This window comes from the organism of the source record quoted next, unplaced genomic scaffold (genome assembly GCF_019419815.1).
Source record: "Pyrus x bretschneideri cultivar Hongxiangsu unplaced genomic scaffold, Pyrus_bretschneideri_v1 Contig34, whole genome shotgun sequence".
NCBI classification, from domain to species: Eukaryota; Viridiplantae; Streptophyta; class Magnoliopsida; order Rosales; family Rosaceae; genus Pyrus; species Pyrus x bretschneideri.
This window is the reverse complement of record NW_025999657.1, coordinates 1,640,162-1,712,250: the sequence shown is the minus strand read 5'-3', so window position 1 is coordinate 1,712,250 and position 72,089 is coordinate 1,640,162. Positions and strand designations below refer to the sequence as shown.

General features: G+C 35.9%; 5 protein-coding genes across 10 annotated transcripts in view; 3 read left to right on the top strand and 2 right to left on the bottom strand.

Annotated features, from left to right (window-relative positions):
- The window catches only part of LOC125480543 (protein SENSITIVITY TO RED LIGHT REDUCED 1-like), a 2,307-nt gene extending 1,560 nt beyond the window's left edge, over positions 1 to 747 (bottom strand). The window contains exons 1-2 of one of the 4 annotated variants that reach the window (XM_048591489.1): positions 543 to 747; positions 493 to 500 (exon numbers count right to left, since the gene is read on the bottom strand). The gene's annotated coding sequence lies outside the window, so the exon portion shown is untranslated. Of the gene's footprint in view, positions 1 to 492 lie in introns of all 4 variants that reach the window. The other 3 variants (XM_048591487.1, XM_048591488.1, XM_048591486.1) reach the window with 3 other exon arrangements.
- A 17,148-nt stretch (positions 748 to 17,895) lies between these two features.
- Positions 17,896 to 24,696, top strand: LOC103961062 (mediator of RNA polymerase II transcription subunit 15). The gene is made up of 8 exons (XM_009373569.3): positions 17,896 to 18,091; positions 18,197 to 18,232; positions 19,469 to 19,627; positions 19,718 to 21,553; positions 21,633 to 21,747; positions 22,225 to 22,410; positions 22,633 to 22,773; positions 23,033 to 24,696. Exons 4-8 carry the CDS (start codon positions 21,381 to 21,383, stop codon positions 24,443 to 24,445), a joined length of 2,028 nt encoding a protein of 675 aa, XP_009371844.2. The 5' UTR covers positions 17,896 to 18,091; positions 18,197 to 18,232; positions 19,469 to 19,627; positions 19,718 to 21,380; the 3' UTR covers positions 24,446 to 24,696.
- LOC125480558 (probable serine/threonine-protein kinase kinX) lies at positions 19,475 to 21,265 on the top strand. Its single transcript, XM_048591514.1, has 4 exons — positions 19,475 to 19,627; positions 19,718 to 20,119; positions 20,233 to 21,087; positions 21,194 to 21,265. Exons 1-4 carry the CDS (start codon positions 19,475 to 19,477, stop codon positions 21,263 to 21,265), a joined length of 1,482 nt encoding a protein of 493 aa, XP_048447471.1.
- Positions 24,697 to 34,783: 10,087 nt separating the features above from the next.
- LOC103961064 (protein ABA DEFICIENT 4, chloroplastic) lies at positions 34,784 to 41,116 on the top strand. 3 transcript variants are annotated; one of them, XM_048591616.1, is made up of 6 exons: positions 34,784 to 35,122; positions 35,603 to 35,827; positions 36,703 to 36,803; positions 37,118 to 37,246; positions 37,341 to 37,429; positions 40,249 to 41,116. In XM_048591616.1, the coding sequence occupies exons 1-6, from the start codon at positions 35,023 to 35,025 to the stop codon at positions 40,400 to 40,402; spliced, it is 798 nt and encodes a 265-aa protein (XP_048447573.1). In that variant the 5' UTR covers positions 34,784 to 35,022; the 3' UTR covers positions 40,403 to 41,116. The 3 variants fall into 3 exon arrangements, with proteins under 3 accessions (XP_048447573.1, XP_048447572.1, XP_009371847.2); XM_048591615.1 differs by lacking the exon at positions 40,249 to 41,116 and adding an exon at positions 37,507 to 37,843 and having other exon boundaries at positions 34,794 to 35,122; XM_009373572.3 differs by lacking the exon at positions 40,249 to 41,116 and adding an exon at positions 37,507 to 37,843 and having other exon boundaries at positions 34,800 to 35,122; positions 35,599 to 35,827.
- Positions 41,117 to 42,252: 1,136 nt separating this feature from the next.
- Positions 42,253 to 48,571, bottom strand: LOC103961063 (NAD-capped RNA hydrolase DXO1). The gene is given in 14 exon segments (XM_009373571.3): positions 42,253 to 42,615; positions 43,187 to 43,250; positions 43,445 to 43,529; positions 43,835 to 43,881; positions 44,165 to 44,221; positions 44,322 to 44,535; positions 45,700 to 45,824; positions 46,268 to 46,291; positions 46,388 to 46,467; positions 46,613 to 46,691; positions 46,806 to 46,871; positions 47,250 to 47,366; positions 47,368 to 47,495; positions 48,038 to 48,571. Coding segments are annotated over 14 exon segments (1,581 nt in total). The 5' UTR covers positions 48,429 to 48,571; the 3' UTR covers positions 42,253 to 42,511.
- Positions 48,572 to 72,089: the final 23,518 nt, after the last annotated feature.

The window sequence follows — 72,089 nt, the reverse complement described above, 5'->3', positions numbered from 1 at the left end:
TACAATATTTAGATGGGAAGGTTTATATTACACCTATAATCGAATTCTTCTCCTTAATAATCATATTTTTCAGTATTATTACAATCCTATTAATTTCCCTTGAATTTGAATGAAGATCTTGATCTTAGGCAGCATTATGCATAGGGCAACTTCTATAGGGCAATGGCCATCCGAGGAGGAGAAATTAGCAAACCCAATTTTGAAAAGAGTCAAGAATCTTAACCAATTAATTAATAAACCCAAGTTTAAACTGACATGAGAACTCCAAAATATACAGTTCAAACCTCAAGGTTTGCTCTTTTATACACATGTAATGAATTCGACATATGCCCAGTGCCTTAGATCGTTCCAAATTTATATTAATTTTTCAAATTACTTTTTATCATCGACAGAAGTCATTCATTATTGAGAATACATTGCACATCAACATTCAATAAAGATGCAGTATCGAAACCGAACGGTATTGCAAGAGAAAATGAACAGTGAGAGTACCGTAGGGTGTATTGCAAGACAATACGAACAGTGAGAGAGGATTCGCACCAACCCACGACGAGACAAAGGGGAAGAGAGGGGGTGGACGTCGCCGTCGCCGTCGCGGTGGTCGTTCGTGTTCGTCGCTTGTGGTAGTGGAGGTGGTTGGTTAGCGCGGCGTGGGTGATCCAAGTCCGATGGGAGAGAAGATGAGGACTTTAGGTTTTGAAGAATTGGGTTCGTGGTTAATTATTGACCTGAATTTTATATGGATTTTACATGAAAAACCCAAATGACTAACCTTTTGTTTTTTGGAGAAAAGGATATACGAAGACCATCCAACAAATTTGGGCGCCAACTTCTCCCCGCACAAATTGCGTGACGACTCTACGTGACGCTGAAATGCGGTATTTATTACAGGTTTTAACGAAACATTTTTGTTTCTGTTGATTTTTAACAAAAAATTACATTTTTACATTTACTTGATACTATTCACTCTATCTTTATTTTTCATTAAAATTAAAGTGTTTTTTAGATTTTTCGTTAATCTTCCTTATTTATTATTATCTTCTAGTGTTACCTTTCTTTACTTAAAGTTACAAATAGGAGATTTTATGTTTGAATCTTATAGATAGCGATAACTAATTTATTTTTCTGCCCCTTAATTTAAGTATATCATTGTTCCAAGATGTTAATGCTCAAAATTGTAAGGTTAATAAACTTAATTAAATGAATGTAGATAAGCTCAAGAGATAGACTGAAATTAAATGGACTCGAAGATGTAAGTGGTTTACTTCTAAAAATTAGGCCGCATCTACTGTGTATATTGATTTCAAGGTTAAATAATGCTCGGCTAATAGATTTACTCTATCTTTTCTGATTCATCTGACCCTCATAATGGAGGTATCTACACCCTCTTATATAACCCACACCCTCTTAAGGCATCTCAAACTGGCATTTAATGTGCCAACCACTTGTACAAGCTTACCGACAACTTTTCACCTATCTGCCCAGGCTGTTGTCAGGGAAGTGACTTTCTAACAGTCAAATGGCACATCTTTTAAGACCCAGGTGGTCAACGAGCACTGCCTTGACTGCGTTTATGTCCCATCCTAGGTCGCTGTTGTTATTCGCACGTTGCTGTATAGCATTAGTAGCACTTAAGTAGTTCTATCCTTAGAGACTTGTGCCATAAAGTTGTCAGTGCACCCACGTGTTCTGCGCAGTTGGGTAGTCATCCTTTTGTCTTGGTCAGCCTGAACACTCGAGAGTCGATCCTATTCAAACTCTTTGACCTTGGGCTTCTTGGCCTTTTCTTGGGCTTATATCGTTCGGTATGCCTAAATGGGCCCATCGTTAACACAAGAAAACTATAAATTATTTTGAGGTCTCACTATAGACTAATTCATGAATTTCCTCACATAAGTTTTAGGCGTCACGTAAGTCTCATTTCCTTATAGATATAGTGTCAGGCCAATGACAGGACAACAAGTTTTTTAAATATGATGCATGTAGCCACTTAGTACTACGGTCTAATGGTATTTCTCTTACTTGTAAGTGAGAGGTCTTATGTTCGATTTATGGCAAGTCCATTGTAAGGCTTAGTCCACTCTCCTACCCTCTTAGTGTAGATACTAACATTTGTTCAAAAAAAAAAAATATATATATATATATATATATATATATGATGCATGTCAACAAGTGGCTTAGATTAAAAGGTTATTTGCATTATTTCAAAGGAGCTTCAATGAAAAGCTCTTAGGCTATCTCCAATGAAGATGGTTAAAAGGCTATACGCTACAAAAATGACCCGTTTGGTAAAAAACCTTTCTCCAATGGAGGGTTAGGCCAAAAATGTGTGAAACCCACCTGGCCAAATGTTGGCCAAAAAGTTAACGGGCTGGCTACTTCCAACCCGATTTTCGGGGCCTATTTGCCATCCTCCAGTTGTTGACATCAGCATGCAGAGGCTAGCTAATGTCATTTAGCCGTTGAATTTTTTTTTTCTCAGACGAAATTTGAAAAAAAAAATAAAAATTCTAATTTTATTTTATTTTTATAAACACTTATGCCATTTCTACACTATTTCTCACATCTTTTTCACCTTTACGTACTATCCTACCTCACTTTATTCCAAGTTTTCACATTCTATTCACCTCAAACACTCTTTTCATACACACCCCAAAAACTCTTTTCAAATGGCCAATTTTCAACCAAAGGTAAGAAATATTATTAAGATTACATAAAGATAAAAAAATTTTTGGAGAGTTACTTATTTAGTGACACGTGACATTCGAAATCCTATCTGTCACATTCCCGCCCAGGCCTCGACCACATCCCGGGCTCGACTTCACCATAGCACGATATTGTCCGCTTTGGGCCCCGACCACGCCCTCACGGTTTGGGCCCCTACCACATCCCTGGCTCAACTCCACCATATCATGATATTGTCCGTTTTGGGCCCCGACCATGCCCTCATGGTTTTGTTTCTAGGAACTTACACGAGAACTTCCAAGTGGGTCACCCATCATGGGAGTGCTCTCATGCGCTACTCGCTTAACTTCGAAGTTCCTACGGAACCCGAAGCCAGTGAGCTCCCAAAAGGTCTCGTGCTAGGTAGAGATGAGAATATACAGATAAGGCATAGAGGATCCACTCCCCTGAGAGATGTGGGATGTTACAATCCACCCCCCTTAAGGGACCGACGTCCTCGTTGGCACACGCGAGGCTAGGTTAGGCTCTAATACCAAATGTCATATCCTGACCCGGGCCCCCACAACATCCCGGGCTCGACTCCACCATAGCACAATATTGTCCGCTTTGGGCCTCGACCACACCTTCACGGTTTTGTTTCTGAGAACACACACAAGAACTTCCCAGTGGGTCACCCATCATAGGAGTGCTCTCATGCGCTACTCGCTTAACTTTGGAGTTCCCATGGAACCCGAAGCCAGTGAGCTCCCAAAAGGCCTCGTGCTAGGTAGAGATGGAATATACATATAAGGCATAGGGAATCCACTCCCTGGACAATGTGGGATGTTACACTATCCGAAAAATTATTGAGATTATATAAAGATAAGAAATCTAAAGGCAGGCTAATTTATTAGTGACAAGTAGCACTCAAGCTATGTTCGGATAACCTTATTGTAATATGATATTTTAATTCAATTAACCAATAAAGTTAAAGAACAAACTTAAAAATAATAAATTTTGAGAGGCCATGTTTTAGCCATTTCAGTAGGAGATGGTATATAAATATAGCCTGACACTATTCATTTTAAAATAATTTCATAAAGAGCTATAATTATGGACGGAGTTATGTGTATCTATTTCGATAGGAAATGGTTAAGATTGAAATACTAAGGACAAAAAAGGTGGTGGCATTTTCGTAAATAAGTTAAATTTTAGTGGCAATATCGTAAATAAGTTGAAGTTAAGAAGAAGTGGCGATATTATTTTTGTAAATAAGTTGAAGTTTAAAGCTTGTGTATAAACAATCGACCTAATCGTGTATAAACAATCGGAGCCACCAAGTTTTAACTTATTTACAAAAATGCCATTGCTAATATTTTCCTTTTTTGTTTTTTTTAATGTTCATTAAATGTTTTTAGTTGAAAATAAAAAAAAAAATTCAGACCCTTTCATTAGTTTTTCCTATTTCAAACATCTGATATCAGGTATTTTATTGATTTTTTCTTGATCTTATTCCTAAACTATAACTTTAATATTGGTTGTTTAAGTCCTCAAATTATACAATGTGATTGCACTTGTAGTCCTTTTTGCTAATTCCGTCAATTTCCTGTTAACTTGAGGGTAAAGTAGGAATTTTGTTAAATGAGAAACTATCAATAGTGTTTAGAGACCATAACTAAACTAGTGGTATAGTTCGAGACCAATGCTACAATTTAGCCAAAATAATAATTGGAGCAAGATATTCAATCTTTCCCTTGTTGATGCATTTTGCTTCGCTTTATAGAAGAGAGAGATTGTTTCCTAGTAAGTGCAAGCAACGAAAATGATAGTCCCTTGCGCGTTCACGCGAACTACTAAAAAATGGTGAGATTATTAGTTAAAGAATAAAGTCTCCCTTGTAGCATCAAACTTACTACAAATTGATTGTCAAAAAAATTGGGTCATGTTTTCACAAATGTTCATGGAGTTCTTCCAAAATACACATAATGCACTCAAAAATGACATTGACAATATCATGCAAATTCAACATAAAACTATTATTGGTAAATAATTAGGCGTTCATAATATCATTTTTGGAAAGACCCTGTTAATGCTAACGAACTCATTATGAGAATTCAATAAAAACTAGTTGGCTAAAAAGCTAATACTTTCTCTAGAGATGGTAGACTTACTCTTATTAAGTCTAGTATAGCTAGAATGCCTAATCATACTATGACTTTTTTAAATGTCACCCCAAAGTTACTGAAGCAATCAATAGAAAGAATAGAAAGTTTCTCTAAAATAAGAAGTTAAATTTCTCTCCAATATCAAGGAAGGATGTTTGTCTTCCTAAGTCTTTAGAAGGGCTAGTGTAACGACCCAAAAATTATTCAGAAGCTAAACCCAGTAGTAAGCTAAAACAAAGCCATAGTTAATCATAACTCTTTTAACCACAATAAATTTCCTTATTTGGCACTTACTCATAAAATTTATTTTGGTTATTTTATGGCTGCATCTAACCTCCTTGTTAGACTGCCTACGTACCCTCAAGTGAGATCAAGCCATTCATAGTTCACCGTCATAATTAAACTGTTTACTATAATATTCAAATGTTGGACATTAATGAAACTAAGTTCGAACTATGGAATTTCATCAAATGGATGTCAAATATAGAATCAGATTATCGAATGTAGTTTAAAAAGGCCAAGTCGGCCCACTGGCCATGCACCGCCACACGCGGTGGTTTTCCACGAACAAAAAACAAGATTTCTGACCAACTCTAAAAATTACCAAATTTCACAAGATTGTAGAACACACCACAAGGAAGAGTTTTCATACATGGGCTGAAGTCCAATTCGGCCAGGAAATGGCCTGAAAACGCCACGATTCGTTGGAGACCCTAAAATGAGTGTTCTTCGATTTTTCGAATCCACAGCTTCGCCACCCCCAAACTTGTCTAGGCTTTGTTTCTGGTCTCAAGAGGAGTTGACTAAGGGTGGTGGTCGACTGCACTACCTTAAAAAATGGTGGATAGTCGCCGAATCCCCCATAGTGCCGTCTGTGAGATCCTCACAAAATAGAGACAAAAAACTCTTGGACTTGGGGTGGAATTTGAAGAAGGAAGGTCGTGGAGTTGTGTGCAGGTAGTGACTGGTGAATTTCGTCGAAAAAATTAACGGAAATTGTAGAAATTCGCTACTCAGAACTGGGTCACAAACTAGGTTGTAACTGGGTCAAGGGGATCCGATGCTTCCTTCTATCTCCCTTGTCTCATTTTTCCTCCCTTCTCATTGGCTAGTTTCCCCATTCTTTCTCTCATTTTCTTTCCTTTTCCCGTCACAGCCACATACATGACTTCATCACAACGGTCTTTGCTCTAGCAAAGTTGGAGCCTTCTAGAATTAAAGGGTCAAAATGACCAAAATGCCATTGTCTTTGTTCATTTATATCTCCTTCGTTATAATCCGTTTAGCGAACGGTTTCGCCTACGCACTCGTAGGATTGACCTTTGTCACGCCCCGGACCCGGAATCGCTGAAAGAATTGATTCTGCACCCAGTGCGCGAATAAAACTAAAATAAATAAAAAGAAATTGAAACGAGTTTGACAAATAGTTCTTTGAAAATGATGCGGAAGGATAAATAGGCTGGTAGGATCGGGAATGAATCGAAAATCGACTTATTGAATATGCGAGTCAAATATGCTTGGTTCGAAAATCACCATTCGACTTCACGTACATCTCACGAATCCTTTCTCTAAATTGATCTGCACCCTCATAGACTTGGATTCGACTTCGCGATCACTGAGGTGAAAATTTGACTGTCATCAGACTTAACTCAAGTTATGAAAATACAGTGAAAAAGTTAGAAGGCTGCAAAGTTCCCTTTCTTTCCTTTCTTTCTTTTTTTTTTCCCTTCTTTTACTTTAGGTCTCTAGACTAGGGAAAAAAGGGTGCTTTCCTATTCTTTCTATTCTCTTGTTTTTTTTATGGTCCAATCAAAATTCTACAGGTGTGACCACATGTCAACCACAAACAAGATTAACACCTTTAGTTGGCTAACTATCAATTTGCCACGCGGCTAGCTCAACCCTTTGTGCAGCAACATGTCACCCATTTATTTGTCCTTTAAACTCTGAAAATTATTCCAAAAGATACTATTACTTCCAGATTAACTGATCTTAATCAAAATAAACTTTTTTTTTCTTTTTCTGGTATCTTAGGCATCCAAAATAACTACTTAGAAACACTTAATAATTTCAAGGTTTCACATTCTTCCTCTCTTAAAATAGATCTTGTCCCCGAGATTTTTTACTATTAAATAGTGAAAGATGTTTCACATTCGAGCTATTTATTTTAAACAAATCAAAACCTAACTTTATGATTTCACTCCCTATTCGAAAAAAAATGATTCTGGTCTTTGTAAATATTGGAATCTCCAGCAGTAATTATTGGCAATACATATAAACATCATTGGTCATACAACGGCATTGCCACAATTATTTCTCAAAATTCGAGTATAAGATTCGAGTATAAATAATCCAACTTGATGACTAGTCTTGCAATCAATTACCTTGCCTTTATCCACAATTCCAGATAGGGTAACGAGAATGTCCATTTACTTTCTACACCACATGGGTACAAATTTGTTTGTGTAGGCCTCCAGAGGTTTAGGGGATTGAAACCCAAGGCATCGCACGGTGCCCTTTACTTTTAATTCTTCTTAATTTAGGAGTGTCCATTTCTACAGCTATACCACATAGACTTCCCGCAGGACAGGGCACTCCTAATTCTTCTCAATTTAGGGGTGTCCATTTCTACACCTATACCACATAGACTATCCCGCAGGATTAGTCCATTAGCATAACACCCTCTGAAGGTTTAGGGGATCAAAACCCAAGGGAACCACACAATCCATTTCACTCTTAGGTCATCAAAATAATCCATGGAAGCCACACTCACTCTCCCGAAAGTAAGAGATTAACAATTATTATTATTATTATCATTTTATTTATTTATTTATTTTACATGAATGCACCTTCATCATAGGACTCATGAAATGATTCAATATCCATGCATTTCACACCAACAAAATAGAATAGGTAGTTTAGTTAGAGTTGAGAGAGAAAGACTATAATCATACACAGAGTAACACACAACACTAGCTACTACTATATGTAAATTCTCAATTCACTCCACAATTAGCCCCAAAATTGTGGATATATAAATGATATTATTTGTTAACCACAATCCACATGAAATATGTTATTAGTCCCATATACAATCCTTGTCAAACACCAACTTAATAAAAGGGGGAAAAATGTCCTGAGAAATCAATTAACACACATAAGAACTAAACAGAAAATCCTTGTAATCATATTCTAACTAGAGGTTTCATCAACATGGAGAACATGAAAATTTGCTCAAAATCGAGTTCTTAATCATCTACCAAGCTACCCATAATAACCAATGATTCAATCAAGCTAGCAATTCATGTAAGAAAAGATAAATTCCTGGATTCCCAAAGTCACAAATAATCTCACAATATGTTAAATAGCTTTTAAAATTTACCTTGAATTGTAAAGCTCAGCTCCACAACTTTGTAAGTAAAAATGATTTCCATAATTTGTAGCTGAAAACGATTCGTCACTTGAAAATTTACACGAAAGTTACAATTTTTGCAACATGGTTTTAAGAAGAACAACCATTTTCTGCTTTTTGAGCAGCTACTCAATGAAAAACTTGAGAATATAGTATATTGTAGAGTAGAATTGTAATACCCTGAAATTTAAATATATGAATTAAATGTTCATAATTATTAATATGTGAACGAAAACCGTTCGTGAAACAGAGTTATAATGAAAGAGTTCAAGAACATGTGTATATATATATATATTTGATTCCCATACCGTTCATAAAACAACGGGAAGGAAAAGAAAGAAAAGATAAGGTTTTTAATTTTGAGTAATTACGTAAATTACAAAAATGGAGATCTCGAAGAGTAGAGCAAAGTTTATACATTTGGCTAAGTCCAATTTGGCCTGGAAAGGCTCCAATTTGCCTCGAAACCACCGGAACCCTATAAATGGGTGGCCTCAAATCGTCACCTCCGGTGCCCCGCCGCCCATACCATTGTTTGGGCTTTGTTCTAGTCATCTAAGGAAGGGTTTTGGTGGAGGTAATTGTAAGAAATCATGTCACAATTGATGGGTTTTGGGCAAGGTCTCCCGTCGCACCCATCACTATTTTTGTACCAAAATACAATCAAATTTCCTCTAATTTTTGGTGGAACTAGAAGAGAGAGGGCCAAGGTGATGATTGGGAGCGGTTTATAGGTCCAATTTGTCGAAAAATTGGACAAGAAACGGCGAGGAGCCGCCAGTTGTGGAGATGGGTCGCATGGGTTTTGGGTCACATTCCATGGTAATGAAAAGTTCGGATCTTTATTTTATTACAGTGACTATGATTTTGGTTGGAATTTTTGCTAATGTCAATTTTAGTGGTTTGGTTTGACATAGTGATATTTACTTAGCCATTGACGATTACAGCTAGAATTCATGGGGAAGTTTGTGATTTTAATTTCGTTTGGTTTGGTTACCACAGTTATAAATTGTCATTGTTGAATTGGTTATTGTGAACGAAGTTGAGGACGAGCACTTATTCTTGTGGCTATGTGATAAATAAGGTTTAGTTTTGTTGACCAATAGAGTGTTACATATTTAAATTTTCTCTTTTAATTGATGAAATGTGAATGGTATTCTGAATGAGCGAGTCACTCATTTAATATATTTGTGGCTGCACTTTGAAGTAAATTAAAAAGAAAAGCAATTGAAAGAAAGATTTAAAAGGCTTTAACTTTTTACCATGGGCAATTTAGCTAATTGTGAAAATGAAAGGAACCATAGAATGAGAATTTATGTTAGTAGTGTTGCGAAATTGGCTTTAATCTTCTTTCCATTAACCAGTGAATGTGATTGGAAATTTCCAATGAATTTGGTTGAAATTTTTGATATTCAGTTTGTTAATTATAAAGCTTTGGGTTGAAATTTTGAGATTCTACTAGGTTGCTAATGAATGACTTAGAATTTTGATATTAAATTGGCCGAGAATAGTGATGGCTGGAAATTTATGCTGCCAATATTGAGTATTTTCTAATGATGGTATCGTCAGTGATGGTGGCTAAAAATTTAGAAGAAGGATTGTGGTAACGGCTGTGTATAGCCAATGGAGGCCATGAGAAATTTTGGCTTGATGTGAATATTTATTTTGCCAATGGGCATGGTTAGAATTTCTGATATTTATTTTGCCAATGAATGTGTTTGGGAATATGAGAATGTGAGTAATAATCATGATTATAATTCGTTGTTTTGCTTAATTTTGAAACTTGAATAAAATCGTAGATGGAGGAAATAGTTCAAATTTGTTTTTGTTATTAGATGGTTGAAATCTCGGGGATGAGATTTATTTTAACGGGGGTGAATGTAATACCCTGAAAATTTAAATATATGAATTAAATGTTCATAATTATTAATATGTGGACGAAAACTGTTCGTGAGACAGAGTTATAACGAAAAAGTTATTAACGTTTAAAGTTAGGGATATTTTTGTAATTTTGCTCTTAACTAGAATTCTCCAGAAAATTTGGAGTCTGAGGTGTGCCACCTGTGTGGCTGAGATGAAAAGAAAATAAGAAAAAAAAATGGGATGGATGGCGGGGATGAAAAGGAAAGGTTAGAAAGGAGGAAAAGGGGGAAGGGGAAGAGGAGGCCAGGAGGAAAAAGGAGGGGAGAAGGGTGCACACGATCACGGATCTTGGCCCAAAACTCGTGCAACCCGCCTCCTTAACCAGCGGCTCCTCGTCGTTTTTTGTCCAATTTTTCAACGAATTGGACTTGTAAACCGCTCCCAATCATCACCCTGGCCCCTTTCTCTTCTAGTTCCACCAAAAATTAGAGGGAATTTGATGGTATTTTCGTACAAAAATAATGATGGGTGCGGCAGGAGACCTTGCCCAAAATCCATCAATTGTGAAATGATTTCTTACAATTACCTCCACCAAAACCCTTCCCTAGATGATTGGAACAAAGCTCAAGCAATGGTAGGGGTGGCAGGGCACCGGAGGTGACAATTCGAGGCCACTCATTTATAGGTTTCCGGCGATTTCGCGGCAAATTAGAGCCTTTCCAGGCCAAATTGGACTTGGCCACAAGTATAAAGTTTGCTCTACTCTTCGAGATCTCCAATTCTATAATTTTTGAGAATTTTTAGAAATAGTTAAATTTTCCGGCAAGTTGGGACGTCCGGTGTGGCGGTGCACGGCCAGGGAGCCGACATTGTGTTTTTATGCGAATTTCGCTATTCTAATTATGCTTTTGGGATCTAACTGTTGTGGTTTGAATATTAATACGATTGTGGTATATGTGGGACTAAATGAATATTTTTGGATTTGGTTTGAATTTTGAAAATGTGAACTACGAAAGGCTTGATCTCGCTCAAGGGTACGTAGGTAGTCTAACAGTGTTAGATGCAACCTTAAATAACTCAAGAAATAATTTTTAGAATGGGAAGTGTTTTATAAAAGGAAATAGTGACAGAGTGAGAATAAAGTTGTACGTTTGGTGCTTAAATTTTTAATTATGAATCATGGTTGTAAACAAGACATATAATTAAAGAATTACGATAGGTGGTAGTTAACTAACCAAGAGTTTAGTTTGGGCCTATCACCAATAATATTCCCTGAAAATAAAATTTTTGGGGCAGGGGCGTTACAAGAATTGTCTACTTTGATACCAATTTTCACGCCCTAAACGCGAAATCACTGAAAGAATTGATTCTGCCCCTAGTGCACAAATAAAACTAAAATAAATAAAAAGAAACTGAAATGAGTTTGACAAATAGTTCTTTGAAAATGACGCAGAAGGATGAATAGGCTGGCAGGCCGGAGAATGAATTGATAATCAACTTATTGAATATGCGAGTCAAATATGCTTGGTTCAAAAATCACCATTCGACTTCACGTACGTCTCATGAATCCTTTCTCTAATTGGATATGCAGCCTCATATACTTGGATTCGACTTCCCGATCACTGAGGTGAAAATTTAACTGTAATCTGACTTAACTTAAGTTATGAAAATACAGTGAAAATGTTGGAAGGCTGCAGAGTTCCCTCTGTTTCCTTTCTTCTTTTTTTCTCCCTCTTTTTCTTCGCATCTCCAGACTAGGGAAAAAAGGGTGCTTTCCTCTTCTTTTTATTCTCTTTTTCTTTGTGGTCCAATCAAAATTATACAGGTGTGACCACATGTCAACCACAAACAAGACTAACACCCTTAGTTGGCTAGCTATTAATTCGCCACGTAGCTTGCCCAACCCTTGTGCAATCAACATGTCACCCATTTATTCGTTCTCTAAACTTTGAAAATGATTCTAAAAGATACTCTTACTTCGGATTGACTGATCTTAATCAAAATAAACTTATTTTTGTTGTAGGCCTATTTGATTGACTGAGTAGTCGTAGAGTGTCCAAGCTGCTGAAGAGTAGGCTTCTAGGTAGTCTTTAGGACTTTCTTTGTTTCCCTCATTGCTTTTTGCTTTGCTTGAACTTCTTTGGTCTTTGCTAATTGTTTATCAATTTTTTGCTAGAAAATTTAATAAACTTTCTTCCTTTTCTTTTTATAAGCAGACAGGCCTGCGTAGCCGATGCAATCGTAGGTGTTGGTGTAAAACTTTACAAAGTTGTTAGCCATAAGGTCGACAACTAGACACCTTACTTACAGAAGCAGACAAGTTCACGTGATCGCTAGGCTGTTAACCTTGGCTTTCTCCAATTTCGTAGGTTGCGTAGTAGGTATCACAACACTTTAGACTTGGTGTAGATCGCTCCGCACTTGGCAGAGGTGAAGTTTATTGACTATGTAGCTTGTCAGCAGTGAATAAGTGTAGCGTGGCTTTACTACTCGAAGGGTAAGCCGTAGACAGTTTTTTGGTAACCGTAGGCTACCTTAGTGCATTTGGTAACATCTTTAGGGTTCTAGGGCAGCTGTCTTTAGGGCGTATTGCGTAATGTACCCCATTCGCCTTTGGGCTCCGATTCCTTGTGGATTAGGCCAAGAGACCCAAAATCCTTTAGCTAGCTAAACCTTGAAAAAGGCCATTGTGGCTACTTTTAGGAATCCCAGCGCAAGCCATTGTGCACCTAGTTATACCAGGGCAGCCCGGCTCATCCACGTTAGGATATTCGGAATGTAAGTTTATTCTCCCGCCTCGGAGAGTATACCCATGTGGGTGTCGAGGACCTCTCATACTGGAGAGTAATTAGTTTATCCTCTCGCACTAGAGAGTAGACCCATGTGGGTGTTGGGGAATTGGTTTACCTTCTAGCACTAGAGAGCATGGTTGGTCCATCGAGGAGGAGGGAGGGGGCAATTCCTGCGATGAGTCATTAAAGAGGGTGTGGTCTTTTTTTGAAGTGTAGGAATGATCAGTTGTTGTAAACATGCAGCCAAGCCAAGTTACATATTACTTCTGAATTCCTCATTGAAAAATGAGTGAAACGAACGATAACTTAGATGTAAAGTAGAAACTGCATAACAACTGGATAGTCCTCGACTTATGAGGTGGTGCTCGTTGAGCTGCTTGAGTCTTTGTGCTTTGATGTAGCAGGAGGTCACACATAGTACTTCCTCATATTGTAGGCGTTCCACTGCTTTTCGATCTCTTTGTCGTTTATGGTGGCGAAGGTGTAATTTCCTTGCCGTCTACTTTACTGATCTTGTACGGACCTTCCTAGATAGGATTCATCTTTTTGGAGCCTTCTCTGCTGGCAGTGATGAAGGTTTTCCTTAGAACTAGATTTCTGGCCTGGAATTGCCAGATCTTGGCCTTTTTGTTGTAGCTGGAGAAGAGTTGCTGCTGGTAAACTACGACATGGGTAATGGTTCGCTACATATTCTCTTTTACGATATCTAAGCTTGTGGCTATCTCCTTACTATTCTGCTCGATGCTTGGCAATTGAGTACGGTGGCTTGTCGTTTAGTGGTGTGATACACCATCAAATATCCAGGGAGTTCATTTGGTCATTTTCCCTTATTGTCTGAGAAGGGACTTCTTGAGGCATTCGAGGATCATCGTATAAGATGCTTCAGCCTTCCTATTACCTTGAGGATATCTCGACGTAGACATGTGCTGCTTGATGCCATACTTTTGGAAGAAGCTTCGCTAAATCTTTGCCTATAAATTGCGGGGCGTTGTTTGTGACGATCGATTGAGGGATGCCAAATCGACAAATGATATTCCTCCATATGAAGCGCTATATGTCTGTTTGTGTCGTGGTAGTCATGGGCTCTACTTCTACCCATTTGGTGAAGTAATCGGTTGTCACAATCTTCATGTATTTGCCCCTAGTAGCGGGCGGTATTGGCCCTACCAAGTCAATTGCTCACTGTATGAACGGCCAATGACTCGTCTATGGGTGTAATTTACTGGCGAGTAGTGCTGGTACCGGTTTGTAATGCTGATAGTGATCATACTTTTGTACTAACTCCTTAGCGTTTTGGTACATGGTAGGCCAGTAGTAGCCTGTGTTTATAACCTTGTGCGCTAAGATTAGCCTCTGAAGTGATTTCCACAAACGACTTTGTGGATTGAACTTAGAACCTTTAGGTTGTCCGGAGGCGCTAAGCAACAGAGATATGGTCCAGTGTATGATCTTTGGACGAGAATGTCGTTCCACATGTAGTAGGCTGGCTCTATTTGGAGCTTTCTAGACTCCAACCTTTCTCGTGGGGAATATGTCATTGACCAGGCAGTCTATAATAAAACTTTTCTAGTTTGGAGTTGTACTAACCTGTGACACTTCGGCTGCTAACTCCACCTCTATGCTTGGCTTATCTAGATACTCCACTAGAGTAGAACGTTTAAGTTGGTGGTCGAGAGCGGAGCCTATGTCAGCTAGTGCGTCTTGTGAGCATTGTCTGCCCGCGGAACTTGAGTGAGGGTGTAAGTCTGAAATGCCTCAAGTAGTATGGGTAGTGATTGGCTAGGAATCAGAATGAATTACGAGCTTTTTCGCCGCTAAGTCTTTTGCCATTCGAAGGCCTGCTAGTAGGGTCTCGTACTTTCCTTTGTTGTTGGATGCTTTGAATCCTAGAGTGATCGCTTGATTGGGCATTCGAAGGCCTGCTACCTCTGGGGCATTGCGTTATGAAAGCGTGGTAGGGAGCCGTGGAGCTGGGGCCATGCTACACACATTAGGAGATGCTCAACTACCGGTATGAGGTCACTCTAGAGTTAAATTATGAAGTAAGGGTCGGCTTGGGCCGTGTGACACATATCAGGAGGGTGGTGTTCGACTGTTGGTACATGTTGCTCATATGTAGAATATTTTGGGATGACGAGAATAAAACTTGCTTTTGAGTATGTCCTTCTAGTGTTTATCTGCCCTTGGTGCACCTTTGGTCCGAGTTGTTGCGTTCGTCAAAAAATTTTGCATCCACTAGTGTCTACACCTTTATCGTCGCGCGTCTAGATTAAGCAGAATAGTGCATTATAAGGATGATTGCGTGCATCTGAAGGTAAAATTTAAGCTTCACGGTTGCAACAATTATCGTCAAAGTTAGCTTTTGAATTTTTGGTAGCATCGATGAGAGCTTTTGAACTGTGGGATATAGGTAGTTGGGACCCCAGCTCTTCTCGTATGATGGTTTGCTGCTTCAGATACCGTTAAACATGCGAATAGGTTATCTACTGCTTCCAGTTTGGATAATAGGAAGGTGATGTCAGGTTCTTTTTCAAGTCCTTGCATCTTGATTGGTGAGCCTTGTCCCAAAGTGCATGCTTGTCTGTTAGAGCGAAAGAGTCTGCGAGTTAGATTTTTTTTCATGATCAATTTTTCGAATAGTGGGTGTTCTGTTGGAAGTCTTTTTTGGAAGGCTGCTCTGCCTACTTGATCTCATCCGTGATGGTTGACCTGCTTATGTTAGTCATGTTCCGTCGAAGTGTCTTGTCGGTAAACTCGTTGCGTTGGAAATCACGCAATCGCTTGGTCAAGAGTCTCTCTACTTCTTCCTGAATTTGCATTTGTTGGGGGTAGCGGAGCTCTTGGCTGCCCCTAGTCGTGACCTGCTAGTCTAGGTTGTTCTTCCATGTATTCGGCTCGTCTATGCTGCGGCTGCAGTGTATGTGGTACGTTCCTCGCAAATGTGCGAATTTCTCGTAGGCTGCCGATTGAACTTAAGCTAGATTAAGTGACTGCTTTTATCTGTCCGCCGTGCTGCCTACTCCGATGTGAGGTGAAAGATGCTTCTTGCGGACTTGGCCGCGAATAAACACTTCGCCTGGAAGGTTGCTCATGTTGACTATCAAAGTATGACCCTAACCGTGAATGTATGCTCATTCGTGGGCATAGTCAAGAATGCATGCTCCTATGCGCGCTAAGACTGGAGTATACACTATCTCGAAGGCTTATTCAGGAGTGTACACTGCCCGAATGCTCGGTTCATGGCTGGTTGAGTGGTTGCTTGCCAGGACACTGCTGGAGAGGTTCTTCGTTTACCTTGTCTTACTTTGGGACACCTCGTCTGGGGCACGATGCATCTCGGTGCGCTGCAAAAGTTGGTTGACCAAGGTCGTATGCTGTGCGAGGGCACTTATCAACTCTATGACTTGTCAAGATAAAGTGTTATTCTCCATTTAGGTTGGAAGAGCTTGGAAGGAATGTATCTCCTTGAACAGTGGAAATATGGTAGACTTTGAGCCCAAGATTTGAGTTGGGAAATATCAAATCCGCAGAAAAATGTCATTCTGAAAATTTGGAACCGGGACAGTTGAACTAATCTTGGACAGATTTGGGCTGCTTAGAAGGCCACGGGAGAAGGTTGGGCCACAGAAGTGGGCTGCTCGGCGGGAGCAGGCTAGGCCATGGGAGTAGGCTGAGCCATGGGAGCAGGCTAGGCCATAAGAGTGGGTTGCTCGGCTGAAGCAGGCTGGGCCACGGGAGTGGGCTGCTCGGTGTGTGACATACGTGGGTGCGAGGCTAAGGCTCGGCTTGGCAACACATTGGGTTTATGTTGGGTTTGGGAGGCACGGGCCGGCTCGGTTAGGGCTTGGGCCCTTGAAGGTTGAAGTGGCACGGCTTAGGCCATGGTTGTGGCACCATGTACCTTGCCGTGGGTGGCCACCGTGGTGCCTCATGGGGGTGCCACTCTACTCACCGCTATATTGAGCCTTAAAGATCACAGCAGTTATAATCTTTGAATGTTGGAATTTTCGTTCATTGAGGTTTCCGAATCTCTCGCCATTTGTAATTTTCTTTTACGCTTTATTAAAGAATTTTTAGAAATAAGAATTCCAAGAATAAGAACGTACGAAAAATTTACAAATAAGCAAAAAAACAAAAAATCTTAGATATAAGAGTCTTCTATGAGCTTGTGACTCAACTCTCAATGAAAGCACTAACTTGTGGATGCAAATTTCTTCCTCCTTACTCTTGGACAAAATTGCACCTATAAAATAAATAATACCTTAGGTCAAGGCCAAGAGCCTCAGCGCCAATGATGAATGGGGATGGGGGGACTTTGGCCGAAGAACCTCCGATGCTAAAGTTAGAATTTTGAGGGAAAAGTGTTTGGAGAATTTAGCAAGAGAATTGGAATTGAGTTTTGGAGAGAATAAGGTAGTATTTATAGGAGTGTGGTCGGCCCCTTTAGGAGGACGAAGACCGGCCACTTGGTTGGCATTTTGGGTGAGGTTCATGATTTGTAGCTAATTAGGAATAATTGAATAATAAATCAATTAATTAGCTAATTAATATAATTGATAATGAATGATTTGAGGGTTACCTTGTGGAGAGGATTTGATGAGGATAGATAAAATAAGTTTAAAAATAAATACCTACTTGTACATTTTTTACTTGATTGAAAGATGATTGTCAACTGCTCGCGCGTAAGAATTTCGATGTGCCTCGAGGATAATTTTTTTATTTTACCTAAAAATCCACGTGTCACTTCTTGATTATTTTTTACTTCATATTTATAACATAATTATTATTTTTTTACTTAAATTTTTAAATTTTATCTCCAAGAATTGAAGATGGTTGTAGAAAGAAATTATTCCCTGCAAGCCACAAAAGGGCTCCTGTTTGGAAGTACACTGTCCTTTCTGATCACTAGTCAGTCACGAGCTAAGTGTCAGTCCGTTGGCCAAACCGCCAAATCGAAACCAAGTGCCCCTGTAGACAGGGGAAAAAAAAAAAAAAAAAACCCAGGGCCCCCAAAAGTGCAGCAAAACCCCAAAAAAACAAAAACACAGACATATATATATGCTTCCATCAAGCTTCAGTGACGCAATCGAAGAACCGGATTCTTTCTTTCTTGTTCGTCTAATCTCTGAGAGAGAGAGAGAGAGAGAGAGAGTATTATGGCTCTGCCTGAGTCCGTACGATGTTCATCTTCCACGGTAAACAGTAATTTTGTTCGATTTTAATCCTATTTATTTATTTCCGAGAAGAGAAGGGAATATAATTTATAATTCAGAAGAATTCTCTTTTAATTCTGAATGCAGGAAGGGGAAGAAGGAAGAGAGGAAGACCCACTTCATGTTAGTTTCCCTTCCTCCTTTTGCTTTTTATATGATATGCATTTGGATATTACTGGCTACTTTGCATCAAATGCAATTGCCTATGAGATTTTATGTTGGATGTAATATCACCGAAGTTAGTAATCTACTTTCCACCTGATGAACGCTATCCGCTATTCGAAACATTATACATTCAAGTCTGGATGCAATGCCGTATCGTCAAGTCCTGAAATTAGATCAAAAAGAGTAATTGTTTACATGGAAACTGACATTAGTTCGATAACGTACTTAGTATGAATTTGTATGTGGTTTCTTCTCTGCATGAAGTTGTTTAAAGCTGGAAGCGGATGGAGTCCGAGGAAAACCAATTGTAGTTTCTATAACTTCAGTTTGTATTTCCTACTTTTCTTATTTTAGAATCATTTGAAGAGAATGTGGTTTATTATTGTTGTTATCTTGTTACTATTACTATAATTTTTCTTCCGGGTATTGAACGATTTGAGGGATCTATCCCTGCCCTCTCTTTAAAATTTTAGGACCTAAAACAGAATGTAGTTCAGTATACTCAGCTCTCCTCAATGCTCGGGCACAGAACTGGATTTTGTCATATGTAGATAGCATCTTGCCTTTTTCTTATGGAAGAGGAGCATTTCATTTTTAAAGTGACATATTTGATCCTCTCATGATGTTCGTACTTTACGGTTTTCCCAGAGTTCCATTGTGTTCCGATCATCTTTATGCATTCCTTATTCGTTTAGATATTGCGAACAGCTCCACTAATTCACTGTTAATGTATTCATTGGTTGATGTGAATGGAGTTATTGGACAAGCTAATAGATGATAAATCTAATAATTGGCTTTACCATTTTGGAGGATCATTAATTTGTGTAATCCTTCATTAGGAAATGTTTAATCAATATAAAAGGGCTAACTAGGAAGCGTTGGAACAAGAAGATGACCATATATTTCGTGATCACTGATCAGTACTTGCTTATGTTTTATGATTGTGTACATTACAAACCCAGACGCGGACACCAACAGATGGTTGGTCGTGACTATTTTTCTCTTGTACCTTACTAATTACAATTCCATCATGGAATCAATTAGCATGCCGCAGCATTTAGTTGAAACGTGTGTGAAACAGATTGAGGGATGTTATAGTTCAGCATTCATAGCAATCTACATTATAGTTTTGGCGTACAAATATCTGTTCAATTCTTAATATCTTATTGTATATACTTTCTACATGATTAACAGGGACAAATGATAAACAAGCTTGCTAGTGCTGTGATGAAGAAGCTCGCGAACTCAAACACCTCACAAACCCTCACACCTGAGCTAATGAGTCGTATTAAAATAAGCCTTTCTGAAGCCTACCCCATGTTTTTCACAGCCGATCACCCCACCTATGCTGTGGTACCACTCTTTTTCCATACTAATGCTTCTTGAGTAGATTTTTGCTGACTATTCCAAATTTTTTAACTTCAGAATTTTATATTTTTGTAGATGATACAGAAGGCAGTTGCTGAGTTGAATGAGGAAGGGGGTTCGACTGAAGAAGCAGTATCAAAATTTATCAGAGAGCATTTTGACTGTTTGCCATTGGCTCATGAAAGACTCTTGAGTCATCATTTGAAGAAACTTAGCGAGAGCGGAGAAATTGTTAGTGCTTCAAAAAACTGTTATATGCTTCCGGCTCATAAAATTGATTCTTATTCTCAAAGGGAGCCTGTGGAGAAACCGAAGAGAGGTGAGCTGGGTAGGAGAATAATAAGAAGAAATGATTTTGAGCCTGAAAATCTGGCAGTAGAACAAGTTGAACTGACTGGACAACAGAGAGAACATGCATGGCAAAGTCAGGAACCATGTCAGAAAGAAGAGTTTAGTAAAGCGATTGATGATGAAGACGTTTTCCCAGAGAAACAAAATGAACTACAAGACGAATTGAATGGAAAAATAGACAAGCGGAAATGCAAGAAGCTGCCATGGTAGTACTGAAATATAAAGTGACTGAAGAACAGGTTGAAGAGACTAAACAACGGAGAGAACATGAGCAACAGAGTCAAGAAACGAGTCTAGAAGAACAGCATAGTAAGGTGATTGACGATCAAAATGGATCTCCGGAGGAACAGCAAGATGAAGTGAATGGACAAAAATGTAAAAACCAAATTCAAGAAGTTGCCGTGATTGTTGAAAAGCATACCAATTCAAAACAGAAAGCAACTGAGGAACAAGTTGAATTGACAGAAAAACAAGGGGAGCATGATATGCAAATTGGAGAACCCGATCAAGGAGAATATACTAAGCTGATTGATGACCAAAATGGCCTAGAGCTACAAACTGAACAGAATGAACTGAATGGACAACGAAGTCAAACTCAAATGCAAGAAGTTGCAATGACTTTTGAAAGGCAGAATAATGCAAACCAGAAATGTAAAGTGGCTGAAGAATGCGTTGAGCTGACATGTGTTGAAGTGACTGAACAGAGATCACTTGGGCAACAAAGTGAAGACGCAGGTCTACTAGAACAGCATGGTGAGGTGATTGACGATCAAAGTGTATCTCCTTATGAACAGTGTGTTAAGGGGAATGGACAACAAAGTGAAAATCAAATGGAAGAAGTTCCAGTGATTGTTGAACAACAGAACACTGCAAAAGAGAAATATAAAGCAACTGAAGAACCAGTTGAAGTCACTGATAAACAGGGAGAACACAAGCAACAAAATCCACAAGAACAGCATAATATGGTGATCGAAAGTCAAAATGGATCTTCGGATGACCTGCAAGATGAAGTGAATGGACAACAAACTCAAACCCATGTGCAAGAAATTGCAGTGATTGTTGAAAAGCAATGTATTGTGGAGCATGATGACAAAGTGAATGAAGATGAAGAATATGAATTGACTGAACAACATGGAGAACGTGGGCAGCAAAGTGAAGAAGAACAGCATAATAACATTGACTATCAAAATGGATCTCCAGAGAAACAAAATGAACAGCCAGATGATGCAGATGGACAGCAAAGTCGAATACAGATGCAAGAAATCGCAGTGACTTTTGAAAAGAAGATTGATGCAGAACAGAACTATAAAGCGACTGAAGAAAAATTCTGGCACAAGAGGATGAACAAATTGAACAACAGTGCCAAAGTAAAGAACAGCAATGGGAGATGACCACGGGACGGTTACAGATTGAAGGTATTGAAAGAGAAATTCAGTTACTAGAAGAACAAGTTGAAATAATGGAAAAGCTGACTGCACCAGAACAGCAAATTGAAATTATTTCAGAACAATATAAGTCACAAGAGCCAATTGACTTAATATCCCAGACCATTGATTCTTGGTTAGCCATTTTCGCTATGTATTCAAAATTAGTTTTGTTATTGACTATTTTATAAGTTTCAATCTCATTTCATAAACAGCAATATGCAGGAGTTATCATCCAATAAGCAAGAGAAAGATGCAGCTATTGTGATCAATTCAAGCCCTCTTACAAGTCAAAAATTGCCCCACCATTGTTCATCACATTTGTCTGAGGTAAATGTTGAAAGTTGAAACTCTGTTGTAACGGAAATAGAATGTTGAAATGTGTATATAAATAATGCAATAATTTTCTCTTGATACAACTTACTTGCGCCTGCAATGTTGTGTTTTTGTATTATTATTTATTTTTTAGCAACAAGGAATTTTGGAGAATTGTTAATGGCATGTAAGGTTGAGGAAAAGTTGTTAGAAGATCTGTCTAGTATAAGGGAGTCGTCAACCCATAGTACTAGGAAACCTATTACAGACATAGAGGAAGATCACCGTTAATTACTAGTTCTTGTAGAAAGAGGAAATATATAGTTCGTGGTTTTTCAGCACAACAGAAATAGCAACACGATGGCCAAAGAGCAACATTGATAATTTTTCTTTTTAACCCCTCCTTTTTTGAATGCCAAATGTTAAAAATAAGCATACTTACAAATAAAATGGTACAAGCAATTTACGATCCAATTTGATGCATTCATGCAGGATGAGGAGCAGAAAGCAGAAAATGTGATTGAAGAAAACGCTGTTGAGATGGAATTAACAAAAATTGAGCAATTGTGTGAAAAACAACGGGAAACACAGGAGTGGTGTCAGCAAAGGCAACTGCTTCCTCGGTGTAAAAAACCATCTGAATCTGATTGTGGAGTGCCAAAGGCACCTAAGTTTCAGGTATCAGCCATGACATTTTCTCTTGGAACTGCATTCTTGGAGACTAGGACATATAAGTTAACAGTACACTACATTGTGATTATGGAATCTTTTATCAACTCATGTACAACATGCATCCTAGTCGTTATGCATGCAGCAAAAATAGTTGAATAGAATTTGAAAGATACCGACAAGTTATCCCTGGACTGGAACTTTTAATGTTAGTCTCATACATTCTTTCAGGATGGAGAGGAGCAGCAGGCAGAAAATGTGACGGAGCAATCGTATCGAGCACAACATCAGACAGAGGAGCAACAGAAGTTTAGGGGGCTGGGGCTTCAGGATCAAAGACCATCAGATCAACAAGGGGAAAATGTATGTCAGGTAGCAGCAACTAGAAACCTCACAATTTCTAGCTTGTTAAATTTGGCATGAATTGGAGAACGACCATGTAATTGTACATGTAATTGGACATGGAAAATCTGAATATGCATGGAAAGGCTTTATATGGGATCTTTGATGGATAATTACAAATACAAACATCGTTTTATAAGTAAATAACACTCTTTACATGCATGTGTAATTGTGTATGCATGGGACAATCAATAAATTTTTTGTGACAGCAATTTCTGGCATTACCCAGGAACTTGAGCATGAGCAGCAGCCTAGGGAATGTATACAGGAAATGGGCGTGGAACTTGATTATTTGTCAGTTAAGATGTCATTTGAACCACAGAAAAATACAGATGAGCCAGGACAGCAGCGGCAGTTGCGTCCACGGCACCAGAGGCAGTCCACGTCTGAAGTGTCAATCACACCAAACCTTCAAGAAGCTGAAAAGACTGAAGAGCTGAAGGCATCAGCAGAAAAAACAGGCCAAACACAGCAGCAGAGGCAACTGCGACCTCGAAGCAAAATGCTGTCCGAATCTGGACAAGCTGCGACTGGATCTAGGGTAGTTTTGCTACCTTCACAATCTCTGGATGAGGAGTGTATATCACTTTCAAACAGTGGAAGATCTCGAATGCAAAAATCAGGAGGGAAAAAATTATGTCAACAGAAGAATCAACATGAAAATCATTCTACCCAGCATAAGTGGTGCACACCAGAGCCAACAATAGATACCCTTGGTTCAATCCTCCTTTCCCAGAATACAGAGCTTCCCAACACTGAAGCATTTCAAGACCTAGGACCAACGGCTGTTGATGCTTTATCTCAACCTATGGATCAAAAAACAAAGAAGTTGAAGTCCAAGCCAACAACAACAAAAGTTCCGGATGAGTTAGTTCTCACTTCCCAGCAGCTCGTGGAAGAACCTCATACTCCACAGCTCAAGGCAAGATCAGTGGTAGAATTTTCCACAACTATAGTAAAGCTGCAACAGCTGCGCCATATGAAACTACGCTCCCACAGTCAAATTGTTTCACAATCTGATCCGGCTGTATCCATGACAGAATCATCACCCTCACAGCACCAATGTGAGCAACCACAAGAGGAGCATCATGATGAGTTGCAGCAGCCGAAGCATCAAAAGCAGAAGCCTCCTACGCCAAAGGAAACTGTAGACTCAACCATGAGGGTTTTGTTCCCAACAGCTGACCAGCAGCCGCAAAAGCAAGAAAGAGCGAGGCCTCGTAAAGAAAAACTGGCCACAGCTGCAACCGGCGATGAATCATCTCTGCCTGATAAACGTAAGAAGCAACTGGAACAACACAAAAAACCAAAACAAGCGAGGCGTTGTATAGAAAAACTGGCTACAGCTGAAACCAGCGATGAATCCCTGCCTGATAAATGTCACAAACAGATGGAACAACCAGAAAAGCGAAAACTAGTTAGGCGTACTAAAGAAAAACTGGCTACATCTCCAACTGGCGATGAATCCCCGCCTGATAAATTTCAGAAGCAGCTGGAACATAGCCAGAAAAAGCGAAAACAAGGGAGACCCAGTAAGTTGGGTACAAAAAGCACTGTATCAGGGATGAAATTGACTTTGAAGAACCGACCATGTCAACAAAAGCATCGAGGGAGGGGAAGGCCTCGAAAAGTTACTGAATGACCTAGGGAAGCAACATAGCAAGTGAAAATTTTGGTTTGCTTTTGTCACTAGCATTATAGTTCACTGGTTTCTATGATTCGTATGTTTTTATGGATTATGCAAGTGTCAGTGCTTTGTTTTTACTAAATACATTACCAAATTAACTCGGGATCCGTCTGCTTCCACGTCGATGTTTTATCGTCTGGTAGTATGCATGCAAACATTGATTGCTGAATTTAAGTAAGGGTTATTATACAAAATAGTCCATGAGATTTGCATAATCAATAAAAATGGTTCCTGAGATTGTCCACCATCCATGATTTTGGTCCTTCCATTAAAAACTCTTTGGACAATTTTCAAAGTTTCGTAACTCAATCAATTCTTAACTAAATTCGACCCATAGTACATCAAAATGAAGATAAGAAAGTGTAGAACAAGATTATACATATTTGGAAGCCCAATGAGTGCCGGAGATGGCCAGAAAGTAGTATGAAAGGTGACTGGTCCGCGGGAAAACAACTCGCCGGAAACTGAGTAAACTTTAAACGTTCATAACTTTTTCAATACTCAACGAAATTGAGTGATTCAAAAACGAAAATCATACTTCTCGATGAGATGAAGAGAATGATATCTTTCTTTATTGCTAACTCGCTGTGGTTTGGCCGGAATGCTTGAAAGTGGCTAACTCGAAAATGGTTAGCCATTTTTGAGCCGTTGTCCAACCAAACCATGGAGAGTTAGCCTTCAAAAAAGGTACCATTCTCTTCGCCTTGTCAAGAAGTATTATTTTCGTTTTTGAATCACTCGATTTCGTTGAGTATTGAAAAAGTTATGAACGTTTAAAGTTTACCCAGTTTCCGGCGAGTTTTCCAGTTTTCCCGCGGACCAGTCACCTTTCAGGCTATTTTCCGGCCATCTCCAACAACCATTGGGCTTCCAAATAAGTATAATCTTATTCTACACTTTCCTATCTTCATTTTGATATATTATGGGTCAAATTTGGTTAAGAAACGATTGAGTTACAAAACTTTGAAAATTGTCCAAAATCGTTTTTAGCGGAATGACCAAAATCATGAATGGTGGACAATGACCATTTCTATTGATTTTAAATCTTAGAGACTATTTCTATTGATAATGCAAATCTCAGGAACCATTTTGTATAATAACCGTTTAAGTAATGATTGAAATATTGCACAAAGAGCAGTGGTGATGGTAAAACTATTTTATAAACAAACCAGTGTTTTAAAAGATGATCCCCGAGGTGTGCCTAGGCGGCTTTAGAGGCGGGGTGGGAGTGATAAAGCCTTTGCCTAGTGGGAGTGGGCGAGTTTTCGAGCGTTCAAATATTAGAGCTGAAATTTTAAGGTTGAGATCAGTTGTCAGATAGAGAATGCTGACATTTGAAGAAATGAAGCTCAATTTGAAGCTCAGATGACAATGGTGTTGTAGACTTGTAGTATTTGGTGGTGGATTTTGATGGTGACGGTGGCAGAAATGTGTTACAGTATTTCATTTAATTTTGGAAGATGGAATCAAATTCATCAAAATTTGCAAGTCTTGTTCCTGTTTGCCACCTACAAAAAGCATAAATGCATGCATCAATTTGTTTGCCACTTGGATTGAAAATTTAGACAACCTAACTCCGTCTATTTTTCCGTTTATGCGGTATTTAATTTTTGCAATAGTGAAATACCGTTAAAAAAAAATAGTCTTCATTTGACCCAGTAAGCAAAAAGCACATGAGTATACTACCGCGAGTCACTAATTACTAAAAGTGTTAATCTAATAGAATCTAAACCAATGCAAATTGGCTAGGATTGGATCGGGTAGGAGTGTAAGCTCTAATTGGGTTATATGCAATCTCATTTAAATTAAATAGGTTTCGAGTCGAATCTTAAATTCTGACTAGTAATTATTAAAAAAACAACTAACAATTCGGCAACAAAACTGCCCATGCCTGGTTGTACAAGAGAAGTCATTGATAAGATATTGAAAGTTTAACATCCCGTCCCGGAATTTAAGGAACGGAAGGGCATTTTTGTAATTTCCACCTTGGGTTGAATGATATTTTGTTAATGTTGCTTTTGTAGGCCTTAAACCGTGTGCCATTAGGGCCCATTTCCTTTTTGGTTCCCCAGCCCTCTTCCCTTTCTTCCTTTTTGGACCTGTGCCCTTTCTCCCTCTTCACAACTCTCAGGTCCCTTTCATCTCTTCCTCTCATAAGTCTCTCTCTCTCTACACTCACCTCTCTTCTCCGAGCCACTAACCCCCAAACAAACATGACAATGACGACAACACCACCACCATCACCCTTACTCCTTGCCTCATCTCCCTCCCCTTCTCTATGATGCACACCAACCCACCACGCCGGCTAGTTCTTGGTTTCTACGACTAGGTAAACCCCGGACCATCCAAATGACTAGTTTTGGATGTTTTAGTTGTGTTTTTTACCCTTGTACTTGGTTTGAAGGAAGATAGATGCAAAAAACTACTCAGGGAAACTTTCCCAGGTTCCGAAGAAGGACCCGTGGCTTCCAGGCCGTTTCCTGGCTAACTCCAGCCACCTCTCAACCTCTCATTAGTACAAATCTCTTCCTTGTTCCTTAGGCTTCATTTGGTATTTTGCATGATAGTTTTTAGTTGGGTTTTGAGGTTGAACGGAGCTAGGAGAGCTCCGGCCTTCTTCTTCCTCAAAATGGCCAACCCGGCCTGGAAACGAGTCAAACCCAATCCGCAAAACCTAAGCCGACCCAAATCGTTGGGCCAAGGAACCCAACCTAATTGTCTAGCCCAACCCAACAACCTAGAAACCTAAACCCAATTGCCTAGGCCCAACCTTACGACCCAAAACCTTCGACCCAACCCAGCTGAACCAGCCCATCCCAGAACCCTGGCCAGCACGTGGGTCTACACGTGGGTCTGCGTGTGGGCGCATGTGAGCGCCTGTCTTGGTCGGCGCATAGAGCACATGTGCCTCCACCAGAGGTACTGTGACGGCGGCAGCCCCGGTGACTTTTCTGGCTAACTTTCCAACGACCAAAATCGGCTCGTGGCCGTCTGGGCCGCCACCTCATGGTGACGCATGGGATACCCGAGGTCCCCCCTCATATTTTCGACATACTGAATCCATTTTCGATGTCCGTTTTCACAAATTCAACTGTTTTAGTATAGTTTTATTAATTGGTACCCTTATGTGCTTAGGTGCAATTGTTTATGGCGTTTCCATCCTCTCTAGTTTGCACGGCTCTTCAACAATGAAATATCGGTGAGTGGACCCCTTCTAAAATGTGTGATTTTACTATTAGAAATGCATACATGAAAAGCATGATTTAATGGCTATGTTTTATAAAACATTTATGAGTAAATGGTTTCACGCTTTTTGAATTATGATGCTTTATCGACTTTACGTTCTTTGTGGTATATATGATTGATGATTATATACATACTTAGGAACATGATTTTATGATATGACGTTTTAGTTACTGAGCTCTGTTTTGAGATAGATATATGTATGTTAGAAATATTATGTTAATGTTTTTATGTGCTTACTTAGTGGTTATTCATACGAACTGCCTACAAGTGAATGAAATCATTAATTGACTTCGGTTGAGTGATGTAGGGCCTACGAGCGAATGATACTGCGTACGGGCGAATGATATTTATATTTGGCTTTGGTCGGGCATAGGCTGGTGGCTTCGGTCGGGAGATATTTATATTGGCTTCGACTGGGAGATGTAGTGCCTTCAGCAAATGAAGATTTGTGTGTGTGTGTGTGTGTATGCCTTGTGCTGCTACTCCTACTAAGCACCCTATATACGATATATGTTTTATGAAAGGTTTTATGGCATGCTAGGGTTTTTGGAAAACCTAATACATATTATACTATTGAGTTTTCATAAACTTTAGGGGTTAGTACGTTGTTGAATAACTGTTTCAGTATTACTTATATATCAACTTGGTCCACTCATGTTTTTGTTTTGCGCCTCCTCAGGACTTAGAATAGAGGCGTACAATCCCGACGTCAAGGCACTCCTGCATTGGCATCTTCGAGTCCTCTTGATGTAGGACTCATTCCTTTGCTCATTCAAATTTATATTTTTCCTTTTTAGTGTCTCGGATTAGTTGTATGCTCTGAACATGTTCCACAATTGCATACTTATTATAATTAAATTTACAAGTTTTATTTATGTCTGTTAATTGTTTCTAGTTGTCATGCATCATAATATGGCTTCGTCACCTTCGGGTGTTAATCAGCACGTGCCTACCCTGGTGTTTGGAAGATATTAGGGTCGGGCGTGGCAATTTGGTATCAGAGCGTGGTTTGTTCAAAGCATACTTAGGATCTTCTGTTACTGTAGTAGTGTGTCGGTCATGACGTCATTTGGATGACACGACTTTCGATTTGGTGCCTTTCGGCGCAGTTGTGCAAACCTTTCTTTGTTTGACTTATCAACTTCTAGTTGAAATACAAGAATTTGTTTCGGGATTGTGCGTCATTGGTGATGAAATAGGATTGTTAGACGACTTTCAACATCGGACTAATACTCTGCAACATGTGTTCCTTAGGAATTGTAGGCAGAGTCGATTTTACATTGAAGTGACATGAATTAGAAATCTTAGTAAGGGGAAGTCTGGTTAAGACTAGCTGAAGATCCGAGATGGCGATGCCACTCTGCAACATGCGTTCTTTAGCAATTGTAGGTATGAGTTGGTTAAGACCAAGTGAAGACTCGAAAATGTGATGCGACTTTACGACATGCGTTCCCTAGGAATTGCGGGCAGAGTCTTATCTACACAGGAGTGTGGTGAAACGAAAAAATCTAAGTGGTTTGAATTTGGAAGATCTGAATCGGTGATGTTACTCTACGACATGAGTTCCCTAGGAATGGCGGGCAAAGTTATATATATTTGGAAATTGTTTGAGACATTCGAAGTTCATGTTGAAGAGAGCGAGTAAGCGCTAGTTATTGCGAAGTTTAGTAAATGTTAGTTTAGTGGGATCAAATCAATGTCCTCTGACTCATTCCCACTGAGAAAATTCGTGTGGATCCTTATAACAATTCTCGGTGGTTGTTCTATCGATAACATTCTCGCTTACACCAACCACAAGGTCAAGTTCACTAAACATCAACATGCAGCTGTACGTCAAATTCTTCAAACATTGTTTTGTTTAGATTAGATACTTTCTTTGGGAGACTCCTTTGTAGCAGACGTTTTTCTCATCAATTTCCAAAAGGGTTACGACCATTAGAAATTGAGAATCTTCTCAGGGTGTTGTGAAATATGAAATATCCTTAGTTTTGTCTCTTTCTTTCAGTGGTTCTTAACTATTCCTTGAGCTTAGCCCTATTTCCTTTTTGGCCAAGAAAGCACTCAATTTTGTTGCAATACTAACGGTGAACGAAGTTTCTGACAATGGAGTATTGTCTCATCTGAGCGTAGTTCTTACACTTTTTGAATTCTGCGATGGTGTATTATTAAATGTTTGGATGCATGTTGATGCAACAGGATCGAGTAACGTGTGTCCCTCTTGACGTTTGGAACTGCATGATGTGAACCATCTTATCTTTGACTTAGAGCTAGTAACGATTCTCCTTGCTGTGAAATCTAGTGACGTTTTCTCTACAGTAAGAAATGTTGCGTCCTTTTTTACTGAAAAAGATGTAGTGTGTTTTCACACAGAAATAGTTGAGTTAGAGGCAGAAAAGGTGGATGGAACTCATCGGTGAGTTGATTGCACCTTTGAGTACCATCATGGTCAGGCAATTGTCGTAGCTGATGCTCTTAGTCAAAAAATCCCATGGACAGCTTACCTTTATCCGAGCTATCCATATCCCACTATCGCCTTCTCTTCGATGAATTTGTTTTACTTTGGCGTTCATCTCATGATGAGTACTGTCAACTTATATTTCAACGTATGTCATGCATGCTTGCAGTATCGAATGGTACCACTAGGTTTATCCACTTTATTACGAGTATTGTAAGCATGGTTTATTGCTTAATATGTGAGGGAATATCTAATTACTGATCAGTGAAAACGATGAGATGGAAGCCATCGGGCTTATCTCAAATTCTTTTTATTCGTGTGTAGAGATGGGAAGAAATTCCCATAGTTGTCCTTCTTAGGTTGTTGAGGATCTACTGGGGATACGAATGGAAAGGGGCTAGTGTCACCATAGATTTCTTGTATAAACCACCTAGTACACGTGGAAACCATGATGATGTTTCGGTACTTGATGGTCAACTTACTCAGCGTATTATCTACCAGTTCGCAAAGACTATAATTTTGACCACTTGGTAGAATTCTTCATCCTAGACTTCTGTTTGACTGACGTCTCAATTTACATCAGTTGCGACCGTAATCCTATTTTCACCTCTTGGTCCTAGAAAGCATTATAGTCAACTTTGGGTTCGTGTTTACCCTAAAACACCTATATCATTTCCAAACCAGAGAGACTATTCAGGAGAACCACTTAAATCCAAAAGTTTTAGCCTGAACCATCAGGCATTCAATCACCCATTAACATCCTGTTGAGCGAATCATTACCATTGGTGTTTGTATATCCCTAAGTTTATTATAACAAGTTGTTGTGAAAGTTGGAATGGGGAAAAAGTTTGAGTTCCCGTTTATCATATTACTTTAGACTACCACTCAAGTCGAGTCTGCATTCAACCATCTCGACTTGCCACCATAGAATCAAGTTAAGTACCTATACGTATTCTTGCATCAAAGCTACGCATGCACTTCAATTACCATATACTTTAGATTTGTTGAACTTGTTTTGACCCTTAAATTCGTGGGTGTTCACTTAGCCTTCTCGGCATAGCTGTTTGTTAAATCCGAGAGAGATTTTTTTCAATAAATTAGCTTGCTTAGGCATTGTGAATTACATTGTTCTGGTTCTCAGTGTATCATCACTTTTGTACCTCATCGTGATGCGCATTTCACTTCTAAGTTTTGTGAAGTTTTCGTGAAGGCCTTGAGTACTAAGTTGTTTGTCCTGTATCGCATTTTTATTCATGGATTGTTAGACAGTCTGAACGAACTATCTAGACCTTGGAAGACATGTTGTGTTCTTTTGATTAGTGGTTTCTGAATGATTAGATTTTGCACCAATCTTTTTGGGGTAGTTATGACAATAGTTTTTATTTGCAGTTTGAGTGTGGCACTATTTAAGACTTGGTATGATAGATTCTATTGGCAGGACTGGTTCGACAGTAGATTTTTGCGAATTGGTTTTTGGATGTTTGATTTTACGATTCGAGAAACTGTGTGCTTGTGTTGTTGTCGCCTTGGTGGTTGGACAAATTAGTATGTTTACACCCTTAGGAAATTACTACTTGTTTATTGACACAATAATGTGTTGTCGATATCGCGAGCGGCCAATTGTAATATCAATGACTTATTCGTTGGATTCATTAAGCAAGTGGGTAGGTAGACCAGTATACAATAGTTGTTACTATTTAGTTATTGTCAACCCAAAGACACATACCTGTTCTCGGAGTACGTGACGTTATGAATGCTTGGGCGAAACCCACTTTCATTTTCGATTTTGATTTTCAATACAAGTATTTTGATTTACCTTATATCAGTTATACATTGTATTTTTGACATTACAAATGTTTGGTTGAGTCATCTCCACTTTTAATGTTAAGTTATGTACGAGTTTTTTGACCTCTATGTTAGTACATATCTATTTTGACGTCATCATATTATATGTACATACTTTTGACCTTATGTTATTATATAATTTCAACATTATATCCTTATAAAGCATGTTTCTACTTTTATACTAATAAGGGAAGAAGGTATGAGCCTGGAGGCATCAAAGAAGAACCATTGCAACCCGCTGGTGATGGTGTGACATATTCTCTTTAATGTAACCACTCTGACTTGATTTCTTCTTATATTTATATTCTTCGTCATATCTTCAAGTATTTACTTTTAGTAAGTTATTTCAAATTTCGGGATGAAATTTTCTTAACGGGGGTAGATTGTAACAACCCGTCCCAGAATTTACGGAACCGAAAGGCATTTTTGTAATTTCCACCTTGGGTTGAAAGATATTTTGTTAATGTTGCTTTTGTGGGTCTTAAACCATATGTTGTTGGGGCCCATTTCCTTTTTGGTTCCCCGACCCTCTCCTCTTTCTTCCTTTTTGTACCATGTGCCCTTTTCTCCCTCCTCACAACTCTCAGGTCCCTCTCATCTCTCCATCTCGTAAGTCTCTCTCTCTACACTCACCTTTTATTTCCGAGCCACTAACAGCCAAACAACCACAACAACGACGGCAACACCACCACCATCACCCTCACTCTTTGCCTTCTTTTTCCCCTTCTCTGTGAAGCACAGAGACACCCATCAATGGCTGAGCACACCTACCTCGCCGGCCAGTTCTTGGTTTCTTCAACTAGGTAAGCCCGGGCCATCCAAATGACTAGTTTTAGACGTTTTAGTTATGTTTTTGACCCTTGTACTTGGTTTGGAGGAAGATGGATGCGGAAATCTACTCGAGGAAACTTTCCCAGGTTCCGAAGAGGGACTCGTGGCTTCCAGGCTGTTTTCCAACCAACTCCAGCCACCTCTCGACCTCTTATTGGTATGAATATCTTCCTTGTTCCTTGGGCTTCATTTTGGTATTTTGCATGATAGGTTTTAGTTGGGTTTTGAGGTTGAATAGAGTTAGGAGAGCTTCGGCCTTCTTCTTCCTCGAAACGGCCAACCCGGCTTGGAAACAGGTCAAACACGATCCACAAAACCTAAGCCGGCCCAACTAGTTGGGCCATGGAACTTGGCCCAATCGTCCAGGCCAACCCAATAACCTAGAAACCCAAACCCAGTTACCTAGGCCCAACCTTGCGGCCTAAAACCCTTAGCCCAACCTAGCTGAACCGACCCATCCCAGAACCCTGGCCAACGCGTGGGTTTGCATGTGAGCGTCTGTCTTGGCCGGCGCGTGAAGCACACGCACCTCTACCAGAGGTATTGTGCTCCGCCACTGTCTTCAGTGGCCCTGGTAACTTTTCCGACCAACTTTCTAATGACCCAAATCGGCGCGTGGCCATCCGAGCTTCTGCCTCATGGCGGCGCGTGGGGGGACCGGAGGTCCCCCCTTAGGTTTTTCGACATCGTGAATATGTTTTTGATGTTTATTTTCCCAAATTCAATCATTTTAGTATAGTTTTATTAATTGGTACCTTTATGTGCTTAGCTGCAATTGTTTATGGTGTTTTTTTGTCCTCTCTAGTTTGCACAGCTTTTCGACGGTAAAGTATCTATGAGTGGACCCCTTCTAAAATGCATGATTTTACTATTAGAAATGCATACATGAAAAGCATGATATAATGGCTAGGTTTTATTAAACGTTTATGAGTAAATTGGTTTCACACTTTATGAATTATGATGCTTTATCGACTTTACATTCTTTGTGGTATATCTGATTGATGATTATATACAAACTTATGAACATGATTTTATGATATGACGTTTTAGTTACTGAGCTCCGTTTTGAGATATATGGCTTTGGCCGAGCGTAGGCTGGTGTGTGTGTGCGCGCGTGCGTGCGTGTGTGTGTGTGTATGCCTTGTGCTACTACTACTAAGCACCCTATATATGATATATGTTTTATGAAAGGTTTTATGGCATGTTAGGGTTTTCGGAAAACCTATTACATATTATACTATTGAGTTTACATAAACTTTTGGGGGTTAGTACGTTGATGAATAATTGTTTCAGTATTACTTATATATCAACTTGATCCACTCATGCTCTCGTTTTGCGCTCCCTCATGACTTAGAATTGAGGCGTACAATCCCGACGTCAATGCACTCCCTCATCGGCATCTTTGAGTCCTCTCGGTGTAGGACCCATTCCTTTGCTCATTCAATTTTATATTTTTCCTTTTTAGTGTCTCGAATTAGTTGTATGCTTTGAACACGTTCCACAATTGCATACTCATTATAATTAAATTTACAAGTTTTATTTATGTCGGTTAATTGTTTCTAGTTCTCATGCATCATAATATGATTTCGTTACCTTCGGATGTCGGGCAGCACGTGTCAGAAAGTCTGACTATTTTTGGAATTGCTATAGCCATTCCATTCATTTCATTTAGATGAACAAGACATATTCTATCATAACTTGTTCCGATACATATAGCCCCAATACATCGAAGCTGATTGCCTATGGATAAAGAAATACAGTTTCAACATCAAAACAATAAAAACTAGAGCAAACATATAATAACAGATTCTAAATTGTAACCAAGCATTCCTTATTAAGAAAAATGACGGTGCGACATTATTTTATATTACAAATGTTACATTCGAAATTACTTGTCCTCTGTAACATAATTTAATGGTCGGTTGTCTTTAGAGAAATTTATTCAATTTTAAAATCGTTTAACTCCTCTCTCTCTCTCTCTCTCTCTCCCCCACAAGTCCCGAGCTTCGTATGTGTCCCGTTCTGTGCATCTCTCAGTGGAAACCAGGCTTACAGTAGTCTACTTTACTCACTCCAATGCCGAACTCAACTTCCCACGTTTTGTTTTGTTTTCTTTCCGAAGTTTCAGCGAAGGATCCCTTAAAAACCGAGTGAAATGAATCAGCCATTATTGTTGTTTTCCTGGGTTTTCTGGTCTCGCAACAAAACAAAACATGGCCCTCTCTTCTTCCTTTTCCCTCCCTTCCATTTCCAAGGTATTATCTTTTATTTCTCATATAGTTTCTTTGTAGTTTATAGATTTGTGCTAGTTTTTGATGAATTTATGATCCACTCGAAATGGGTAATCTCTAGTTTGGCATAGAGGTTGAAAAGTTATGTTTTTTTCTTTGGATTTGCGGTTTGGGTGCAGCAGAGATTGTTTCTCTTGGCCTTAATAACTCTTCTTCTTTTATTGCTGCTTATATAATTTCCAAATGGTATATATTAATTATATAGAAAATTAGAAATTAAAGCAATTTTTGTCACAGTTTAGAGCTCAGAGGGCTCATGAAAGTAAAATGCTGTGTGAACTTGATGGGTTACTTTGCTCGAGTAATTTTTATTGTGCTTCTGCTGCTGTCAATACTTGTAATGTCCAAGAATTATTGGCCGATTCATAACGTGTTTAGTTACTCGGTATGATCTTGTGATTTGGGAACTTCTCTTACAATTGAACTTCCGTTTCTTGTAGATTGACCACGCTAAGAAGACGTTAAGACCTTGGAGTAATGATGGAAGCAAACAAAGGTTCGATTTTCCACTCACAAGTAGCAAAACTGAACTGTTTGGTCATCAGCTTGTGACAGTAGGAGCTCACTTACACAAGAGCTGGAGTTTTTTGGGAGGTTTGAGAGTTACTATGAGACCAAGGCATGAGAGTATCGTTCCACTTCGAAAAATCTCTCGAGTATATGCGTCATGTGATCCCCTCTGCCACTTTATTTCCTTTTAGTCATGTATATTAACATCATTTTACGTGGCTTATTAAATTTTTGCATATCTTGCAAAGTCCGAAAGTAGTTTTATGCATGTTAGTAACTTGTTTATTACTTCAGACATTTCTTCTAGTAACAGATTCCTAACAGAGGTATTTGAGGTACAAATTTAGGATAAAGATTCGCAAGTATCTCATGCTAAGCCTAAGTCCAACAAAACTATGAAAATTGAAAAGTCTGTAGCATGTTTTGGGTGAAGCTGTTGATATACCCCATATGTGCAGAACAATGTAGGGATATGAACAAAAAAGCTGTAACTTAGAGACCACCAGGTTTTAGCTGCTGAATGGTTTTTTAAGATCACTGTGAATATCCTGCTTGCCAAACTGACTAGATCAAGGTCAACCAAACATTAGAAACACTTGATAACTCTTTCTGCCAATGTTCTTGTCACTTGTACTTCTTGTTCTATGTTGCATGTAGACTGCAATATCCAGTTCTACAAGGCCCTTCCATATAATTTAATTGGGGATTTCGTTGTTCTCGTTCTATTGTGTTGGCTGTTGGGTACATATGGTATTAACACTTTCGCCCTACCTTTTAAGTTTATTGTTCTCTCTTTCGGAAACTCCTGTAATAATTTCTGTAAATAGTTACTAATAGCGGTGTCATATGGTGCATGCAAGTTTGATAACTTCTGGAATTGAAAAATCTTTTAGCCATTTCATGTTCTTGTGATCCAGATGTTTGCTGTCACGCCCCTCATGTTACTGTGAGGATAAGGGGATGAGAGGACTGGAGGTAGGCTTAGTTTCAAATATTACTGATAAAATAAGCTCAATGTTCTTTTTGTTTTACAGGGTTGGCAAGTTCTCAAATGGCTAGCACTGCTTTTACTGTCGGAACAACCTCAGTTCTCCCATTCTATGCCCTCATGGTTCTGGCACCTAAAGCTGAACTAGTATGTTTCTGTATTTATTTCAGTCCTCTGATTTCCATTCAATGTATCAGTTTTCGTTCAACGTGCAGATTAATTATCATAGTTGTCGTATATATTTGAAAGCTGTCAGTCGTGTGTGTGTTTTTTCCCTCAAATCGTTACATCTCTTTTCCTGAAAGACATGGTTGTACTGATGGTATATTTCATCTCAAATTGAGTCTTTATTACTCAAATTTTCCTCAACTCTTATCTCGGTAGGTTGAAAACCCCTTTTTTTCATGGTTTGCTGAACTTAAACTGATGCACCTAATTATTTCTACTCACGTAAAACGCAGACGAAAATTTCCATGGAAAGTAGCATACCGTATATCGTGCTGGGAGTTCTCTATGCCTATCTACTGTACCTCTCTTGGACTCCTGAAACGCTACAGTTGATTTTTGCAAGTAAATACTGGCTTCCTGAGGTATGTATTAGCACATATACATTCAGTTCCGATACGCTATGAAAATGTCTTCATACGAAACTCTTCTTTTTCTGCCTATCTACTATATGTGCAGCTGCCGGGTATTGGAAGGATGTTCTCGAATGAGATGACATTAGCTTCTGCTTGGATTCACTTGTTGGTTGTGGATCTCTTTGCTGCAAGGTAGCTCTTTTCCTCTCACTTTGCTGTGTCTATGTCTGAGTTTCTCGGTTCTAACACTCGCGCGTTCATTTTTCCAGACAGGTTTTTCGTGATGGACTGGACAACGAAATTGAAACGCGACATTCAGTTTCTCTTTGCCTCTTTTTCTGTCCCGTTGGAATCGTTGCTCATGTCATTACCAAAGCACTGACTAAAAATGCTGGAAGTTCCGGCACACGTAATATGCATTGACAATTGAAAATTTTCCGCAACAATCAAGATTTTTCGGAAGTTGAAAAGAAAACCCTGATTTGAATGAATGAACGCATGAAGATTCTTGTGTACGTCGGCAATTTACAAATATGTTGTTCTCGTTGAAAGCACTTATATCATACTATCTTTGATCAAATACATTGACAAGTCATTCATTTTTTTCTTTTTTTGGTGGTTTGCATCACTAACAGGCGGATCTATGTATTATTACTTTTGATTTCACAGGGAGAGAGCTAAAATTCTACTATGCTCCAGTCTATTATACACCTGAAATTTCGGCTCTTGGATCCTGGTCATTAGACTTTTGACCACAGATCTAATGAAAGTAACACAACATGCATACGCTAATGAAATTAACGCAACATGCTTACACTAATGAAAGTAACATAACATCCATACAGCAAAATGGGCTTGCTTGGTGAATCGTAATGAAAGTCGTGAACAGGCAGATGGTGGTGGTGGTGGTGGTAGCAGCGGACATTGCTCCAGGTGGTGGCAAGAAATGAATAGGAACATTAGGTTTCGGTTGCGGTGCGGTGGCGGTGGAGACCACTCCGGTCGTGGTAGGAAATGAAATGGAACATTAGATTTCGGTGACGGCGGCGCGGGATCTCCTGTAGGCTCTTGTTGATACTACTTTAAATTCACCCATAGGAAGGCCAGAAAAACCTTGAGGAGCGGCCGTCGCGGTTGCCATGTAACTGGACTGCGACATTACTACTAGCAGTTGTAGAAGTAGTAGTCCATGAATGAACAAGAAGGTTAGAAAACTTGGATTGACAAGCATTTTTGTGCTTCCCTGTTTCCGACATAGAGTTGGGAGGAGAGTCATGACTCATAGAGGATTGATGTTTCTTTGGATAAATAAGCATTGATTTCCTATTGTTTGCTTCTTTCAAAAAATAATATTATTATAATACATATACTCTATATCTCTAATACGAGTGTGTCACAGATACAATGATAGAATTCACCTCAAACCGGAATTATCACCCCGAATCTCAAACCCTTTCTTTGTATATAAAGCCGAAGAGAAGGCAGCAGAATTGCTACCCCGAATTTCAAATGAAATTCTACATTAAAATTATCTAAACTACAAAAACAAGATTCAAACTTAAATGCAAAGTAGTGGAGCACACTGCTCTAACCAACTTAACTAAGCTCATTTATATTTATGTACAGGACAAGTTGAGTAATATGTCTCACCCTTTTTTCATTTTTCTCGTCATCTTATTCTTTCCACTGAAGCTTCTACTAATCAAACATTAATCCTTGGATTTGTTTCTTGTGAAACAAGTGAATTAATTTTGATCATTTTACTTGCTAGCTCTGCCAATACCAATCCCACTCTTCATAATACCACAATTGCTCTCACGTGATACTCTCTAAAGCACTCGTGAAGACACCAAAGGGTTTTGTTAACAGGTAGTTTGTATAGGATAGAAACGATGCTGTTTTGATGGAAAACATTAGCGTTTCCCACCGTACGATTTAACCGGACGGCTAAGATGGGGTACAGAAAAAGTTCCGGAGAGAATCCGAGTCCCTTATAATTTATATTAAGTCGAGTAATTTGGATACATCTATGCATTGACAGTAATGTAAAAAGTTGTAAATAACTTTTAGCCATTTCATGTTCTTGTGATCCATACGTTTGCTGTCACGCCCAGCATGTTAGTGCGAGGATAAGGGATGGAAGGGCTGGAGCTAGGCTTAGTTTCAAATATTACTGATAAAACTGCTAGCACTGATTTTACTTTCGGAACAACTGCAGTTCTCCCGTTCTATGCCCTCATTCATGGCTCTGGCTCCTAAAGCTGAACTAGTATGTTTCTGTATTTACTTCAGTCCTCTGATTCTCATTCAATGTATCAATTTTCGTTCAACTTGTAGATTAATTATCATAATCGTCGTATATATTTGAAAGCTGTTATATGAACGTATTCACTATTCAGTTGTGTGTGTTTTTTTCCCCAAATCGTTACATATCTTCCCCGAAATACATGGTTGTACTGATGGGCCGATGGCATATTTCATCTCAAGTTGAGTCTTTACGACTTTAAATTTCCTCGATCTGTTATCTTGGTAGGTTGAAAATCCCCTCTTTTTTTTTTCATGGTTTGCTGAACTTAAACTGACGTACCTAATTATTTCAACTCATGGAAATGCAGATGAAAATTTCCATTGAAAGTAGCATCCCGTATATCGTGCTGGGAATTCTCTATGCCTATCTACTATACCTCTATTGGACTCCTAGAACGCTACAGTTGATTTTTGCAAGTAAATACTGGCTTCCTGAGGTATGTATTAGCACGTATACATTCAGTTCTGATAAGTTATGAAGATGTCGTTATACAAAACTCTTTTTTTTTTTTTCTGCCTATCTACTATATGTGCAGCTGCCTGGTATAGGAAGGATGTTTTCAAATGAGATGACATTAGCTTCTGCTTGGATTCACTTGTTGGTTGTGGATCTATTTGCTGCACGGCAGCTCTTTTCCTCTCACTTTGCTGTGTCTGCGTCCGTGAGTTTCTCGGTTCTAACACTCGTGCATTCATTTTTCCAGGCAGGTTTTTCGTGATGGACTGGATAACGAAATTGAGACGCGACATTCAGTTTCTCTTTGCCTCTTTTTCTGTCTCGTTGGAATCGTTACTCATGTCATTACCAAAGCACTGACTAAAAGTGCTGGAAATTCCGTCACACGTAATATGCATTGACAATTGAAATTGTTCCGCAACAATCAGGTTTTTCGGATGTTGAAAAGAAAACCCTGATTTGAATGAATGAACGGATGAAGATTCTTATGTTCGTCGGCAATTTACAAATATGTTGTTCTCTTTGAAAGCACAGATCTCATACTATCTTTGATCAAATACATTGACAAGTCATTCATTTTTTGTGGTTTGCAACATTAAAAGGCGGATGTATATATTATTACTTTTGATTTCATGAGGAGAGCAAAAATTCTACTATGCTCCGATTTATCATATACACTTGACTTTTCGACTGTGAGATCTTGATTATTGAATTCTTGACCACGGAAATAAGGAAAGTAACATAACATGCATAAACTAACGAAAAGAAAGTAAAATAACATGCATACAGCAAAATGGACATTGCATGATGAACCATGAACAGGCAGATGGGGAAATATAGAGTTTCTAAGATATCGTGTAGACTTTTCTTGATACTACCTTAAATTCATGGCTGTTGTTGTGGCGGCGGCGGCGGGTATCGCTCCGGTGGTGGCCAGAAATGAGATGGAACGTTAGATTTTGGTGACGGCGGCCGCGATCCCGTGTAGACTCTTCTTGATACTACTGTAAATTCATCCGTGTGAAGGCCAGAAAAATCTTGAGGAGTGGCCGTGGCGGTCGCCACGTATCTGGACTCTGACATTACTACTAGCAGATGTAGTATTAGTCCATGAATGAACAAGAAGGTAAGAAAACTTGAATTGGCAAGCATTTTTGTGCTTCCCTGTTTCCGACTTCATAACTCATAAGTAGGAGATTGATGTTTCTTGGGACAACATTTACTATTACCACGCGTTTTTTTTTGGTCGGTCGACATGTACTACCCTATCTCTAAGATAAGTGGGTCAACAGATACGGAAAAGGATCCTCCCCAGATTCCGAGTGAGGATCTTAGGAATCAAGTAATTTTGACCGTTCACCACAAATCAAACGGTTATAAATTCATATTTTTATTTTATTTATAGGGATGTGCTATTCACACATTCGTTTTTACTTCTCATACTTCCCTTGTTAATTTCTGCCTTTTGATCTTCTTTAATTCAATTGATCTGATGATCATAAATTAAGAGGATATGTATGAAGTAAAAAAAAGTGTGTGGATAGCACACCTCTATTTATATTTTAACAAAAATTAGGTCCCACCAACCCCCTAACTTTCTCCTCCTCAATCTGGAGTAGGATTTTCTCTCCTCCTAATCTATCTTCCCCTTCCCTCCCTTACTATTTAAACGGTTACGATTAAATCACGTTAACATCTTGTTTTGATTTTTGGGTGAAGTGCTGATTTAGTCCCTGAACTATCACCTTAGTGAAAATTAGGTCTCTGAATTATTTTTTGGATAAAATAAGTCCCTAAATTCATTAAAAATTGCTAATTTCATCCCTACTATTATATTCAAAACTATTTTATCCAATTTTTGGTCAAATGAAGTCACTTCACACACTTTAGAGTGTAATACCGTCCTTTTCTCTCCTATATGCCCTTAACATTTCATATAGGTTGCGAATCTTATGTCTAATTTACTCTCCAAAGTTAACTCTATACACTATTTCTTTATAAAAATATTACCAATCTATCTTCCAATGTATATCATATGCAAGTAACATGACTTAAATTGACAGAAAGTTGAATATAGTAACTTTAAATCTAATATTAGGGATGTAATTGGCAGATTTTTATAATTCAGTGACTGATTTTGTTGAAAAAAAAATAGTTTAGAGATCTAATTTTCCCTCAGATGATAATTCAAGAATTAAATTGGTAATTCACCCTTTTTTGAAAAAAAAAAAGTTGTAGATAACAGCATGTATGATACCGAAAGATGTTGGTAAACTAATAAAGCAGAATGAAAACAAGAAACAGAGGTTCATTTACACAATTCTCTCGACTGGTGGTGATCTCGGCCGCATGACAATCGTATGAGCCATTCGACTACTATGAAATCCGAAAAGAAAGACAAACAGCAATGTTGGGGATAACAGTGCATTTTATGCCTCAAGGAGGTACAAGCAATTTGAAGCAAAAACGACTGGGAAAATAGGGTTAATACGGGGTGCGTCACTAAACGTCTACAATTGCTGAACATGGTTAGTAATTTCTTCTGGGCAAGATTGGGCTTGTAAGAGCTCCAAACGTTGGTAAGGATGAGTAAACTGCAATATGTAATCTTCATCTGTAAAAATTAGCACATTTATTAAACAAGCGCACCGTCTGACTGCTGAGGAAAACATTGTCTACGTTCAACAGAAATCTGAATCTCACTACTTCAGCTACGAAAAGCTATTAGAAGTGAATTACTGTAAATACGATCAGTTTTATAGAATATATAACACACTCATGTGGTAGCGATGTGTTAACCGTTATAAATATAGTTGTAATGTTTCGCATGCCAGTTGCAGGAGTACAAGTTAAGCATTGACCTCAAAAGTTATACGCAAGCTATTTTGCAATTGTTTTAGAAATCTTTTTATCTTTTAACTAAAGAGGGGAGGAAGAGGAAAGAAATGAGAGAGACAAAGGAAGAACAGAAAGAACTAAACCTAGAAACAATTTAATATTGCTTTCAGTTTTCATTTTTCGTAACCATCTATGTTTTCTTCATCTTCTCTCACATTTCCTTCTCCTATCTCTTTCTTCAATTAAGAAAGGGAGTAGAGCATCATGTTCTTTTCTATACTTTTTCTAATTGAATGGGAAACCAATGAAGCTGAAGGGAAAACAGGAGACAAAGATTTCAAACTCACTGTCTTTTACGGTCCCATAGAGCCAGCATAATACCTCATCAGCAAATGCCAAGCAAACTCCTCCCTGCCAACCAGGTTCATTAGAAGTGACAACCAGTTTCATTAAAAGTGACAGATAGACATTTATTCAGCACAAGCATGAGCGATAAACTTCACAAACACTAAGATCGATAAATTAATTTTTTTTCAGTGTAACGGGTAGGAAGGTGGTTGGTTGTATGCTCAGAAACCATTTGCATCACAGAAAACAAAATTTACCTGCCAGTAGTTCTTCATTTTCACTCTTTGCGTTATATCTTTGGTTCTTAGTCTCTCTGTGCGGACAAGTTGACCTGCATCGTTCCTGTAAAAAGGGAATATATTTATATATAAATTGTGTAGAGTAGCAAATGTAAGAGCTACCACAAAAACTCTTCCCGGAACAAGCAACTGCACAGTGGAATATATAATACATGTGTTTCTATGAATTTAAGTTATTTATGTCAACTATACAAATTACCATTCTTTTGCACCTTTTAATACGCATAAGCTATCCAAGCCATGTTGAAAAAATTTTGATGTACACAGTTAATGGTCTACCCAGTAAGAAAGTGACAAGCTTAAGTACCAATTTCGAAAGTAAAAGGCTTAAGTAGCAATTTGGATTACCTAAATCCGATGACAATATAGGGAACACCTGCTAAGAATGATTGAATCTGCACCAAATATAAGAGAAATGTTAACTCATTTACGATTACAGATTTTACAGAAGCCTGACGTAAGTATAAAAGATAGGTTCACTCCTTTACAAAAAAAATAAAAAAAAAACAGATGCTTTGAAATATAAATAGGAAAAGGACTAGAGACAATGACAACCAATTCCTTGAGAAAACTAGATAAGACTGAAGTACAATCTAAATTCTACCATTTTGCATGTCAATCTCTAACAAAAGCTATTGAAGACCGTGTGTGTTTTTAGGTAAGAAAACAGTAATGTACCCAAAACTTGAGGAGCTTCTCTTTCTCAAATTCATACTCTATTTTATGGTTGTCCAACTGCACAATTGAATGAGAAACTTACGGTCAGTTACATAAGAAAGCTCAGAGAAGAAAAAGAGTTGCATGTACAGGAGAGTGAAGAAAAACAAATGTCAACCTCATGGCTTGTCTTTAATTCCACATAAAACCTCCTTCCATCATCAGTCGAGTCACAGCAATCCATTTCAGCACCCATAAGAATGCGATGAGCCCCTAATTTTGTTTTGATCACAGAACAGTATTCAACATTGGCATCAACATGATGTATCCCTCCATCACCTCTTCCTGGATCTTCAGTGGCAAGACTCTCAAAACAATACCCCCAGTAACACCTGAGTTGAAAGGATAACATTGCATAAAGCACGCCTGAAAATGAAAATAAGCAATAATAGAAAGATGCATATCTAGGCATGCTTAGCCCTCTTGAACCAGTTAGATGAAGAACAACAAAATATCAGTTACAATTAGCTGCTAAGGTATCAATTAAAACCAATGTTTTAAAAGGCTCGCCTCAGGTTTGCCTAGGCGCCCTATGAGGCTGGGCTTGAGGGTTGCCGCCTCTGTTTTGAGGGAGTGGGCGGAAGGCGTCACCGGAGCTGCCTAGGTGCGCCTCAAGGGATTTTTTTTTTTTTTTTTTTTTTTTTACTCCCAAACCCAAATTTTGGGGAGGGTTTTAACTGCCTCATGCCTCTTCGTTCCACTATTGTCTCTCTGCCTTTTTTTTTTCTGATTTTTATCTTTTTATATAATGGATGTGTGTGTTGTCTGCGTGCATTGTTATATGTGTGCTCATTGTGCTTTTCATCCTCTATTTTATATATATATATATATATGTGTGTGTGTGTGTGTGTGTGTATATGTGTATATGTATTTATAATATATGTGTGTGCTCAGGGTAATTATTGATTAATTATCTTCTTCTTTTTTTAATATAATATATGTGTACAGTTTAGTGTATATATTAAAAAATTTAGGTCCCGTGAGGCTTCGCCTCATGCCTAGGCTGGGCTATCCCTCAAACGCCTCGCCCAAGCCTCACGCTTTTAATACATTGATTAAAACACAAGTATATCTCCCACAATCTAGATGACAGGAAGCATTTATGCCCAACTTCAATGAAGTAAATCATATACCTTATGAAATCACTTCTGCATCTGCTCTATATTACATCTCATTACCATATTAAATTCAAGAATAGCAACACGTTGAGCTTTGACAATCCTTATCAAATTTCCCGTTCTTTCATAATGAAACTCGAAATTGTTGGCTGTTACTCTATCCTTCAGGTACAACTTGAGAAGAAGGGTTTGAAAACATTGATATTCATTAATAAATCTATTTCTTAAGCAGAAGAATTCCATTGATTAAAGCAATAAGCAATTCCAATAACTCCATTAAACATACAAGGGAAGCAATTCCAAATGCTCCAAGAACATAGTCATTGCCATCCTAGAAAGACCATACGAATTTTTAAAGAATAAATCAAAGTCCAGTACCTTCTTCGATCCAACTCAGTCTGTGGCCTTTCAGGTAGTTTATGCACATCAAGATAGACAACCCCATTCCTTTTATGCACTCCCATCTCCCAAGGATCCCTTTTATTATAAAAAGTGGCCAATATCTACAGGAAAAAAAAAAAAAAAAAAAAAAAAAAAAAAACGAGAAGCATATGAAATACAACACAACAAAGACCTGTTAGCTAGTCCAACAAATACCACAGCTTAAAATATTACACTAATAACCAATCAGCTGAAGTACTCTACAGCATTGTGTCTCTAGTATGTTTCTTGGAGTATTGCCCCTTTCTTCATTTATTTGTATCACTAAGTGTGCATAAAGATAATTATAATTTGAGTATCCATTAAAAAGCAGTCATTAGAGGCCTACAGCTGCTCATTAAATTGGTTTAAGCATTCAACTGCTAGAATCTATACCCTCTTATCCAAAATCACTCCACATCTACACACCATATGATAACTAATCCATGGTTCATCAATGATATCCATTCAAACTAATATAGGAAATTATCTTCAGAACAAATTACGGAAAGGTACTAAGAAATACCTTATTAAGATTGTTGCGATAAGTCTGTCAAAGAGAAAAAGATGTCAAACAAATTAGTAGTTAATAACCCATATGGAAAAATTATAAATGAGAAAACAATAAGTGTAATACGCTTCGCACCACAAAATGAATGTTTTGAAGTGGAATATTCTTGTCTCTTATGCAGTCGAGAAGGTCACCAAAACCTTGAGAGCCCAAATCTGGTTCAGACAAATAAAAAAAAACACATAAATTCTCCCGCAAAAATCAGATCTCGTATGCAAACAACCACAAAGAAACATATAAACTAACTCCAATACACATCTTATAAATCTAAAAAAATACTTATTTTAACACAAAACATACCTTTCTTCGCAATAAAAGTATCATAACCTTCATTCAGATCTCTTCCAATTTCTTCAGTAATAAGACGCTTGAAAAGCCTCTAATGTGGATGACAGAACAACATGAATTAGTTAGTGATTAGTGTGCACTGCATATACAAGAGAAACCTACCAAAAGAACAGACCATTCAGAAAGTAAGCTACAATATGCTTACCAAACTGGTCTCGTCAAAGCTGACATCTCCACCTTCTACCCGACTATAGCAAGCAAGCTCACAGGGCTAATGGGTAAAATTATTAAATTATTGAAGAGAAAAAACAACTAACGTACTCATAATGCACCAGTCAATTGACAAGACCGACTTATGAACATGTGGATTAAATCCCTGATCAACAAGTAAATTTACCGAACTGCCACGGATATATATGACTAATGCTGCTTGCATCAGTTAAACCAAAAGCCAATGTAACACTTTAAAGAAATTATTTTATACAAAGGGAATAAACTAAGTCGTCCAAAATTTAGCTATATCAGTAAAAATATAAGATCTATATTTTGTGATATTTATCCATGCACCCTTGATAAGTCAACCATAGAAGCACTTGACTTGAAATGAGAGAGAAAAGGTAGCATAGAAATTAATGATTATTAGACATACTTCCTGAAATGCAACGGCCTTTCTTGACAGTGTTTCTTCGCTCTTTGAAAGTAGTCTTAGTTCCGAGACAAAACGTTCATCGCGATAACCATTTGAGCCACTATATCCAAAATTTTGTCCTCTGCTGAAAAGGTCCACCTCGACCAAGGATGCCTGCACCTCTATCATTTGGACGTCCAGATGGCCAACGACCACGCCCTGAATTCCCTCTACCCTGATTATTCATATTGCGTATGACAGGCAATACTGCCAAGAAAATGTTAGATGAGTATGGGGTTTCAACGTACAGCAATCCAAAGGGAGTATCAAACTAAGCATTTTAGCTGAAACGTCAAAAGCTCATATCATAGTAACAAGTTCAACCTACAAGTATCTAAACATTAACCCCTCCCAGCATATGCAACACTGCAAGACGAAGGAACGCTAGTAGAAACAAAATTACAGTCACAAAACCAAAAAAGAAAATTACTAAAACAAATTACAGAAACAAATAAAAACCAGGGAAAAAAAAAAAAAAGTGCGTGGGAAACAACATGTAAAACACCAATCAAAGAAGGCCAATTGGGTAAGCCAGAAAACCCATCAATGAAACTTAATAAGCAACCAAATCAGAAAAATGCAAGATACCCATCAAAGAAATTCAGTTGGGCAAAGCTACAAATATCATGAATTTAACCCAATAAGCACCAAAATCACCAAAATGCTGAGTACCCATTTCTCAACACAACAAAAACACCAAAAAATACTATACCACAACACATATAAAAGGCCATGAAAAAGGTAATTACCAGGAATAGGGAAAGGACTAGTAGCAGGGGTTTTACAGTAATCTTCGTTGTCAGAGCCAAACAGATCCTTGTCGTCCTCCCCAAAATAACCCATATTGCTATACTCATTGTCGTCGGTTGCGGCATTTGAATAATCAGCCTCTTCGCCATTCTCTACCTCTTCTTCCCCACCACCAGCGCCGCCGCCACTGCTTGCGCTCGGGCTATTCCCACTGCTGGACTCGCCTCCTTCGTTGGATGAAGAAGAAGCCGATGAGGACGAAGATGAGGACGAAGACGACGATGAGGAGGAGGACGGTGAGGATGAACGGGCCCCATCTTGTTTATTACCGTCGTCGTCGTCGTCGTAGTCTGGCCCGAAGATATTTTTGTGCTGTTCTGAAAAATCCATCCGGTGGGGTGCGGGGAGAGGGGACCGAGCTGGAAACTGGATGTGGGAGACTGAGTTCGTGTGCAACGTAACTCGGGTTTCTGCAGGGACGAGAGGGAAGGGTATTCCGAGTCCACCGGTGAGCGGGCTCAAAACTTAACTTTTAATCCGAGGATCTTGATCCTTTGGAAAATTACATTTAAACACCTTAATTATGTGACATAACAAATTCATACTTTATTTTTTTAACAGCACAATATCATATATTAATTACGAATTCGTTGTAATGTCATACTTCTATTACATAATTTGTTAAATTGATTGTAGTGATGACGTGCCAAATATAAAGTTTACATTTTTAATACAAATGTCGATGCAAATCCATAACACCTCACAACTTGAAGATCAATTCAAATATAAAATACGACTCAAATTGAATTTAGGAAGTTTATGATCTAGTAGCTGTAAGATCAGTGTTTTACCTCTCACTAAAAATGTTACACAAACCAAAAGGGCTACAAGTCACTAAGTCTTAATGCTAAGAGAGAAAACAGCAACCTTTAGAACATGTGACTTCAAATCAACCAATTCACTATCCAAATGCAAATTATGTAACTCCAACTCAAGAGAAATGTGCATAAAGCCACTAAGACAAACCGAAAAATAAACAAAAAGCATGTCATGACAAGTCATCAAGAGAACTTCAAAGGTGAAATTTTTCTACCTAATAAAAATATCAATAAAGACTGGAAGTCAACATTTGGAGTCATTTGTTAAGGTACAATTAACCCATGTCACAATAAGTGAGAAAACGAGTGTAAAATCCTGCTCACCTGATCATACAAAAGCATAAGATTATTCGTAACTAAATACAAAAATTTTAACTTCTATAGTTTCAACATTTCATCTTCAAATTGTGGAGTGTCATTTTCTTCCTTTTTCTATTGCTTGGTGACCTGAATGAGAATTGACTAGGTGGATATCACGAAAAGTTGCAGATGAATCATTCAATGTCCCTTCAACTGGCTCAAAGCCCCCTTTCAAACATAATTGGAAAAGTTTCTCCACCTTTGGATCCATCTCATAACTTAATGAGAGATTTGGGGTCTAAGATGAACTCTTAAAAAACAACCTTGCCTTCAAGCATGTTCACAACTATAGATATGGTATCATAAGCTTTGAAGTGGAATTACAGCAATGGAGAGCCACATTGATTATAGTCATCGTCTCTTAATTGTTGAATTCCGAGCCCAACTTTAGATCCATTAGGTTCATTAATTTTCTTTCCAATTTTAGAACATGTGCCTACAAAACATGAAAGGAACAAAAGAAAAATAACTTAGCTATCTTAAAAAATAACGTGAACTTTCAACAAAGAATAATATAAAAAAGCCTTATCTCTAGTGGTAAACAACATCAACAAAAATCACAATTAAAGTCCAATTAAGAAGTTACTCTCAATCAAGAATATAAAATCCTTCTGCATTTGTCTGCTGAGTTGATTTCTTCTTCCCACTAATAATCTCTAGTAGAATAATTCCAAAACTGTAAACATCTTCTCTATCAGTCAGATGGGCCCAAATTGCATACTTTGGTGTCATGTTTCATTTGCAAAGTCATGAAATCAGGACATCAATACAATAGTTACAAAAATACGTCATAATATAACTATATTGTAGTGGAATTACAGTAATGGAAATCCACATTGATTGTAGCCATCATCTTTTCATTGTTGAATTTTGAGCCCAACCTTGGATCCACTAGGTTCATCAATTTCCTTTCCGATTTGAGAACATGTGCCTAAAAATATGATAGGAACGAAATAACTTTTGTATCTTAAAAAAATAACGTAAACTTTCAACAAATAAGAATATAAAAAATAATAATAATAATAATAATAAAACTTCTATGTAATAGTAAAAAAACATCAACAAAAACAAAATTAAAGTTCAATTAGGAAGTTACCCAATAAAGAGTATAAAATCTTTTTGCATTTTGAGTTGAGTTCTTCTTCTCACTACTAACCTCTAGTAGAATAATTCCAAAGCTGTAAACATTTGCTTTATCAGTCAAATGACCCAAAATTTCATATTCTAGCGCCATTTATCCACTGCAAAATCATGAAATCACGATATCAATACAATAGTTATGGACATGTTGTAATATAACTATTAGAAAATTCTATTTCAATCATTGAAGAATATTACTTTTAGAATAAAACCATGTATAAGATTAAAAACTAACTTTAGTCCTTGTCATTTAATTGTAATAATCAAATATAAATTAAGTTGTTATAAACAAAAAAAATATTATTTGACAATTACTATTAAGTTCCCATAATGAAGAAAACTATATAAATATATATATATCATATATACTTCATTGTGCGTAAATTTCTCTATATATATGTATATGCATATTATGTACCTATGTATGTACTACAATTATGTGTTAAGACATTTTGTACCAAAACTTATGTACTGATATATTCGTACTAAAACTTGTGTCGATGCAATTGTACCAAAATTTATGTACCAATACATTCGTACCGAAACATAAGTACTGATACATTTGTATCGAAACTTATGTACCGATGCAATCGTACCAAAACTTATATTTTGATACTTCCACACCAATGAGATTTTTTTTTAATTTTATATAAATATAAATTGTTTTTTGTATTGTTGTTGACTTTTTTTTAATTATAAGAAATTGAATTTTAATAAGTTTTATCTATTTATATGATTGAAGCACAAAAAATATATATTAATTATGGATGAACATACATTTTTGAATGGTAAGTCATAAATAATAATGTGCTATAAATACTTAAATATGATAGGTTTTAATAATAGGACTCACATTAGATTCAAAAAATTATCTAGACTAAAATCTAAAAAAATCTTATTTAAGCCCTCAAATCTAAAAATCCCTACAACTATTGTAAGAGCAAATATAAGAAGTTAAAAACTTAGGGACTCATAGTTCCAACAGCATGGGTGCTTATATGTGTTTTATCCTCTTCGGCAAGTTTGGTCTATCCAAAGTCTGATATCTTTGGGTTAAGATGTATATCAAGCACATGTTAATAGCATTGATATCTCTATGAATAATCTTCGAGCTTGATTCCCTTTTGCTAACCAACATATATCTTATGCCTCGTTGGCCAATCCAACTTCAACTAACTTTCTTCCACCCTTTCAGTTTGTCAAGTTAATATCAGTCATAATTTGGGGCATAAAATTTCTTATACCATATGCATGGACCAAAGAAAATGTAGGCATATAAAAAAGATGCTTACTAAATAAGGCATGAGAAACATTATTGTTTTCCATGTACTTGTAAACAAGGTATAATTAATTTCCTTCAATACAGCATCCGTATAGGTTTAAAAGATGTGGGTGTTGCAAAGCAAAAATGATACATATCTCATTCACAAATTCACGATTTCCTTGCTTTGATTTGGAATAAAGTTGTTTAATAGCTATCATGGTTTCATTTGCCAGGATGCATTGCATTTGACTAAGAAAGTTAAAACAAATCTATTCACAAGGAAGAAATTAATCATAATTAGGATGATTATTAGTAATCCAATTAGAAGGGGAAAAAATATTCATTTCAAAGAATATCATGAAGAGTTGCAGATGAATCATTATATGGTCCTTCAATTGACTCAGCACCCCCTCTCAAACAAAACTAGAAAAGTTTCTTCTCCATTGACTCCATCTCATTACTTGATGAGCGATTGTCGTCTAATATAAACTCTTAAACAATAGCCTTGCCTTAAAACATGCTCACAACTGCAGACATGGTAGGCCTAAGCTTTGAAGTGAAATTACAGTAATGGATAGCCACATTGATTGTAGCCATCATCTCTTCATTGTTGAATTCTGAGCCCAACCTTGAATCCACTAGGTTCATCAATTTCCTTTCCGATTTGAGAACATGTGCCTAACAATATGAAAGGAAGAAAATAACTTATGTATCTTAAAAAATAACGTAAACTTTCAACAAAGAAGAATATAAAAAATAAAAAACTTCTATGTAATAGTAAAAAACATCAACTAAATCAAAATTCAAATTCAAATGGGAAGTTACCTAATTAAGAGTATAAAATCCTTCTGCATTTTGAGTTAAGTTCTTCTTCTCACTAATAACCTCTAGTATAAAACCCTTAAACTTCTGCTTTATGAGTCAAATGACCCTAAATTTCATATTCTAACGTCATTTATCCACTGCAAAATCATGAAGTCATGATATCAATACAATAGTTATAGACATGCCGTTGAAGAAGATTACTTTTAGAATAAAACCGTGTACAAGATTATAAACTAACTCTAGTCCTTGCCATTTAATTGTAATGATCAAATATAAATTAGGTTGTAGTAATTTTTGGGCTTTTTTATGTAGCTTATATGTTGACAATTACATATATGTACCTATGTACCTAGGTATGTACTACAATTACGTGCCAAGACATTTTGTAACAAAACTTATGTACTGATATATTCGTACCGAAACTTGTGTCAATGCAATTGTAACGAAATTTATGTACCAATACATTTGTACCGAAACTTAAGTACTGATACATTTGTACCGAAACTTATGTATCGATGCAATCGTACCAAAGCTTATGTACTCATGCATCGTATTGAAACTTATGTACCGATGCAATCGTACCGAAACTTATGTGCTAATACTTTCGTACCAATGAAATTTTTTTTTAAAATTTTATATGAATATAAATTGTTTTTTGTATTGTTGTTGACTTTTTTTAATTATAAGAAATTGAATTTTAATAAGTTTTATCTACTTATATGATTGAAGCACAAAAAAATTATATTAATTATGGACGAACATACGTTTTCAAATGGTAAGTTATAAATAATAATGTGCTATAAATACTTAAATATGGTAGGTTTTAATAATAGGCATTAAATTATATTCATAAAATAATCGAGATTAAAATTTAAAAAATTCTTATTTAAGCCCTAAAATCTAGAAGTCCCTATAACTATTGTAAGAGCAAATATAAGAAGTCAAATACATAGGGATTCATAAAGTTCTAGCAACATGGGTGCTTATATGTGTTTTATCCTCTTCGGCAAGTTTGGCCAATCCAAAGTCCGATATCTTTGGGTTAAGATCTAACTCATGTTCGTAGCATTGATATCTCTATGAATAATCTTTGAGCTTGATTCTCTGGTGCTACACCAACATATATCTTATGCCTCGTTGGTCAATCCAACTTCAACTGACTTTCTTCCGCCCTTTCAGTTTGTCAAGTTAATCAAAATCAGTCAAAATCAGTCTTAAGTACTGATACATTTGTACCGAAACTTATGTACCGATGCAATCGTACCAAAGCTTATGTACTGATGCATCGTATTGAAACTTATGTACCGATGCAATCGTACCGAAACTTATGTGCTAATACTTTCGTACCAATGAGATTTTTTTTTTAAATTTTATATGAATATAAATTGTTTTTTGTATTGTTGTTGACTTTTTTTAATTATAAGAAATTGAATTTTAATAAGTTTTATCTACTTATATGATTGAAGCACAAAAAAATTATATTAATTATGGACGAACATACGTTTTCAAATGGTAAGTTATAAATAATAATGTGCTATAAATAACTAAATACGGTAGGTTTTAATAATAGGCATTAAATTATATTCATAAAATAATCCAAATTAAAATTTAAAAAATTCTTATTTAAGCCCTAAAATCTAGAAGTCCCTATAACTATTGTAAGAGCAAATATAAGAAGTCAAATACATAGGGATTCATAAAGTTCTTGCAACATTGGTGCTTATATGTGTTTTATCCTCTTCGGCAAGTTTGGCCAATCCAAAGTCCGATATCTTTGGGTTAAGATCTAGCTCATGTTCGTAGCATTGATATCTCTATGAATAATCTTTGAGATTGATTCTCTTGTGCTACACCAACATATATCTTATACCTCGTTGGCCAATCCAACTTCAACTGACTTTCTTCCGCCCTTTCAGTTTGTTAAGTTAATCAAAATCAGTCATAATCAGTCTTAAGTACTGATACATTTGTACCGAAACTTATGTACCGATGCAATAGTACCAAAGCTTATGTACTGATGCATCGTATTGAAACTTATGTACCGATGCAATCGTACCGAAACTTATGTGCTAATACTTTCGTACCAATGAGATTTTTTTTTTAAATTTTATATGAATATAAATTGTTTTTTGTATTGTTGTTGACTTTTTTTAATTATAAGAAATTGAATTTTAATAAGTTTTATCTACTTATACGATTGAAGCACAAAAAAATTATATTAATTATGGACGAACATACGTTTTCAAATGGTAAGTTATAAATAATAATGTGCTATAAATACTTAAATACGGTAGGTTTTAATAATAGGCATTAAATTATATTCATAAAATAATCCAGATTAAAATCTAAAAAATTCTTATTCAAGCCCTAAAATCTAGAAGTCCCTATAACTATTGTAAGAGCAAATATAAGAAGTCAAATACATAGGGATTCATAAAGTTCTAGCAACATGGGTGCTTGTATGTGTTTTATCCTCTTCGGCAAGTTTGGTCAATCCAAAGTCCGATATCTTTGGGTTAAGATTTAGCTCATGTTCGTAGCATTGATATCTCTATGAATAATCTTTGAGCTTGATTCTCTTGTGCTACACCAACATATATCTTATGCCTCGTTGGTCAATCCAACTTTAACTGACTTTCTTCCGCCCTTTCAGTTTGTCAAGTTAATCAAAATCAGTCATAATCAGTCTTAAGTACTGATACATTTGTACCGAAACTTATGTACCGATGCAATCGTACCAAAGCTTATGTACTGATGCATCGTATTGAAACTTATGTACCGATGCAATCATACCGAAACTTATGTGCTAATAATTTCGTACCAACGAGATTTTTTTTTTAAATTTTATATGAATATAAATTGTTCTTTGTATTGTTGTTGACTTTTTTTAATTATAAGAAATTGAATTTTAATAAGTTTTATCTACTTATACGATTGAAGCACAAAAAAATTATATTAATTATGGACGAACATACGTTTTCAAATGGTAAGTTATAAATAATAATGTGCTATAAATACTTAAATACGGTAGGTTTTAATAATAGGCATTAAATTATATTCATAAAATAATCCAGATTAAAATCTAAAAAATTCTTATTCAAGCCCTAAAATCTAGAAGTCCCTATAACTATTGTAAGAGCAAATATAAGAAGTCAAATACATAGGGATTCATAAAGTTCTAGCAACATGGGTGCTTGTATGTGTTTTATCCTCTTCGGCAAGTTTGGTCAATCCAAAGTCCGATATCTTTGGGTTAAGATTTAGCTCATGTTCGTAGCATTGATATCTCTATGAATAATCTTTGAGCTTGATTCTCTTGTGCTACACCAACATATATCTTATGCCTCGTTGGTCAATCCAACTTTAACTGACTTTCTTCCGCCCTTTCAGTTTGTCAAGTTAATCAAAATCAGTCATAATCAGTCTTAAGTACTGATACATTTGTACCGAAACTTATGTACCGATGCAATCGTACCAAAGCTTATGTACTGATGCATCGTATTGAAACTTATGTACCGATGCAATCATACCGAAACTTATGTGCTAATAATTTCGTACCAACGAGATATTTTTTTTAAATTTTATATGAATATAAATTGTTCTTTGTATTGTTGTTGACTTTTTTTAATTATAAGAAATTGAATTTTAATAGGTTTTATCTACTTATATGATTGAAGCACAAAAAAATTATATTAATTATGGACGAACATACGTTTTCAAATGGTAAGTTAAAAATAATAATGTGCTATAAATACTTAAATATGGTAGGTTTTAATAATAGGCATTAAATTATATTCATAAAATAATCCAGATTAAAATCTAAAAATTTCTTATTTAAGCCCTAAAATCTAGAAGTCCTTATAACTATTGTAAGAGCAAATATAAGAAGTCAAATACATAGGGATTCATAAAGTTCTAGCAACATGGGTGCTTATATGTGTTTTATCCTCTTTGGCAAGTTTGGCCAATCCAAAGTCCGATATCTTTGGGTTAAGATCTAGCTCATGTTCGTAGCATTGATATCTCTATGAATAATCTTTGAGCTTGATTCTCTTGTGCTACACCAACATATATCTTATGCCTCGTTGGCCAATCCAACTTCAACTGACTTTCTTCCGCCCTTTCAGTTTGTCAAGTTAATCAAAATCAATCATAATCAGTCTTAAGTACTGATACATTTGTACCGAAACTTATGTACCGATGCAATCGCACCAAAGCTTATGTACTGATGCATCGTATTGAAACTTATGTACCGATGCAATCGTACCGAAACTTATGTGCTAATACTTTCGTACCAATGAGATTTTTTTTTAAAATTTTATATGAATATAAATTGTTTTTTGTATTGTTCTTGACTTTTTTTAATTATAAGAAATTGAATTTTAATAAGTTTTATCTACTTATATGATTCAAGCACAAAAAAATTATATTAATTATGGACGAACATACGTTTTCAAATGGTAAGTTATAAATAATAATGTGCTATAAATACTTAAATATGGTAGGTTTTAATAATAGGCATTAAATTATATTCATAAAATAATCCAGATTAAAATCTAAAAAATTCTTATTTAAGCCCTAAAATCTAGAAGTCCCTATAACTATTGTAAGAGCAAATATAAGAAGTCAAATACATAGGGATTCATAAAGTTCTAGCAACATGGGTGCTTATATGTGTTTTATCCTCTTCGGCAAGTTTGGCCAATCCAAAGTCCGATATCTTTGGGTTAAGATCTAGTTCATGTTCGTAGCATTGATATCTCTATGAATAATCTTTGAGCTTGATTCTCTTGTGCTACACCAACATATATCTTATGCCTCGTTGGCCAATCCAACTTCAACTGACTTTCTTCCGCCCCTTCAGTTTGTCAAGTTAATCAAAATCAGTCATAATCAGTCTTAAGTACAGATACATTTGTACCGAAACTTATGTACCGATGCAATCGTACCAAGGCTTATGTACTGATGCATCGTATTGAAACTTATGTACCGATGCAATCGTACCGAAACTTATGTGCTAATACTTTCGTACCAATGAGATTTGTTTTTTAAATTTTATATGAATATAAATTGTTTTTTGTATTGTTGTTGACTTTTTTTAATTATAAGAAATTGAATTTTAATAAGTTTTATCTACTTATCTGATTGAAGCACAAAAAAAATTATATTAATTATGGACGAACATACGTTTTCAAATGGTAAGTTATAAATAATAATGTGCTATAAATACTTAAATATGGTAGGTTTTAATAATAGGCATTAAATTATATTCATAAAATAATCCAGATTAAAATTTAAAAAATTCTTATTTAAGCCCTAAAATCTAGAAGTCCCTGTAACTATTGTAAGAGCAAATATAAGAAGTCAAATACATAGGGATTCATAAAGTTCTAGCAACATGGTTGCTTCTATGTGTTTTATCCTCTTCGGCAAGTTTGACCAATCCAAAGTCCGATATCTTTGGGTTAAGATCTAGCTCATGTTCGTAGCATTGATATCTCTATGAATAATCTTTGAGCTTGATTCTCTTGTGCTACACCAACATATATCTTATGCCTCGTTGGCCAATCCAACTTCAACTGACTTTCTTCCGCCCTTTCAGTTTGTCAAGTTAATCAAAATCAGTCATAATCAGTCTTAAGTACTGATACATTTGTACCGAAACTTATGTACCGATGCAATCGTACCAAAGCTTATGTACTGATGCATCGTATTAAAACTTATGTACCGATGCAATCGTACCGAAACTTATGTGCTAATACTTTCGTACCAATGAGATTTTTTTTTTAATTTTTATATGAATATAAATTGTTTTTGGTATTGTTGTTGACTTTTTTTAATTATAAGAAATTGAATTTTAATAAGTTTTATCTACTTATATGATTGAAGCACAAAAAAATTATATTAATTATGGACGAACATACGTTTTCAAATGGTAAGTTATAAATAATAATGTGCTATAAATACTTAAATATGGTAGGTTTTAATAATAGGCATTAAATTATATTCATAAAATAATCCAGATTAAAATCTAAAAAATTCTTATTTAAGCCCTCAAATCTAGAAGTCCCTACAATTATTATAAGAGCAAATATAAGAAGTCAAATACATAGGGATTCATAAAGTTCTAGCAACATGGGTGCTTATATGTGTTTTATCCTCTTCGGCAAGTTTGGCCAATCCAAAGTCCGATATCTTTGGGTTAAGATCTAGCTCATGTTCGTAGCATTGATATCTCTATGAATAATCTTTGAGCTTGATTCTCTTGTGCTACACCAACATATATCTTATGCCTCGTTGGCCAATCCAACTTCTACTGACTTTCTTCCGCCCCTTCAGTTTGTCAAGTTAATCAAAATCAGTCATAATCAGTTTTAAGTACTGATACATTTGTACCGAAACTTATGTACCGATGCAATCGTACCAAAGCTTATGTACTGATGCATTGTATTGAAACTTATGTACCGATGCAATCGTACCGAAACTTATGTGCTAATACTTTCGTACCAATGAGATTTTTTTTTTTAATTTTATATGAATATAAATTGCTTTTTGTATTGTTGTTGACTTTTTTTAATTATAAGAAATTGAATTTTAATAAGTTTTATCTACTTATATGATTGAAGCACAAAAAAAATTATATTAATTATGGACGAACATACGTTTTCAAATGGTAAGTTATAAATAATAATGTGCTATAAATACTTAAATATGGTAGGTTTTAATAATAGGCATTAAATTATATTCATAAAATAATCCAGATTAAAATCTAAAAAATTCTTATTTAAGCCCTAAAATCTAAAAGTCCCTATAACTATTGTAAGAGCAAATATAAGAAGTCAAATACATTGGGATTCATAAAGTTCTAGCAACATGGGTGCTTATATGTGGTTTATCCTCTTCGGCAAGTTTAGCCAATCCAAAGTCCGATATCTTTGGGTTAAGATCTAGCTCATGTTCGTAGCATTGATATCTCTATGAATAATCTTTGAGCTTGATTCTCTTGTGCTACACCAACATATATCTTATGCCTCGTTGGCCAATCCAACTTCAACTGACTTTCTTCCGCCCTTTCAGTTTGTCAAGTTAATCAAAATCAGTCATAATCAGTCTTAAGTACTGATACATTGGTACCGAAACTTATATACCGATGCAATCGTACCAAAGCTTATGTACTGAATCATCGTATTGAAACTTATGTACCGATGCAATCGTACCGAAACTTATGTGCTAATACTTTCGTACCAATGAGATTTTTTTTTTAAATTTTATATGAATATAAATTGTTTTTTGTATTGTTGTTGACTTTTTTTAATTATAAGAAATTGAATTTTAATAAGTTTTATCTACTTATAGGATTGAAGCACAAAAAAATTATATTAATTATGGACGAACATACGTTTTCAAATGGTAAGTTATAAATAATAATGTGCTATAAATACTTAAATATGGTAGGTTTTAATAATAGGCATTAAATTATATTCATAAAATAATCCAGATTAAAATCTAAAAAATTCTTATTTAAGCCCTAAAATCTAGAAGTCCCCTATAACTATTGTAAGAGCAAATATAAGAAGTCAAATACATAGGGATTCATAAAGTTCTAGCAACATGGTTGCTTATATGTGTTTTATCCTCTTCGGCAAGTTTGGTCAATCCAAAGTCCGATATCTTTGGGTTAAGATCTAGCTCATGTTCGTAGCATTGATATCTCTATGAATAATCTTTGAGCTTGATTCTCTTGTGCTACACCAACATATATCTTATGCCTCGTTGGCCAATCCAACTTCAACTGACTTTCTTCCTCCCTTTCAGTTTGTCAAGTTAATCAAAATCAATAATAATCAGTCTTAAGTACTGATACATTTGTACCGAAACTTATGTACCGATGCAATCGTACCAAAGCTTATGTACTGATGCATCGTATTGAAACTTATGTACCGATGCAATCGTACCGAAACTTATGTCCTAATACTTTCGTACCAATGAGATTTTTTTTAAATTTTATATGAATATAAATTGTTTTTTGTATTGTTGTTGACTTTTTTTAATTATAAGAAATTGAATTTTAATAAGTTTTATCTACTTATATGATTGAAGCACAAAAAAAATTATATTAATTGTGGACGAACATACGTTTTCAAATGGTAAGTTATAAATAATAATGTGGTATAAATACTTAAATATGGTAGGTTTTAATAATAGGCATTAAATTATATTCATAAAATAATCCAGATTAAAATCTAAAAAATTCTTATTTAAGCTCTAAAATCTAGAAGTGCCTATAACTATTATAAGAGCCAATATAAGAAGTCAAATACATAGGGATTCATAAAGTTCTAGCAACATGGTTGCTTATATGTGTTTTATCCTCTTCGGCAAGTTTGGCCAATCCAAAGTCCAATATCTTTGGGTTAAGATCTAGCTCATGTTCGTAGCATTGATATCTCTATGAATAATCTTTGAGCTTGATTCTCTTGTGCTACACCAACATATATCTTATGCCTCGTTGGCCAATCCAACTTTAACTGACTTTCTTCCGCCCTTTCAGTTTGTCAAGTTAATCAAAATCAGTCATAATCAGTCTTAAGTACTGATACATTTGTACCGAAATTTATGTACCGATGCAATCGTACCAAAGCTTATGTACTGATGCATCGTATTGAAACTTATGTACCGATGCAATCGTACCGAAACTTATGTGCTAATACTTTCGTACCAATGAGATTTTTTTTTTAAATTTTATATGAATATAAATTGTTTTTTGTATTGTTGTTGACTTTTTTAATTATAAGAAATTGAATTTTAATAAGTTTTATCTACTTATATGATTGAAGCACAAAAAATTTTTATTAATTTTGGACGAACATACGTTTTCAAATGGTAAGTTATAAATAATAATGTGCTATAAATACTTAAATATGGTAGGTTTTAATAATAGACATTAAATTATATTCATAAAATAATCCAGATTAAAATCTAAAAAATTCTTATTTAAGCCCTAAAATCTAGAAGTCCCTATAACTATTGTAAGAGCAAATATAAGAAGTCAAATACATAGGGATTCATAAAGTTCTAGCAACATGGGTGCTTGTATGTGTTTTATCCTCTTCGGCAAGTTTGGCCAATCCAAAGTCCGATATCTTTGGGTTAAGATCTAGCTCATGTTCGTAGCATTGATATCTCTATGAATAATCTTTGAGCTTGATTCTCTTGTACTACACCAACATATATCTTATGCCTCGTTGGCCAATCCATCTTCAACTGACTTTCTTCCGCCCCTTCAGTTTGTCAAGTTAATCAAAATCAGTCATAATCAGTCATAATATGGGGCATAAAATTTCTTATACCAAATGCATGGACCAAGGAAAATGTAGGCATATAAAAATGATGCTTACTGAATAAAGCATGGGAAACATTATTGTTTTCCATGTACTTGTAAACAAGATATAATTGATTTCCTTCAATACAACATCTGTATCTATTCACAAGGGAGAAATTAACCATAATTAGGATCACTATTATTAATCCAATTAGAAGAAGAAAAAAAATATTCATTGCGAAGAATATCATGAAGAGTTGCAGATGAATTATTCTATGGTCCTTCAATTGATTCAGCACCCTCTCTCAAACAGAACTAGAAAAGTTTCTTCACCGTTGGCTCCATCTAATTACTTGATGAGGGATTGCCGTCTAATATGAACTCTTAAACAGTAACCTTATCTTAAAATATGCTCAGAACTGTAGACATGGTAGGCCTAAGCTTTGAAGTGGAAGTACAGTAATGGATAGCCACATTGATTGTAGCCATCATCTATTCATTGTTGAATTTTGAGCCCAACTTTGGATCCACTAAGTTTATCAATTTCCTTTTTGATTTGAGAACATGTGCCTAACAATATGAAAGGGACAAAATAACTTATGTATCTTAAAAAAATAACGTAAACTTTCAACAAAGAAGAATATAACAAATAAAAAACTTCTATGTAATAGTAAAAAACATCAACAAACTCAAAATGAAAATTCAATTGGCAAGTTACCTAATAAAGTGTATAAAATCCTTTTTGCATTTTGAGTTGAGTTCTTCTTCTCATTAATAACTTCTAGTAGAATAATTCCAAACCTGTAAACATTTGCTTTATTAGTCAAATGACCCTAAATTTCATATTTTAACGCCATTTATCCACTGCAAAATCTTGAAATCACGATATCAATGCAATAGTTATAGACATGCCGTAATATAACTATTAGAAAATTCTATTTCAATCATTGAAGAAGATTACTTTTAGAACAAAACCGCATATAAGATTAAAAACTAACTTTAGTTTTTGGCATTCAATTATAACGATCAAATATAAATTAAGTTGTAATAATTTTTGGGTTTTGTATGTAGGTTATATATTGATCCTTACAAACAATAAAATATTATTTGACAATTATTGTTAAGTTTCCAGAATGAAAAAAGTCATATATAGATATATATATATATATATATATATATATGTATGTATGTATGTATGTATATGCATATTATGTACCTATGTATGTACTACAATTATATGCTGAGACATTTTGTACCAAAACTTACGTACTGATATATTCGTACCAAAACTTGTGTCAATGCAATTGTACTGAAATTTATGTACCAATACATTCATACTGAAACATAAGTACTAATACATTTGTACCGAAACTTATGTACCAATGCAATCGTACCAAAACTTATGTACCAATGCAATCGTACCAAAGCTTATGTACTGATGCATCGTACCGAAACTTATGTACCTATGCAATCGTATCGAAACTTATGTGCTGATACTTCCATATCAATGAGATTTTTATTTTATTTTATATAAATATAAATTGTTTTTTGTATTGTTGTTGACTTTTTTTAATTATAAGAAATTGAATTTTAATAAGTTTTATCTATTTATGTGATTGAAGCACAAAAAAAATATTAATTATGGACGAACATACATTTTTGAATGGTAAGTTATAAATAATAATGTGCTACAAATACTTAAATATGGTAGGTTTTAATAATAGACTTAACTTAGATTCATAAAACCATCCAGATTAAAATCTAAAAAAATCTTTTTAAGCCCTAAAATCTAAAAGTACCTATAACTATTGTAAGAGCAAATATAAGAAGTTAAAACCATAGGGACTCATAAAGTTCCAGCAGCATGGGTGCTTATATCTGTTTTATCGCCTTTAGCAAGTTTGGCCAATTCAAAGTCCGATATCTTTGGGTCAAGATGTCTTTCAAGCACATGTTAGTAGCATTGATATCTCTATGAATAATCTTCAAGCTTAATTCCTTTGTGCTACACCAATATGTATCTTATGCCTCATTGGCGATTCCAACTTCAACTGACCTTCTTCCGCCCTTTCAGTTTGTCATGTTAATCAAAGTCAATCATAATTTTGGGCATAAAATTTCTTATACCATATGCATGGACCAAAGAAAATGTAGGCATATAAAGGTGATGCTTACTAAATAAAGCATGGGAAACATTACTGTTTTCCATGTACTTGTAAACAAGGTATATTTGATTTCCTTCAATACAACATCTATATACAGTTAACAAGATGTGGGTGTTGCAAAGCAAAAATGATACATATCTCATTCACAAATTCACTATTCCTTGCTTTGATTTGGAAGAAAGTTGCTTAATAGCTATCATGGTTTCATTTCCCAAGATGCGTTGCATTTGACTAAGATAGTTAAAACAAATCTATTCACAAGGGAGAAATTAACCATAATTAGGATCACAATTATTAATCCAATTAGAAGAAAAAAAAAATTATTCATTTTGAAGAATATCATGAAAAGTTGCAGATGAATCATTCTATGACCCTTCAATTGATTCAGCACCCCCTCTCAAACAGAACTAGAAAAGTTTCTTCACTGTTGGCTCCATCTCATTACTTGTTGAGGGATTGGCGTCTAATATGAACTTTTAAGCAGTAGCCTTGCCTTAAAACATGCTCACAACTGCAGACATGGTAGGCCTAAGCTTTGAAGTGGAATTACAGTAATGGATAGCCACATTGATTGTAGCCATCTACTCTTCATTGTTGAATTCTAAGCCCAACCTTGGATGCAATAGGTTCATCAATTTCCTTTCCGATTTGAGAACATGTGCCTAACAATATGAAAGGAAGAAAATAGCTTATGTATCTTAAAAATAACGTAAACTTTCAACAAAGAAGAATATAAAAAATAAAAAAATAAAAAACTTCTATATGATAGTAAAAAACATCAACAAAATCAAAATTAAAATTCAATTGGGAAGTTACCTAATAAAGAGTATAAAATCTTTTTGCATTTTGAGTTGAGTTATTCTTCTCACTAATAACCTCTAGAAGAATAATTCCAAAGATGTAAACATCTGCTTGATTAGTCAATTACCCTAAATTTCATATTCTAGCGTCATTTATCCACTGCAAAGTTATAAAATCATGATATCAGTACAATAGTTATAGATATGCTGTAATATAACTATTAGAAAATTCTATTTCAATCATTGAAGAAGATTACTTTTAGAATAAAACCATGTATAAGATTAAAAACTAACTTTAGTCCTTGCCATTTAATTGTAACGATCAAATATAAATTAAGGTTGTAATAATTTTTGGGCTTTTGTATGTAGGTTATATATTGATCCTTACAAACAATAAAATATTATTTGACAATTATTAGTAATTTCCTAGAATGAAAAAGCCATATATATATATATATATATATATATATATATCATATATCCTTCATTGTGCGTAAATTTCTCTATATATGTATATGCATATTATGTACCTATGTATGTACTACAATTATGTGCCGAGACATTTTGTACCAAAACTTATGTACCGATATATTCGTATCAAAACTTGTGGCGATGCAATTGTACCGATACATTCATACCAAAACATAAGTAATGATACATTTGTGTTGAAACTTATATGTCGATGCAATCCTACCGAAGCTTATGTACTGATGCATTGTACCGAAACTTATGTATCGATATAATCATATTGAAACTTGTGTGTTGATACTTCCGTACCAATGAGGTTTATATATATATGTATGTATGTATATTAATTGTTTTTAATATTGTTGTGGACTTTTTTTAATTATAAGAAATTGATTTTTAATAAGTTTTATCTATTTATATAATTGAAGCACAAAAAAAAAATATATATTAATTATCGACGAATAGACAGTTCGAATGGTAAGTTATAAATAATAATGTGCTATAAATACTTAAATATGGTAGGTTTTAAAAATAGGACTTACATTAGATTTATAAAACCATCCAAATTAAAATCTAAAAAAAAATCTTTTTTAAGCCCTAAAATCTAAAAATCCCCATAACTATTGTAAGAGCAAATATAAGAAGTTAAAAACATAGGGACTCATAAAGTTCCAGCAGCATGGGCGCTTATATGTGTTTTATCCTCTTCGGCAAGTTTGGCTAATCCAAAGTCCAATATCTTTGGGTTAAGATGTCTATTGAGCACAATGTTAGTGGCCTTGATATCTCTATGAATAATCTTTGAGCTTGATTCCCTTATGCTACACCTCTTATGCCTCATTGGTCAATCCAACTTCGACTTTCTTTTGCTACCCTTTCAATTTGTCAAGTTAATCAAAATCCGTCATAATTTGGGGCATAAAATTTCTTATACCATATGCATGGACCAAAGAAAATGTAGGCATATAAAAGTGATGCTTACTAAATAAAGCATGGAAGCATTATTATTTTCCATGTACTAGTAAACAAGGTATAATTGATTTCCTTCAGTACAACATCCATGTAGGTTTACAAGATGAGGGTGTTGCAGATGCAAAAATGATACTTATCTCATTCACAAATTCACGATTTCCTTGCTTTGATTTGGAAGAAAGTTGCTTCATAGCTATTATGGTTTCATTTGCGTGGATGTGTTGCATTTAACTAAGATAGTTAAAACAAATCTATTCACAAGGGAGAAATTAACCATAATTAGGATGACTATTATTAATCCAATTAGGGAAAAAAAAATATTCATTTCGAAGAATACCTTATAAACATAACCAAAACCACCTTCACCAATCTTATTGACTTGGTCAAAGTTGATTGTGCCATCTTCGAGTTGCTTAAGGGTAAACTTACCAGTTTATAAGTCCACATCCTTTAAATCTGCATGACAAGTAAAACTCATAAGCAATTGTTGCGTATGAGAAAATTTTCAGAATAATATCATAGCTTTATCTTAAATCCCACTAATGTTTGAAGGCCCAGAATTTGACAACTACCTGGATATAAAGTCAGACACACTTTTTATAATAAGTTTCAAAATCATAATGTACAAATAAAAATCAGCGTACAGGAAGACTCTAAACTTGTTATTGATACACTTCAGAACAAATATTGCACGCCGTGTAATATTAGATAATTATTGAAGACATTTCGATGGTTGACAACCTGACATCCTCTTTCCTATGTGTGAAGTGGAGGCATATTTATTGACTGACATACTTCGTTGTTGATGCTATTACACATGTGAGCTTTTTCATTCCTAATATGCACATTTGAGATAGCTCCATTCCTTTATACCTACTCCAACTCTTGGAGTAAAACTCAAATTTTAGGTTTTAAATCAACCCCAACCTGCTCTAATCCTTAGGTCAAAAATGAATTTTGAGTTAAAACTCATTTTGGGACAAATTTCGACTAGGAATTGAGACTGGTTTAGTGGATTGGTCCACTGGTGCGACTAAACGTGTTCAGATTTCTCCAAGACGCATAGAATTTACGTACCCCATGCCTTCCACTTTTTCAAATAGACATGCATAGGTCTCACACACGTGGGCATGTTGGGGAGAGTAATGAGCCCAACGGTTCTTTGGTTTAATCAGATGGCACAACTTCATTGAATCTAACGACATAAATTCCCATTTATTTAATTTTTAGTTTTGTATTTGATGCGTAAATTAGAACAACTTAAAATAGATTAATTTTAATCATGTTTATCCGCAAGTGCATAGTTCGTAGATAGTATACAAGTGCAAATATGGAGTCAAATCCCACAAGGAACGGTAATTTAATTTGATAACTAACCACTTAACGCACAAATGAAATTGAGAATACTATTGAGCAAGAAAATTAAAGAAATATTGGTTGTGAAGATTAATATTAAAGGATAAAATTGCTGAAAGTTTAAGAAAATAAATAAACCAATAACAATAAAACATAAGAACAAACAAGACGTTAAAGGCAAAGGCATCCAATTTCACCAATAACAATCCTATTCCGATTCTTAGCTATCCTCCAGAAAGAGATATGCAAAAGGAAGCAAAGAGAAAATGGAAGATGCAAGATTCGATTTGTACAACGATTTCTTTCAGATTTGAAAATTGACTGAACGCTGAAAGGCTTGGGAGGAACAAAAAGTCCGATTGCGCTTGGCCTTTGAGAAGCAATCAGAAATTGAGCAAGAAAGGTTTGGTTTTGATGTAAAGATTGAAGACCTCAACAAATACACTCCAAATAGGAAGAAGTTCTTTCATGATAAGAAAAAGAAAATTATGTGAAAGGATGCTGCAAGGAATATCTTTCAAGATGGTTATCCATCTCATGCCTATATCCCAAGTTCACCACCAATCCACCACCAAGTCAAGGCTTAAGTCAACCAAGTGATGATGATGAATATTCTTATGTTAGTAATAGTTGCATTACTTATTATAGCTTGTATTAATTTTATGTAATTCATTAATTATCGTTGTAATAATTTTATGTAGTTTATTAATTATGGTATATTAATTGTTGTAATTTAAAAAAAAAATATCATTTTTCAACAAAGAAAGACCATTACTTCCTAGCACACTAAAATTTATAACAAGGAAAGACCAACACATTCACACATTAGCACACTTCATATGTGTTTTGTGTGTTTCATGTGTTTTATATGTATTATGCATCTCTATCATGTGTTTCATATTTTTTCATAGTGTTCTATAAGTTTCATTGTGTTCGTTTAGTGATTTTTCAATATCTATTATGATTTAAATATTTTTATTAAAATGTTCATAAGTTAAATTATGATAGACCACATAATTTTGTAAGTTACTTTAAAAAAAATTAGCCTAAATTCATTTTTTAATAATATCGGACAAAAAAATTAACCAAAAAGGGTTGGAGTAAAAAAACTGTTTGCGGATTAAAAACTTAATTTTTATGGGTTAAAAATTTTGGATTTTAACACAAGAATTGGTCATGGTCTTAATGACCTTTAATACTTTCTTATTGGGTAAATTACATTTTACCTTTGGGTCACATAAACTCATACCTTATCTTTTGATCATTGTATTGTTGTACATTAATTTACGACGTGGCAATTTGACTGCTAATTGATGACGTGGCAAGTGTAAGTCCTACTTGTTTGCTGACATGATCATCAAATTTGAGTCACGTGGCAAAATAAAAATAAAAATACTTTTAATTATTTAAGAATGCCAAACAAGAAAATTTATTTAAAATATATAACTACAAGTTACAATAATTTATTAATAAATTACTCCTCCACCTTGAATTTCACAAAGAAAAACTTTCTGTGCTGTTTTTTTTTTTTTTTTTTGTTGAATTTCAATGTTGTTTTCTTTGGTTTTTCTGACTTGTTTGGGTTAAACTTTGATTCCTTCAAACCCATCATGAAAACACACAATTTGGTGGCCGATTTGAACAATGAGACTGGCGAATTGGGAGTTGGAGTTGGATTCTTCATATGGCATGAACCCAATCAATGACGGTTGGATCATCACCGTCATCATCTGCTTGTTAGGTCCCTCCTCCATGCCGAGCCTCTTGACCTCCAAATACAATCGCATAGGGAGCCTTATCTCAGCTACCCATTTGCCCAGTGAAATTGACTGACACTCCTGTAAAGCTTGGTGGGTATTGGCAACGAACCAGAGGAACCCACATGCTTCATCGCGACTGGTTTGGCGCTGAGGAAGCTAAGAGTAAGAGACAACGTTTGGTAGTTTTCCCAATATATTTGAGGTTGGGATTTAGGACTAAATCTAGGATATCTAGAAGGGGGTGAGGTGGTTTAACCTAATTGACGACAGTTGTTCGTGGTGCATGATGTGAATTTAAACTAACCTAATAAATAGATTAAAGGGTAAATTACACAAAACTACCAAAACTATGAATCGAACCACAATTTCATACATCCGGTTTAAAAAATTACAATGTCATATCTCATCTTACAAATTTGTTGTAATGTCATATCTTTATTAGTTTTTTTGTTAATTTATCTGTAAATGTTGATATAGCTTGTGGTGGGGCCCATTCTCTTGCCCACTAGATTAAAAAAATAAAAAAATGTAATCATTTAAATATTTTTATAAAAAAATATGGGACCCACTCCTACAAACCCATCACTCTTCTTCCCCAGTCACCGATGAACCTCGCCCATCTCCGGGCACCTCAATCTCACCACCGTTCCGTTCCTCCTTGCAATCCTTGTTCTTCATAGCACCTAATTTCCACCAAATCTAATCAATCAAATGCCAAAAACATCAACTTTCCAAAGAAAACTCCACAAGGGATTCAAGATTTCAATGATTTGCAGAAAAACCCTAAAATTTGATAAAAATCTAGCAGAAGAGAAAGGGTTTGATGTGGAGGTGAAAGGAAGGGAAGTAGAGCAAGAAAAATGCGAGGTCGATGTGGTAGAGGTAGGTGGTGAGGTTGGGGCGCCCGGAGATGGGCGAGATTTGTTGATGGATTGGGGAAGAATGGTGATGGTTTGTTAGGGTCGGTCCCACATTTTTGTATAAAAATATTTAAACGATTTTAGTTTTAATTTTTTAATATTTAAGTAATGTTTGAATCTAGTTAGGTTAGGGGGTGGGTCCATTTCAAGCCACGTCAACATTTAATAGAAAATTAACAGAGATATGACATTGCAACAAATTCTTAAGATGAGGTATGACATTGTAATTTTTTAAAGTTGAGGTATGAGATTGTGATTCGACCCATAGTTGAGGTAATTTTGTATAATCTACCCTAGATAATTCAAACCAAATTTACTCGCAAGTGCACGAATCAATTGTAGTAAAAATATGTAAATACGAGATCGAATCCACCGTAGTTGATTTAACAATTTAATCCTATAATTATTTCTTAATGAATTGAAATAAAGATTAGGTTTGTATCGAAGAAGAATTAAAATTAATAATGACTAAACAAAGATATGATTGAGAACAAATGTAAGAAAACACTGAGGTTTTGATTCCACCATTAATTGTCATATCTTAGTATCCAATTGTCAACTCATGAATTATCAGATTATCCATGGTTTGGTATACACAAACAAGCATAAATCCAATTTACTTAAGGTGAGGTGTGACATTGTAACAAATTCTTAAGACGAGGTATGACATTGTAACAGAAAAATTAACAGAAAAATTAACGGAGGTGTGACATGGTAGCAAATTCTTAAGATGAGGTATGGCATTGCAATTTTTAACGGAGCTGTGACATTGTAATAGAGAAATTAACAGAAAAATTAACGGAGAAATTAGTAGAAAAATTAATGGAGGTATGACATTGTAACAAGCATTTAACAGAAAAATTAATAGAAAAAAGAACAGAGGTGTGACATTGTAACAAATTCTTAAGATGAGGTATGATATTGTAATTTTTAAAAGATGAGGTATGAGATTGTGGTTCGACCCATAGTTGAGGTAGTTTTGTGTAGTTTACCCTAGATTAATTCAAACCAAATTTAATCGCAAGTGCACGAATCAGTTGTAGTGAAAATATGTAAATATGAGATCAAATCCACTGGAGTTGATTTAACAATTTAATCCCATAACTATTTCTTAATGAATTGAAATAAAGATTAGATTTGTATCGAAGAAGAATTAAAATTAATAATGACTAAACAAAGATATGATTGAGAACAAATGTAAGACAACACTAAGGCTTTGATTCCACCATTAATTGTCATACCTTAATATCCAATTGTCAACTCATGAATTATCTATTTAACAAAAACAACTTCCATACATATGTCTGTGGTCAGGCACACATGACATTAATTTCTCAAAAAGATATGAATTTTACCGTGGTTAGGCTTAAACTCAACTATTCCTACGGTCTATATATCCATGGTTCGGTATACACAAAAAAGCAAAAATCCAATTAAGTGTAGTGAGAAATAAATTAACTACTCATCAACTTGGGAAACCACATAAACCAATATTCGTCTACGATCGGATCAAAATATAAGTTCATGATTCTCATTCACAAAGCATCGATAGAATCCAATTCATGGTCTGAAATAAATTCATATGCATATATATAATTTCAATATCAAAATCCTAGGCTATGATCAAGCACAAAGAACCAAATATCAAAATTGCAATTAAACTAGTGAATGAAAATTAATCATCAATTTGAATCCATAAATCAAACAATCAAATAACTAAAGTAGTCATAATTAGGGCTTCCTCTTAGCCTTAGCTAAGAATTAAGAACCCCATGACAAAGACGTGCATGGTAATTCTAAGAAGGAAAAATTGCATAAAAT

Excerpts from the sequence above, each read along its gene's own strand:
- LOC125480558 (XM_048591514.1), top strand. The coding sequence starts at position 19,475 with ATGATAAACAAGCTTGCTAGTGCTGTGATGAAGAAGCTCGCGAACTCA. Across the intron at positions 19,628-19,717 it reads ATCACCCCACCTATGCTGTG|ATGATACAGAAGGCAGTTGC; the intron begins GTACCACTCTTT and ends ATATTTTTGTAG. Across the intron at positions 20,120-20,232 it reads AAGCGATTGATGATGAAGAC|GTTGAAGAGACTAAACAACG; the intron begins GTTTTCCCAGAG and ends ACTGAAGAACAG.
- LOC103961062 (XM_009373569.3), top strand. The coding sequence starts at position 21,381 with ATGACCACGGGACGGTTACAGATTGAAGGTATTGAAAGAGAAATTCAG. Across the intron at positions 21,554-21,632 it reads TCCCAGACCATTGATTCTTG|CAATATGCAGGAGTTATCAT; the intron begins GTTAGCCATTTT and ends TTTCATAAACAG. Across the intron at positions 21,748-22,224 it reads GTTCATCACATTTGTCTGAG|GATGAGGAGCAGAAAGCAGA; the intron begins GTAAATGTTGAA and ends GCATTCATGCAG.
- LOC103961064 (XM_048591616.1), top strand. The coding sequence starts at position 35,023 with ATGAATCAGCCATTATTGTTGTTTTCCTGGGTTTTCTGGTCTCGCAAC. Across the intron at positions 35,123-35,602 it reads CCCTCCCTTCCATTTCCAAG|ACCACGCTAAGAAGACGTTA; the intron begins GTATTATCTTTT and ends TCTTGTAGATTG. Across the intron at positions 37,430-40,248 it reads GTGGATCTCTTTGCTGCAAG|GCAGGTTTTTCGTGATGGAC; the intron begins GTAGCTCTTTTC and ends TCATTTTTCCAG.